Below are 72,089 nucleotides of genomic sequence, written 5' to 3' on the forward strand. Positions count from 1 at the left end.
CCGTCGATCCCACAAATTAAGTATTCTACAATATTGGAATGCTAATGTGCTCGGCCAGGAAAATTTAATCTGATGTTCATCAAAGGTCAAAATCCAAACAGAGAGATGGTCCTTCAGGTCCACAAGACGATAGAGCCCTACAGCCATCCACGGTCCAACCATCTCCACCCCAGAGGTTCCCCGGAGAAGAGGGGAGCGTCATGTCGTTAGATTGTACCTAATCCTATCCCTGCACCAGATCTCCCTAGTAAACAACATAGGGCTGAGCAGGTCAGAGGCTGGATAGGTGTCACGGCTGAGGATGGGGAAAACCCTCAGCCGTGCGGTATCAGCAGATGGATGGTCAGTGCAAGGCCAGGACAGGAATCAGGGAGCAGGTCACCTCCTATCAATCCCTAATTCTGACCCTGTCTCCTAGCCGTATGAGCCGACCCTGATGGTGGGAGGGCTCATACTCCGGAACCTTGGAGTCCCTTCTAGCCCTCAGGGTGGCCCTAGACCAGTGGTCAGCAACCCGCGGCTCTTTTGAACCTTTGCCGCGGCTCCGGCATGGGCATGAGCAGTGTGTGTGCGGCATGAGCAGTGTGTGTGCGGCGGCGGGGCAGGCACTGTGCGGCGGCGGCTGGGCAGGCACTGAGATGAGCGCTTCCTCAGGACAGCGATACAAACAGAAGGCTGCGGATGAGCAGGGCAGGGAGGTGTGTCCCTTTCCTGTTCCTCTGATAACGGCACTACTAGGCCGGCAGCCTATCAGAGGCCAGCGTAGGCGGTGCGATGACGTCATGGCGCCACCTGAGCCGTACAGCGCTGGAGTCGGGACACAGGTCGGAAGAGGCCTGCATCGCATCGCTCCAAAGAGGTAACTATAAGTGTTAATTATTTATTTTTTTAACTGGCAGTCTGGCACATGAATGGTATTATACTGGCACATGATTGGGGAATTTGGGGGGGCCCCTGGAAATACTGGCACATGATTGGGGGGGGTCTGGTATTACTACTGGCACATGATTGGGGGGGGTCTGGTAATACTACTGGCACATGATTGGGGGGGGGGGTCTGGTATTACTACTGGCACATGATTGGGGAGGTCTGGTATTACTGGCACATGATTGGAGGGGGGTCTGGTATTACTGGCACATGATTGGAGGGGGGTCTGGTATTACTGGCACATGATTGGAGGGGGGTCTGGTATTACTGGCACATGATTGGAGGGGGTCTGGTATTACTGGCACATGATTGGAGGGGGTCTGGTATTACTGGCACATGATTGGGGGGGGTCTGGTATTACTGGCACATGCTTGGGGGGTCTGGTATTACTAGCACATGATTGGGGGGTCTGGTATTACTGGCACATGATTGGAGGGGTCTGGTATTACTGGCACATGATTGGAGGGGGGTCTGGTATTACTGGCACATGATTGGAGGGGGGTCTGGTATTACTGGCACATGATTGGAGGGGGGTCTGGTATTACTGGCACATGATTGGAGGGGGGTCTGGTATTACTGGCACATGATTGGGGGGTCTGGTATTACTGGCACATGATTGGGGGGTCTGGTATTACTGGCACATGCTTGGGGGGTCTGGTATTACTAGCACATGATTGGAGGGGTCTGGTATTACTGGCACATGATTGGAGGGGGGTCTGGTATTACTGGCACATGATTGGAGGGGGGTCTGGTATTACTGGCACATGATTGGAGGGGGGTCTGGTATTACTGGCACATGATTGGGGGTGTCTGGTATTACTGGCACATGATTGGAGGGGGGTCTGGTATTACTGGCACATGATTGGGGGGTCTTGTATTACTGGCACATGATTGGGGGGTCTGGTATTACTGGCACATGCTTGGGGGGTCTGGTATTACTGGCACATGATTGGGGGGGTCTGGTAAAGGTAAATTAAATATTTTAATTAGCTATTAATTTGCAAAAATACATTTTACATTGTTAAGTGAAAAAGTCCTTTTTTTCTTCAGACTGACAGCTGACTGCACGGTCCTGTATAAACAATATATGCAGTGTTAGATTTGTTTTAAATGTCGCAATGGTTTTGCGGCTCCCAGTTTTTTTTTTCCTTCGGAAACGGGTCCAAGTGGCTCTTTATGTCTTAAAGGTTGCAGACCCCTGCCCTAGACTAGGAGAAGGGTAAGACGACCTGTTCCTGCTAGATGCGGAGGAACAGGAGTCTCACTGGGCCAAGCTACAAAGACAGGGGAACATAAACAGACATATGGCAATGACAGGTAAGTGAGACTAGTTCCACACTTACCTGCCACAGACACACAACCTGGAACCCAAGTACAAGTGCTGCTGTCCACAACAACACAAAGGACACCGCACACACAGACATCACACGGGAACCCAGGAAACCATATGCTGCAATAACAAAAGACCAAACAAACATCTACTCAACACCATACATGAACTTATGACCAGAAGGGTGGCCCCCACTGGCAGATGGTATAACAGGAGGATGTCTCCAGCAACCATGGCTGAAGAACCCCTCAGACAAGGGATAGTCACTGAGGCTTTATAGCCCAAAGTAGCCACACCCACACTCAGACACACCAGGTGATCACACACACAGAAGGGAGTTAACCCTTCCAACACAAGGCAAGGGAAGACGGCCACTTAAAGGTGAAGTACACACATAAACACACACTTCACCTGTTGCCGCGGGCAACTGCATGCGTGGCAACCATGTCCTGGGGATCAGCCATAGGGCTGAGACACTGCCACCACATGGACACAACACCACACGTTGCCATGGGCAACCAAGTGAAGGAAAGTGTCACAAAACACACCATAGGCCGTGACATTAGGAGGGGGGGGGGCCCAGATCATAGTCCTAGGTGGGTTGGTGCCAGCCACAGCCGCTCAATCTCAGTCCAGCCATTGTACGAGTGAAGCGTAGACCAGGATGCAACATGTCTCAAGTGTGTTGCCAAATACTATTGGGTAATGCTTGGGAGGGCCAGACCTCCATTAGAGACTGGCGCTATCAAGATCCATTTGGAAAACCTGTGACGTTTCTAATTCCAAACAAAGTTCACAAAAGTGGACGGTATAGACCGGGAGAATAGACATTTTTATGGCCACGATACTCCCAAGGAGAAAGATCTGAAGTGATTTGGGTTTGGGGATGACGGTTATGTAAGAACCTAGCATAGTGTCAGGGACTCTATCTCCTCGCAGAAATCCATTAAACAGTATGGCCATGTGGGTAGTTAGCAATTCTCCAAATGTTTTAAAGTAATTATATGAAAGTCCATCAGGACCCGGTGATTTTAAAACTGTGCATATCCTTAAGTGGGCAAGGGCTTCAAGGGACAACAAGGGGAGATGGCATTCTGAGAAGAAGTCATCCAGAAGTGTGTTTCGCTGTGTTTCATTGGCAGGAAGAGGGAAGGGAATACAGAGTCGTATACTATGTGTGGAACAGGTTAGCTCTAGAATTGGGGCGGTATCGGAGTGTGCCTTGTTGATCTTTAATAGCATGAGGGGTAGAGGCCGCTGAACGCCTTTTTAACTGCCGGGTCAGCAGGGTGTGCGGTTTGTTCCCATAGGCAAAAAAAAGTTGTCTAGTGTAGCAGATTAACCGTTCAGCGGTGGACAGGGCTAGGGACCAGAGGCAGGGACGCAGATCGATTATTTATCCCAATACCCGTGTCGTGGAGTGGTAGGTGAGGGTTCTTTCTGCCTCTCGAAGAGAGCGGATACACTCCTGATATTGAGCCTCTCTGTCTATTTTTAACCTGGAGGAGAGGGAAATGCACACCCCAGGAATCACTGCTTTATGAGCTTCCCACAAGACGCCTGAGGCGGGGGCAGTGGGGCATTTTCCACAAAGTATTGAGACAAAGAGGGGCGCAGCTCCTCACAAGTTACCAGGTTATCGCTCAGTCTCCAGTAGGTGCATCTTAGAGGGGCAGAAGGAAGGGTTAATTCTAAAAATATTGGGGCATGATCTGACCATGTGATGGGGCCAATAGATGCGTCAGTTAAGGACCTGAGGGCCATAACACTGCCAAAAAAATAATCGATCCTAGAGTGCGTAAGATGAGGATGAGAGTACAATGTATATTGACGGGCGGAAGGGTTGTCCACTCTCCAGAGGTCATAGAAAGAGTGTAAGCTTGCGGAAGCCTCTAGAAAGGTGTTTACACCGATTGGACGGAGGCATCGGGAGTGTAGAGAGCCTATCAGAGCATTCTGAAAAAGGACATTGAAGTCTCCCCGATTAGAGAAGAGAGGAGAAAAGAGAGGAAAGGAAGGTAAGCTGACCTGAGTTAGGAGTGTAGACCGCACAGAGCTGCAGTCGGACACCATACAAAGTACCTTGTAGGATGAGGTATCGACCAAGAGGGTCAGCGTCTACCCCGTCGACCTGAGGCGGGCAGGATCTGGAGATCAAAATTGCGACTCCCGCAGATTTGGATCCAGCCGAAGCTGCGTAGGTTCTAGGGTACCAGTGGTTGGCGAAAGCGAAGTAACCCTCAGATGTCAAATGTGTCTCCTGTAAAAGAACAATGTCAGCTCTGCATCTGTGGAGTTCGTCTCTTAAGATTCGAGTTCAGACCTTTGACATTTAAAGACATGGAAAACGTGTTAAAAAGGGGGGCATGTTATTGTGGCTAAAATACATAAGGGGGGAATCCCTGAAAACGGGTGCCAGGCTGATCCTCTCCGAAATACGCAACCTTTGGCGAAGGCAAGGGACAGGACCTAAAAAATAATAATTAAAAGGAGACCCTGGTACATAGTCACTTCCAACAAAATCAAAAAGAACAGGAAACCCCATGGCTATCCACGACAGGGTCTTATCCCCGTGGAGGCTGTATTTTTTGTAATAAAATGGTACCAAGGAAGGATTTTACTAACCCAATAGACAATAAAAGGTAACAAATATATAAACTGCAAATCCACAGGTGGAATTCATGCCATTGAAGGCAGTTGCCCAAAATTGGATATAGGAAAGACTATAAGAAGACGCATATCCAAACATTTCAATACAGATTCAGATACAGCTCTTTCAAGACATACTCAAGGCAAACACAAAGGAGATACAAAGAATCTCAAATTTTAGGGCATTAAGAAAATGAATGTGGGCTCAAGACGAGGGGACATAGACCAAAAATTACAGCAAGAAGAAACAAAATGGATATATCGCCTCAAAAGCCTGACGCCTCTAGGACTGAAGGAGGGATTTACATGGGCATCCTTTCTCTGACTTAGGTGGCATTTATTGATTCATCAGTCTAGAAAACTAATTGATGACAATAGATCTACATGTCTTATGGACAGTGCCACAATGTGAATTTATGCACTGTCTACCATGATTGCACTTACCATTGCACTTAACAAAGAATGTAGCAACTTACTTAAAGTGTGCCTTTTCACAGCTCTTGTTCTCTCCCCCCTTACACGGACTGTCTTTATACGGACGTTGTACACCAATGGCCTACACCTGGTGATATATACCCATAGGTACCCAGGGTAGGACCAAATGTTAGGTCCTGACAGGTCCAGATTACTTCACAGGTACCCCTGCTGCTTCGGGAATCGTTAGAAGCCCTAGGCTGCTCCTTCCTGCTTGTTAAATGTTCCGGATTGTTCCCATCCGGAGGTGTCTCATTTCCAGGAGAACACAGGATTAAAGACCCTCCTCCTGTGACATTGCCAGAAGACACGGAGACGACGCATACCTCCCCTTCTGAGCCTTTTTGCCTATGGTATGGTACCTCAAGCCTTAGAGCCACTAGTTAGCTTCCTCTTAGACATCATAGTGATCGTGCTATAAGCCAAATTTCTTCAGGCTATGATGCAGGGAAGGGACAACAGGATAAAGCCACCCTTCTATTTGCGGGCTTTGCATTACATAATGGAGGGATTACGGAGTAAAGACACCCCAATGCTTTCTTTGATGTTTAAAGGATCCAGAACATACAAAGTCAGTCAGCGATGCATGCTTTGTGCAGTTATAGGTTCACTGGTTATACCAAGATAAGGAAACTGTGTGTTGGACACCTTATGCTAGCGGGCAGGAACCTCGAGGAAACCGTTAAATGTTTTGTCTATGTAATGTCTTATATGTAAATTCATGCAGCACTTTGTATTAATTGGGTACCCGGAGCTCATTCCTCTACCTGCCTATCTTGCGCAGAGGACGGCTTCACTTAAAGTAAGCGGGTATGTAACATCCCAGAGTATGTCACTAAACTCTCTTCACCCAGCTTCATGATGTTAAGATGTGAATGTGTTAATATCTTGTGTATTCTGACATTGCATTTAGCTGTATTGAATATATTATGCTGTAATATCCATGTACACCAGCAGGTGGCAGCAATATGTAGCAGAATAAGGCAAGTTAGTATACCTAGACTGGAATATACCATTCCAGGCTAGCTTCCCCCATCTGAGGAGGAGTGGAATGTTCCCAGATCCTACTTCAGAGGGAGGACAGAAAGTTTTAGGCAGAGTGTACCAGCCACCCCCTGTTGGGGTAGGCTGTGTGAATAGGAGCTCCCAGAAACAGGGATCCCAACCAAGGATTCAGGCCTAACTTGAGGCCCAAAGCAACATTCCCAGCCTGAGTTCCTTACCTCAGCTGGAGGACAAAGAAAGCAGCAACTGCAGAACTTCTAGATCTCCAGGACGCCACCACCATTCCCTGCGAGCAGTCCTGTAAGTACAGATTCCAAATACAAGGAGAAGATAAGTACCTCCATAGCTAGTCAGGCCCAAACCAAACAGAACCTTAGACAGAGCAGAAGACAGATACCTGCCAGATTCTTAAAGGCGTATGTCCAGATGCAGAATATATATATATAATTCCTGCCACATATTGCCAATACCTGCTGGGACCCTGGACTATTGCTGTAACATTGTATGGATCTAGAGCTGCATAAGATAACCTCAAGTAAAGACAAGTTGGACCCTATTCTCTGTGTGGAATTCCATCATTCCTCCATTACTCCTATTTACAACACTCATTTTGTTGCATGTGAGCCGGGATACAGGAGTCCGGCCGTACTACAGGTAGGAGACACCGTTGACACAATACAGAGACAATATCCCCCTCTGGCATTCCTCACCTGGTACTTGAGCTATACCATCTTAAAGGGCCCTTTTACAGTACCTGCGCAAGCTGCAACTGGCGTCACGAACTTAATTACACCTAAATCTGACCCACTGCATAGCAGCCCCAACTGACCCAGTGTCCTGCTTATTGCACTTGTAACGTCAATATGGCTAGCTCTACTAGTACTTCTGGTGCGGTCTGGTACATGCGCTGTACCATTCGTATCTGCTCTGCCCACACACACACAGACATATTATTGCCATCAAACTTTGCTAACTGACTCATTACAGCCCCTGCTGGCATTCTTCCTCCGGCACCATCCCTCCTAACGGGTGCCTCACCGTCCATTCTGGTAGGCGGATCCTGCCAACTACGCCAATTTGTGAACCGAGAGCAAGGCATGTGGTTTGACTCCGCCACCAGAAAAGAGTGCGTACGCAGAAGTCAAGATTAAGAAAATTGCATTTACTATAAATTAATAAAAGCAGGTTAACAGTGAAGTTACAAAGGTAAAGACAAGCAAAATATTCAAAACAGTATAAACAATACAAGTTAAACACTGCAACAATTGTCACCTTTGCTGTGTCCGTATTCGCAGTGCGGACACTAAGAAAGAATAGTCCCAGAAACTATCCCTAACTGACCCGAACTTTCAAGCGGGTGCGCACCCCCCTTATCCCAGTGGTCCAAGTGGACCGCTTACAGTTTGTGGAAGTGCACGGTGGGGCCCGATGTCATCCTTTTCCTTTAACCAGCGCAGGATCAGCAACAAAGAAGTCCTCCTCAGCAGGCCGGAGAACCAGTAGAATATAATCCAGGGTTATTACAGTTACTGTCCGGTACCTCGACAGCACTGCGAGTCTCTTTACTGTTTGGGGCAATCCACTCAGCCCAATGTCGGCTCCACAGGTTAGTTGCTGCACACAGTCCTTTTAACTTGGCTTCACTAAATGCACGGTCTCTTTGTACTCCATCCATCTCTAGACTGAAGTTCACACAGCTTGGCCACACAGGAATGTCCTTTAGTATCTCCACACACGTCTTACACAGCACAGAACTTGTTTTCTATCTTGCCAATATGGCGGCAGCTGCAGTCCCTCTTCCTCCTTCTTCCTGCTCACACTGAGGCAGGGTGACATCATAAGGGGCGTGTCACTTCAACACTTAGCTGCTGCCTTAAAGGACCAGTATCACAGTAATACACTTTCTCTATGGTAACCTCCAATGCAAATTGGCCCTATGCTGCCATCTACTGACCAAACGAATACTACAGGCATTTTACATAAAATTTTGACACAGTTTACCAGGATAATGAAACTTAGAGACATTACATGACTGTTTCTTACAGGCCCACCATATAACAACCGTACCCATGCTATGAAGTTATCCCCCAAACCAAACCTCTCTAGTACCTCCCACAAATACTCCCACTCTATACTATCGAACGCCTTAACGCATCTAAGGAACAGATGACTATCCCCTGGGTTATCTACCCGAATCTGCATATTAACCACTTAAGGACCACAGGTTTATACCCCCTTAGTGACCAGGCCCTTTTTTACAAATCGGCACTCCACAACTTTAGCGGTTTATTGCTCGGTCATGCAACTTACCACCCAAATGAATTTTACCTCCTTTTCTACATGTCTTTGATAAAAAAAAAATGTTTGGGTAAAAAAAAAATGGTTTGGGTAAAAGTTATAGCGTTTACAAACTATGGTACAAAAATGTGAATTTCCGCTTTTTGAAGCAGCTCTGACTTTCTGAGCACCTGTCAGGTTTCCTGAGGTTCTACAATGCCCAGACAGTAGAAAAACCCCACAAATGACCCCATTTCGGAAAGTAGACACCCTAAGGTATTCGCTGATGGGCATAGTGAGTTCATTGAACTTTTTATTTTTTGTCACAAGTTAGCGGAAAATGATGATTTTTTTTTTGATTTTTTTCTCTTACAAAGTCTCATATTCCACTAACTTGTGACAAAAAATAAAAACTTCCATGAACTCACTATGCCCATCACGAAATACTTTGGGGTGTCTTCTTTCCAAAATGGGGTCACTTGTGGGGTAGTTATACTGCCCTGGCATTCTAGGGGCCCGAATGCGTGAGAAGTGGTTTGAAATCAGAATCTGTAAAAAATGGCCGGTGAAATCCTAAAGGTGCTCTTTGGAATGTGGGCCCCTTTGCCCACCTAGGCTGCAAAAAAGTGTCACACATCTGGTATCTCCGTACTCAGGAGAAGTTGGGCAATGTTTTTTGGGGTGTCATTTTACATATACCCATGCTGGGTGAGAGAAATATCTTGGCAAAAGACAACTTTTCCCATTTTTTTATACAAAGTTGGCATTTGACCAAGATATTTATCTCACCCCGCATGGGTATATGTAAAATGACACCCCAAAACACATTGCCCAACTTCTCCTGAGTACGGCGATACCAGATGTGTGACACTTTTTTGCAGCCTAGATGCGCAAAGGGGCCCACATTTCTTTTATGAGGGCATTTTTAGACATTTGGATCCCAGACTTCTTCTCACGCTTTAGGGCCCCTAAAATGCCAGGGCAGTATAAATACCCCACATGTGACCCCATTTTGGAAAGAAGACACCCCAAGGTATTCAATGAGGGGCATGGCGAGTTCATAGAATTTTTTTTTTTTGCCACAAGTTAGCGGAAATTGTTTTTTTTTTTTTTTTTTTCTCACAAAGTCTCCCTTTCCGCTAACTTGGGACAAAAATTTCAATCTTTCATGGACTCAATATGCCCCTCAGCGAATACCTTTGGGTGTCTACTTTCCGAAATGGGGTCACATGTGGGGTATTTATACTGCCCTGGCATTTTATGGGCCCTAAAGCGTGAGAAGAAGTCTGGAATATAAATGTCTAAAAATTTTTACGCATTTGATTCCGTGAGGGGTATGGTGAGTTCATGTGAGATTTAATTTTTTGACACAAGTTAGTGGAATATGAGACTTTGTAAGAAAAAAAATAAATAAAAAATTTCCGCTAACTTGGGCCAAAAAAATGTCTGAATGCAGCCTTACAGGGGGGTGATCAATGACAGGGGGGTGATCAGGGAGTCTATATGGGGTGATCACCCCCCTGTCATTGATCACCCCCCTATAAGGCTCCATTCAGATGTCCGTATGTGTTTTGCGGATCTGATCCATGTATCCGTGGATCCGTAAAAATCATACGGACATCTGAATGGAGCTTTACAGGGGGTTGATCAATGACAGGGGGGTGATCAATGACAGGGGGGTGATCAGGGAGTCTATATGGGGTGATCACCCCCCTGTCATTGATCACCCCCCTGTAAGGCTTCATTCAGACGTCCGTATGCGTTTTGCGGATCCGATCCATCTATCAGTGCATCCGTAAAAATCATACGGACGTCTGAATGGAGCCTTACAGGGGGGTGATCAATGACAAGGGGGTGATCAGGGAGTCTATATGGGGTGATCAGGGGTTAATAAGTGACGGGGGGGTGTAGTGTAGTGGTGTTTGGTGCTACATATTACTGAGCTGCCTGTGTCCTCTGGTGGTCGATCCAAACAAAGGGGACCACCAGAGGACCAGGTAGCAGGTATATTAGACGCTGTTATCAAAACAGCGTCTAATATACCTGTTAGGGGTTAAAAAAATCGGATCTACAGCCTGCCAGCGAACGATCGCCGCTGGCAGGCTGGAGATCCACTCGCTTACCTTCCGATCCTGTGAACGCGCGCGCCTGTGTGCGCGCGTTCACAGGAAATCTCGGCTCACGCGAGATGACGCCAATCGGCGTTAGTGTGACCTGGGAGAGCCGCCGCAATGACGCCTTTCGGCGTTAGAGGCGTCGGATGTTAATCGCTGTAGATCTGTTCGGTAAAAATCCTGACTGATCCATATGCACAATGGAAGAGATAGCCTTAGAAAGGCGCAGAGCTAGCACCTTGGCCAGTATCTTTATATCTGTGGGTAACAATGAGATTGGGCGGTAGGAATCCAGAAGAAGCGGATTCTTCCCAGGTTTAGGAAGAACCACAATAATAGCCTCCTGGTAAACCTTCAGCAGCTGGGGCAATAAGATGTCTCCAAACTTCTTCTAGATTTCCACCGGCAGCCCATCAGCACCTGGGGATTTATTATTTGCCATAGAGGCCACGGCTCCTCGATTTCCAGTAATTGTAGCGGGCCATTGAGATATGCACTATCTGAGTCTGACAACTTAGGCAGGGATACCCCCTGCAGATACAGTGATATATCTTCCCTTATAATCTAGGCGAGATTGGTACAGATCAGCATAAAAGGCACGGAACTCCGACACTATGGCCTGGCCATCCACCATGTCCCCTGCGTCCTCCCCCTGTATAGCTGTAACATATGCCGACGCGGTCTGCGCCCTAGCCACAATGGCCAGTAGGTGGTCGCCTTCTCTCCCTCATCGTAATACTTCTCAATGAAGCTCCACAACGTGCGAGTTATATGCGTCCTGTGCCTCCTTCCAGACGGATAGAGATAACTGATCGCCCTTCTCCACATACTGCGCCTCCGTCACCCCCACCCGATCCCTCAGAAACTCTCCAAATTGTCTGCTTTTAAGCTTGGCCCTACTAATCCCCTGAATAAGCGTTCCCCTTAGACAGGCCTTCATGGCGTCCCACACCACCCCGCCTGCAGCTGAGCCTACATTTAAAGTAAAATATTCCTGTATAGTGGAGCTGACATGGGGACAATCAATCACCTGTAACCAAAAAGAGTTAAATGTCCACAACCATTGAGAGACCGGAACCGCGGGCGCGGTGGACAGTCGCAAAAGCAGAGGGGAATGGTCAGACAGAGCCCTAGCCGGGTATTTCCCCTCCTCCACCTGCCTGCACACCAACTCAGATCCCAGCGCCGGATCAATGCGTCATGTGATCTAGTATAGCAAGAAAACGGACGCACCTTGGGGTGACGGACACGCCGCAAATCTATCAGAGCCACTTCCTCCAGCAATCTACCAAAGGATGAAACAGGACCCTCAGCGTCCACCTGCGTCCCCCCATGTCTATCCCAGTAGGGGTGTATAGTGTTATTGAAGTCCCCCACCATAATAACTGGAATGTCAGGGTTACTATTAATAAATGTCAGGGCGCCTCTCAACGCCACACTGCTATACGGTGGCGGTATATATAGTGATACCAGCAGGTACTCCTGCAGTGAATACATACAAAGCGGCCGTCAGGGTCGACACTGGACGACTGGACCTGGAAAGGGATTGACTTATGAACCAGGATGCTAACCCCGCGGGAATAGGTAGAGAACGCTGAGTGAAATGTATGGACCTGACTGTATAGACCAGGGGTGGCCAACCTGTGGCTTCTTCAAGTGCGGCTCTAGCTGTGGAGCCGGGAAGCAGTTGCAATGAGCAGGACACTGGGTCAGTGCAGTGGGTCAGATTTAGGTGTAACTAAGTTCGTGACGCCAGTTGCAGCTTGCGCAGGTACTGTAGAAGGGCCCTTTAAGATGGTATAGCTCAAGTACCAGGTGAGGAATGCCAGAGGGGGAGATTGTCTCTGTATTGTGTCAACGGTGTCTCCTACCTGTAGTACGGCCGGACTCCTGTATCCCGGCTCACATGCAACAAAAATGAGTGTTGTATATAGGAGTAATGGAGGAATGATGGAATTCCACACAGAGAAGAGGGTCCAACTTGTCTTTACTTGAGGTTATCTTATGCAGCTCTAGATCCATACAATGTTACAGCAATAGTCCAGGGTCCCAGCAGGTATTGGCAATATGTGGCAGGAATTATATACATATATTCTGCATCTGGACATACGCCTTTAAGAATCTGGCAGGTATCTGTCTTCTGCTCTGTCTATCTTCTGCTTTGTTTGGGCCTGACTAGCTATGGAGGTACTTATCTTCTCCTTGTATTTGGAATCTGTACTTACAGGACTGCTCGCAGAGAATGGTGGTTTCTTCCTGGAGATCTAGTAGTTCTGAAGTTGCTGCTTTCTTTGTCATCCAGCTGAGGTAAGGAACTCAGGCTGGGAAGGTTGCTTTTTGGGCCTCAGGTTGGGATCTCTGTTTTTCTGGGAGCTCCTCTTCACACAGCCTTCCCCTAGCAGGGAGAGCTGGAACTCACCGGATCTAACTGGTTTCTTCCCTCCCTTGCTGCAGGGCGTGGGAAACTCCACTTTCCTTAAGCAGGGGGGCAGAACAGAACTGGAATGTTCCATTCTGAATGGCCATAACATTAAAACTATGCCTACCAATGATGCCGCCACCTGCTGGTAGACCTGAGACATTGCAAAGGAAAATATAACATTTAAAATGGTTTCAACTGCACAGTAGTGAATGACATGAGGGAAATCACATCAGATGACAATATTAATGCTCTTAGCAGATTGTAGCGGGGTAAAAGCGTATAGTAACCCCACTCTGGGATGTTACACAGTCAGGCGGCTCACTCCCCACCCCATGCTCAGATCTCTTTTCCTGATCGGACACTGTTACTACTTTGCAGTTCCAGCTCACTCTCCACTACGTCCTGATTCACACAGTGTGAGAACGTAGTACGTGGAGACATGGAGTATGACCGGACGTTGTGCTCAAGTCACAGTGGAGAGCGTGTCAGACCTGCAGAGTAGCAGGTGCCCGAGCAGGAGCCCAGTGCCTGGTCAGGAGAGGGAAGAGATTTATTTATTTATTATAGAACTGAGCATGGGGGTCTGATCTTAGCATGGGAGGTCCTGATCTGAGCATGGGGCGGGTCCTGATCTGGGAAATGGGTGTCTGATCTGAGCATGGGGGGGGGTCCTGATCTGAGCATGGGGGGGTCCTGATCTGAGCATGGGGGGGGTCCTGATCTGGGAAATGGGTGTCTGATCTGAGCATGGGGGGGGGTCCTGATCTGAGCATGGGGGGGTCCTGATCTGAGCATGGGGGGGGTCCTGATCTGAGCATGGGGCGGGTCCTGATCTGAGCATGGGGCGGGTCCTGATCTGGGAAATGGGTGTCTGATCTGAGCATGAGGGGGTCCTGATCTGAGCATGAGGGGGTCCTGATCTGAGCATGGGGGGTCCTGATCTGAGCATGAGGGGGTCCTGATCTGAGCATGGGGGGGTCTGATCTGAGCATGGGGGGGTCTGATCTTAGCATGGGAGGTCCTGATCTGAGCATGGGGCGGGTCCTGATCTGAGCATGGGGCGGTCTGATCTTAGCATGGGAGGTCCTGATCTGAGCATGGGGCGGGTCCTGATCTGAGCATGGGGCGGTCTGATCTGGGAAATGGGTGTCTGATCTGAGCATGAGGGGGTCCTGATCTGAGCATGAGGGGGTCCTGATCTGAGCATGGGGGGGTCCTGATCTGAGCATGGGGGGTCCTGATCTGAGCATAGGGGGGGTCCTGATCTGAGCATGAGGCGGGTCCTGATCTGAGCATGAGGCGGGTCCTGATCTGAGCATGAGGCGGGTCCTGATCTGAGCATGGGGCGGTCTGATCTGGGAAATGGGTGTCTGATCTGAGCATGAGGGGGTCCTGATCTGAGCATGGGAGGGTCCTGATCTGAGCATGGGGGGTCTGATCTGAGCATGGGGGGGTCCTGATCTGAGCATGAGGAGGTCCTGATCTAAGCATGGGGGGGTCCTGATCTGAGCATGGGGTCCTGATCTGAGCATGGGGGGGTCCTGATCTGAGCATGGGGGGGTCCTGATCTGAGCATGAGGGGGTCCTGATCTGAGCATGGGGGGGTCCTGATCTGAGCATGGGACGGGTCCTGATCTGGGAAATGGGTGTCTGATCTGAGCATGAGGGGGTCCTGATCTGAGCATGAGGGGGTCCTGATCTGAGCATGAGGGGGTCCTGATCTGAGCATGGGGGGTCCTGATCTGAGCATGGGGGGGTCTGATCTTAGCATGGGAGGTCCTGATCTGAGCATGGGGGGTCCTGATCTGAGCATGGGGCGGGTCCTGATCTTGGAAATGGGTGTCTGATCTGAGCATGAGGGGGTCCTGATCTGAGCATGGGGGGTCCTGATCTTAGCATGGGAGGTCCTGATCTGAGCATGGGGGGTCCTGATCTGAGCATGGGGCGGGTCCTGATCTTGGAAATGGGTGTCTGATCTGAGCTTGAGGGGGTCCTGATCTGAGCATGGGGGGGTCCTGATCTGAGAATGGGGCGGTCCTGATCTGAGCATGGGGGGGTCTGATCTGAGCATGGGGGGGTCTGATCTGAGCATGAGTGGGAAGATCTGAGCATGAGGGTGCAGATTTGAGCATGGGGGGCAGATCTGAGCATGGAGGTCTTGTTTGAGCATGGGTTGGTCAGGTCTGAGCATGGGGGTCCGATCTGAGAAGGGGGGGGGGAGATCTGAGCATGGGGGGGGATCTAAGCATGGGGTGTAGATCTGAGCTCTGAGGGTCTGACACTGGGAGTATGATTTGTGTTGTCTGAGCTGAGCATTGGGGGTCTGTTGTGGAGGTTTGATGAGATTTGGGGATCTGATTTAGGAGTCTGATCTGAGGTCTGATGAAAAATATATTTTTTCTTTTTTTTCTCTGCCAGTGAAAAATAAGAAAAAAATATGTTTTGCAGACCTCAGATCGGATGACATTTTTTTTTAAAATCTTTTATTTTTTTGTTCAAACCTAGGTGCATCTCGTAGGGCGAAAAATACGGTGACTTGTGTGTAAATGTATAGCTTGTGGCTCCTGGTAGTCAGAAGTTGTTTTCTTTGGCTCTTTGTGTCTGTAAGGTTGGCCACCCCTGGTATATACAATACATGTATACCCCATATATACAGTACATGTATACCCCATATATACTATACACCCCATATATTGTACATGTATACCCCATATATACTATACATGTATACCCCATATATTGTACATGTATACCCCATATATACTATACCCCATATAATGTACATGTATACCCCATATATTGTACATGTATACCCCATATATACTATACCCCATATAAAGTACATATATACCCCATATATACTATACACCCCATATATACTATACACCCTATATATTGTACATGTATACCCCATATATTGTACATGTATACCCCATATATACTATACCCCATATAAAGTACATGTATACCCCATATATACAGTACATGTATACCCCATATATACTATACACCCCATATATACAGTACATGTATACACCATATATACTATACACCCCATATATACAGTACATGTATACACCATATATACTATACACCCCATATATACAGTACATGTATACCCCATATATACTATACACCCCATATATACAGTACATGTATACCCCATATATACTATACACCCCATATATTGTACATGTATACCCCATATATACTATACCCCATATAATGTACATGTATACCCCATATATACTATACACCCCATATATTGTGCATGTATACCCCATATATACTATACACCCCATATATTGTACATGTATACCCCATATATTGTACATGTATACCCCATATATACTATACCCCATAAAAAGTACATATATACCCCATATATACTATACACCCCATATATACAGTACATTTATACCCCATATATACTATACACCCCATATATTGTACATGTATACCCCATATATTGTACATGTATACCCCATATATACTATACCCCATATACAGTACATGTATACCCCATATATACTACACCCCATATATAAAGTACATGTATACCCCATATATACTATACACCCCATATATTGTACATGTATACCCCATATATTGTACATGTATACCCCATATATACTATACCCCATAAAAAGTACATATATACCCCATATATACTATACACCCCATATATACAGTACATTTATACCCCATATATACTATACACCCCATATATTGTACATGTACACCCCATATATTGTACAGGTATACCCCATATATACTATACCCCATATACAGTACATGTATACCCCATATATACTATACCCCATATACAGTACATGTATACCCCATATATACTATACACCCCATATATTGTACATGTATACCCCATATATACTATACACCCCATATATTGTACATGTATACCCCATATATACTATACCCCATATAAAGTACATATATACCCCATATATTGTACATGTATACCCCATATATACTATACCCCATATAAAGTACATATATACCCCATATATACTATACACCCCATATATACAGTACATGTATACCCCATATATACTATACACCCCATATATTGTACATGTATACCCCATATATACTATACCCCATATAAAGTACATGTATACCCCATATATACTATACACCCCATATATACAGTACATGTATACCCCATATATACTATACACCCCATATATTGTACATGTACACCCCATATATTGTACAGGTATACCCCATATATACTATACCCCATATACAGTACATGTATACCCCATATATACTATACACCCCATATATACAGTACATGTATACCCCATATATACTATACACCCCATATATTGTACATGTATACCCCATATATACTATACACCCCATATATACTATACACCCCATATATACAGTACATGTATACCCCATATATACTATACACCCCATATATTGTACATGTATACCCCATATATACTATACCCCATATAAAGTACATGTATACCCCATATATACTATACACCCCATATATACAGTACATGTATACCCCATACATACTATACACCCCATATACACAGTACATGTATACCCCATATATACTATACACCCCAAATATTGTACATGTACACCCCATATATACTATACACCCCATATATACAGTACATGTATACCCCATATATACTATACACCCCATATACACAGTACATGTATACCCCATATATACTATACCCCATATACACAGTACATGTATACCCCATATATACTATACACCCCATATATACAGTACATGTATACCCCATATATACTGCACCCCATAAATACAGTACATGTATACCCCATATATACTATACCCCATATATACTATACACCCCATATATACAGTACATGTATACCCCATATATACTATACACCCCATCTATACAGTACATGTATACCCCATATATACTGTTCACACCCTATATACAGTACATGTATACCCCATATATACTGTCAACCATATATACAGTACATGTATACCCCATATATACTGTCAACCATATATACAGTACATGTATACACCATATATACTGTCAACCATATATACAGTACATGTATACACCATATATACTATACACCCCATATATACAGTACATGTATACCCCATATATACTATACACCCCATATATACAGTACATGTACACCCCATATATACTATACACCCCATATATACAGTACATGTATACCCCATATATACTGCACCCCATAAATACAGTACATGTATACCCCATATATACTGTTCACACCCCATATATACAGTACATGTATACCCCATATATACTATACACCCCATATACACAGTACATGTATACCCCATATATACTGCACCCCATAAATACAGTACATGTATACCCCATATATACTGTTCACACCCCATATATACAGTACATGTATACCCCATATATACTATACATCATATATACAGTACATGTATACCCCATATATACTATGCACCCCATATATACAGTACATGTATACCCCATATATACTATACACCATATATACTATACACCCCATATATACAGTACATGTATACCCCATATATACTATACACCCCATATATACAGTACATGTATACCCCATATATACTATACCCCATATATACTATACACCCCATATATACAGTACATGTATACCCCATATATACTATACACCCCATATATACAGTACATGTATACCCCATATATACTGTTCACACCCTATATATTATCTTTATGGGTTCTTTAAAGGGCTTCTGTCACCCCCCATTTAGTAATTTTCAGTTTCGGACTTCAGCTATTTGCTAATGTCAGATGAGTCCATATATACCCCTCTTACCTCTCTCTCTGCTGTAATTTCTTTAAAAATCGCACTTTTATAATGCGCTTATTACTTCACTACCAGCAGCTTGGGCGGTTACTTGCTGGTAGCCGCCGCCTCCTCGGACTATAAACACGCCCCCTCCTCCACTTGATAGACAGGGCCAGCGAGCGCTCTCCTCCTCCCGTTGGCCCTGTCTGCCCATGAAAACCCGCGCCTGCGCCGTACCGGTCCTCATTCGGCGCAGGCGCTCTGAGAGAAGGACGCTTTTCCGGGTGTAGGCTGACGTCATCGGCGCAGGCGCACTGAGGAAGGAGCGGGCAAGCGAGCGTCCTTCTCTCAGAGCACCTGCGCCGAATGAGGACCGGTACGGCACAGGCGCGGGTTTTCATGGGCAGACAGGGCCAACGGGAGGAGGAGAGCGCTCGCTGGCCCTGTCTATCAAGTGGAGGAGGGGGCGTGTTTATAGTCCGAGGAGGCGGCGGCTACCAGCAAGTAACCGCCCAAGCTGCTGGTAGTGAAGTAATAAGCGCATTATAAAAGTGCGATTTTTAAAGAAATTACAGCAGAGAGAGAGGTAAGAGGGGTATATATGGACTCAACTGACATTAGCAAATAGCTGAAGTCCGAAACTGAAAATTACTAAATAGGGGGTGACAGAAGCCCTTTAAAACATTTGATTGCAATACTACAGGGCAGTATAGGAATAAAGCTTTCACGTATCTTGCGTAATTCCATCTTGGCGTAAAATAGTTAATCTTGTTTTATTCTTTATTGTTCAGAGAAAAATAGGGGAAAAGGCAGGAGGAAGAGGAGGAGGAGGAAGAGGAGGAGGAGGAGAAGGAGGAGGAGGAGGAAGAGGAGGAAGAGAAGGAGGAGGAGGAGAAGGAAGACAGGGATTATTACCAGCGACCACTGATCTGAGGCAGGAGCAGAAACCTCATAAGGAGAGGCAGTGGAGCCGGCATGGAGACTGCCCGGGTCACTGAGCACACTGCCTTCATGAGGCCAGAGAGGTCCCGCTGGCCCCTGGGGTCTCCTGTCTACATGGATGGGGAACCTCAAATCAGCTCTTCTTGATACCAGGTTGTTAGACATCTCCAGCAGGCTGTTCTGTCAGGGAGCAGCGGGCCAGAGACGTCTGGGTCTACATGTCTAAGTGGGAAACGCTAGAGGTTCGTTTGGTGAGATACAAGAAGATCCAGGAGAGGACCAGGTCTCTACTGCTGAGGGATGAGAGGGTTGGCAAAAGGAGAGAATGGTAGACAGAGGCAGAGGACAGGTCAATAACGAGGAGAACAGAGTAATGTAGATAGCAGAGGACAGGTCTAGAAGGAGGAGGACAGAGTAATGTAGAAGGCAGAGGACAGGTCTAGAAGGAGGAGGACAGAGTAATATAGAAGGCAGAGGACAGGTCTAGAAGGAGGAGGACAGAGTAATGTAGAAGGCAGAGGACAGGTCTAGAAGGAGGAGGACAGAGTAATGTAGAAGGCAGAGGACAGGTCTAGAAGGAGGAGGACAGAGTAATGTAGAAGGTAGAGGACAGGTCTAGAAGGAGGAGGACAGAGTAATGTAGAAGGCAGAGGACAGGTCTAGAAGGAGGAGGACAGAGTAATGTAGAAGGTAGAGGACAGGTCTAGAAGGAGGAGGACAGAGTAATGTAGAAGGCAGAGGACAGGTCTAGAAGGAGGAGGACACAGTAATGTAGAAGGCAGAGGACAGGTCTAGAAGGAGGAGGACAGAGTAATGTAGAAGGCAAAGGACAGGTCTAGAAGGAGGAGGACAGAGTAATGTAGAAGGTAGAGGACAGGTCTAGAAGGAGGAGGACAGAGTAATGTAGAAGGCAGAGGACAGGTCTAGAAGGAGGAGGACACAGTAATGTAGAAGGCAGAGGACAGGTCTAGAAGGAGGAGGACACAGTAATGTAGAAGGCAGAGGACAGGTCTAGAAGGAGGAGGGCAGAGTAATGTAGAAGGCAGAGGACAGGTCTAGAAGGAGGAGGACAGAGTAATGTAGAAAGCAGAGGACAGGTCTAGAAGGAGGAGGACAGAGTAATGTAGAAGGTAGAGGACAGGTCTAGAAGGAGGAGGACAGAGTAATGTAGAAGGCAGAGGACAGGTCTAGAAGGAGGAGGACAGAGTAATGTAGAAGGCAGAGGACAGGTCTAGAAGGAGGAGGACAGAGTAATGTAGAAGGTAGAGGACAGGTCTAGAAGGAGGAGGACAGAGTAATGTAGAAGGCAGAGGACAGGTCTAGAAGGAGGAGGACACAGTAATGTAGAAGGCAGAGGACAGGTCTAGAAGGAGGAGGACAGAGTAATGTAGAAGGTAGAGGACAGGTCTAGAAGGAGGAGGACAGAGTAATGTAGAAGGCAGAGGACAGGTCTAGAAGGAGGAGGACAGAGTAATGTAGAAGGCAGAGGACAGGTCTAGAAGCAGGAGGACAGAGTAATGTTGAAGGCAGAGGACAGGTCTAGAAGGAGGAGGACAGAGTAATGTAGAAGGCAGAGGACAGGTCTAGAAGGAGGAGGACAGAGTATTGTAGAAGGCAGAGGACAGGTCTAGAAGGAGGAGGACAGAGTATTGTAGAAGGCAGAGGACAGGTCTAGAAGGAGGAGGACAGAGTAATGTAGAAGGCAGAGGACAGGTCTAGAAGGAGGACAGAGTATTGTAGAAGGCAGAGGACAGGTCTAGAAGGAGGAGGACAGAGTATTGTAGAAGGCAGAGGACAGGTCTAGAAGGAGGAGGACAGAGTAATGTAGAAGGCAGAGGACAGGTCTAGAAGGAGGAGGACAGAGTAATGTAGAAGGCAGAGGACAGGTCTAGAAGGAGGAGGACAGAGTAATGTAGAAGGCAGAGGACAGGTCTAGAAGGAGGAGGACAGAGTAATGTAGAAGGCAGAGGACAGGTCTAGAAGGAGGAGGACAGAGTAATGTAGAAGGCAGAGGACAGGTCTAGAAGGAGGAGGACAGAGTAATGTAGAAGGCAGAGGACAGGTCTAGAAGGAGGAGGACAGAGTAATGTAGAAGGCAGAGGACAGGTCTAGAAGGAGGAGGACAGAGTAATGTAGAGGGCAGAGGACAGGTCTAGAAGGAGGAGGACAGAGTAATGTAGAAGGTAGAGGACAGGTCTAGAAGGAGGAGGACAGAGTAATGTAGAAGGCAGAGGACAGGTCTAGAAGGAGGAGGACAGAGTAATGTAGAAGGCAGAGGACAAGTCTAGAAGGAGGAGGACAGAGTAATGTAGAGGGCAGAGGACAGGTCTAGAAGGAGGAGGACAGAGTAATGTAGAAGGCAGAGGACAGGTCTAGAAGGAGGAGGACAGAGTAATGTAGAAGGCAGAGGACAGGTCTAGAAGGAGGAGGACAGAGTAATGTAGAGGGCAGAGGACAGGTCTAGAAGGAGGAGGACAGAGTAATGTAGAAGGTAGAGGACAGGTCTAGAAGGAGGAGGACAGAGTAATGTAGAAGGCAGAGGACAGGTCTAGAAGGAGGAGGACAGAGTAATGTAGAAGGCAGAGGACAAGTCTAGAAGGAGGAGGACAGAGTAATGTAGAAGGCAGAGGACAGGTCTAGAAGGAGGAGGACAGAGTAATGTAGAAGGCAGAGGACAGGTCTAGAAGGAGGAGGACAAAGTAATGTAGAAGGCAAAGGACAGGTCTAGAAGGTAGAGGACAGATCTAGAAGGAGGAGGACAGAGTAATGTAGAAGGCAGAGGACAGGTCTAGAAGGAGGAGGACAGAGTAATGTAGAAGGCAGAGGACAAGTCTAGAAGGAGGAGGACAGAGTAATGTAGAAGGCAGAGGACAAGTCTAGAAGGAGGAGGACAGAGTAATGTAGAGGGCAGAGGACAGGTCTAGAAGGAGGAGGACAGAGTAATGTAGAAGGTAGAGGACAGGTCTAGAAGGAGGAGGACAGAGTAATGTAGAGGGCAGAGGACAGATCTAGAAGGAGGAGGACAGAGTAATGTAGAGGGCAGAGGACAGGTCTAGAAGGAGGAGGACAGAGTAATGTAGAAGGCAGAGGACAAGTATAGAAGGAGGAGGACAGAGTAATGTAGAGGGCAGAGGACAGGTCTAGAAGGAGGAGGACAGAGTAATGTAGAGGGCAGAGGACAGGTCTAGAAGGAGGAGGACAGAGTAATGTAGAAGGCAGAGGACAAGTATAGAAGGAGGAGGACAGAGTAATGTAGAGGGCAGAGGACAGGTCTAGAAAGAGGAGGACAGAGTAATGTAGAAGGCAGAGGACAGGTCTAGAAGGTAGAGGACAGATCTAGAAGGAGGAGGACAGAGTAATTGTCATATATCTTCTATATGAAAGAATCTTCATATAAAAGAGAGGATAAAAATATAACAATTATATTCTCCTTCAGGCGGACATAAAAAATGCCTCTAAGGGCTCTTTCACACCTGCGTTATTGTCTTCCGGCATAGAGTTCCGTCGTCGGGGCTCTATGCCGGAAGAATCCTGATCAGGATTATCCTAATGCATTCTGAATGGAGAGAAATCCGTTCAGGATGCATCAGGATGTCTTCAGTTCCGGTACGGAACGTTTTTTGGCCGGAAAAAATACCGCAGCATGCTGCGCTTTTTGCTCCGGCCAAAAATCCTGAAGACTTGCCGCAAGGCCGGATCCGGGATCAATGCCCATTGAAAGGCATTAATCCGGATCCGGCCTTAAGCTAAACGTCGTTTCGGCGCATTGCCGGACCCGACGTTTAGCTTTTTCTGAATAGTTACCATGGCTACCGGGACGCTAAAGTCCTGACAGCCATGGTAAGTGTAGCGGGGAGCAGGGGAGCAGCATACTTACCGTCCGTGCGGCTCCCCGGGCGCTCCAGAGTGACGTCAGGGCGCCCCAAGCGCATGGATCACGTGATCACATGGATCACGTCATCCATGCGCATGGGGCGCTCTGACGTCATTCTGGAGCGCCCGGGGAGCCGCACGGACTGTAAGTATACTGCTCCCCCGCTCCTACTATGGCAACCAGGACTTTAATAGCGTCCTGGCTGCCATAGTAACACTGAACGCATTTGGAAGACGGTTCCGTCTTCAAATGCTTTCAGTACACTTGCGTTGTTACGGATCCGGCAGGCACCTCCGGCAAGTGGAGTACACGCCGGATCCCAACAACGCAAGTGTGAAAGAGGCCTTAGTTCTTTATCAAGTATCTTAATTTGATTTGTGCAAGCAGTAAAACAAAGGGACAATTGTATATGCAAAATATATAATCGTTTATTATAAAAACAAAGAATATAAAAACAATACAACTGCAAAACAAATGATGAAGTTACAAAGTAACACCCAAAATGTACCACACGGTGGTGTGTAATGTAGAAGGCAGAGGACAGGTGTAGATGCAGGAACACAGAGTCATGTAGAAGGCAGAGGTCTCTCCGCTCTGTCTGTGGTCAGCACTGGCAGGCGTGATGATATAATTGGATCTCACCCCATGGACCCCTACAGGGGGCGCCTCTATACCCCACTGTCCACCAGAGCAGCACATTACAGATTGGGGTCAGCAGTGTGATGGTGAGTATTATGGGTACACCCTAATGTCTGCTCCATGTGCTGATAGTGGCCGCCCCGCCTGTGGGTGTGAGATGTGGAGACAGCCAGTCAGCGCTGCCCTCCCCTGTCCACCCCCAGGGTATATAAGAAGAGACAGCGGAGACCTGCACCCGGAGAGACAGCAGCCTGTAGAGACCTGCACCCAGAGAGACAGCAGCCTACAGAGACCTGCACCCAGAGAGACAGCAGCCTGCCGAGACCTGCACCCGGAGAGACAGCAGCCTGCAGAGACCTGCACCCGGAGAGACAGCAGCCTGCAGAGACCTGTACCCAGAGAGACAGCAGCCTGCAGAGACCTGCACCCAGAGAGACAGCAGCCTGTACCCAGAGAGACAGCAGCCTGCAGAGACCTGCACCCAGAGAGACAGCAGCCTGCAGAGACCTGTACCGTGTTAAAGAGACAGCAGCTACACCATGGGTGAGAGTCCACGTCCTCTTCTCTGTCCGCTTAAACTTTCCGCCTGCCTGCAGTGCAGAATTTCCTCTTGTCTGTGGGAGGAGAGGCCAGAGATAACACAGAGCTGGGTGATTTAACCCATTATATCCCAGGAGTAGTGTTAATTATGTCATGTGGTTATCACTCCACTGGCCCATGCTGTCCATGTAAGTGACCGTCACTTCCTGCTGTCCATGTAAGTGACCGTCACTTCCTGCTGTCCATGTAAGTGACCGTCACTTCCTGCTGCCCATGTTAGTGACCGTCACTTCCTGCTGCCCATGTTAGTGACCGTCACTTCCTGCTGCCCATGTTAGTGACCGTCTCTTCCTTCTGCCCATGTTAGTGACCGTCACTTCCTGCTGCCCTTGTTAGTGACCGTCACTTCCTGCTGCCCATGTTAGTGACCGTCACTTCCTGCTGCCCATGTTAGTGACCGTCACTTCCTGCTGCCCATGTTAGTGACAGTCACTTCCTGCTGCCCATGTTAGTGACCGTCTCTTCCTTCTGCCCATGTTAGTGACCGTCACTTCCTGCTGCCACTGTGAGTGACCGTCACTTCCTTCTGCCCATGTTAGTGACCGTCACTTCCTGCTGCCCATGTTAGTGACCGTCACTTCCTGCTGCCCATGTTAGTGACCGTCACTTCCTGCTGCCCATGTTAGTGACCGTCACTTCCTGCTGCCCATGTAAGTGACCGTCACTTCCTGCTGCCCATGTAAGTGACCGTCACTTCCTGCTGCCCATGTTAGTGACAGTGTAAGGAAGAGCCTGCTGTCCCTTTTCCCTCATTCATCAGTGGGGGGCCCCCGTTTCCCTCAGTCATCCTTTGGGGGGTTGGGGCCCGTTTCCCTCAGTCCTTGGTGGGGGCCCCATTTCCCTCTGTAATGTGATGTGTGGGGTGCAGCGCATGGGTGACTCATGTTGTGTATATTAATCTCAGGACCCTGCAGAGTATGTGGCGGTTTCATCACCACCCGCAGCCTGGGCACCCGAGGTGTGGTGGCAGTAGTCCTGTCTCCTGTATGGGTGGTATATGGCAGTAGTCCTGTCTCCTGTATGGGTGGTATATGGCAGTAGTCCTGTGCTCCTGTATGGGTGGTATATGGCAGTAGTCCTGTCTCCTGTATGGGTGGTATATGGCAGTAGTCCTGTCTCCTGTATGGGTGGTATATAGCAGTAGTCCTGTCTCCTGTTTGGGTGGTATATAGCAGTAGTCCTGTCTCCTGTATGGGTGGTATATGGCAGTAGTCCTGTCTCCTGTATGGGTGGTATATGGCAGTAGTCCTGTCTCCTGTATGGGTGGTATATAGCAGTAGTCCTGTCTCCTGTATGGGTGGTATATGGCAGTAGTCCTGTCTCCTGTATGGGTGGTATATGGCAGTAGTCCTGTCTCCTGTATGGGTGGTATATAGCAGTAGTCCTGTCTCCTGTATGGGTGGTATATGGCAGTAGTCCTGTCTCCTGTATGGGTGGTATATGGCAGTAGTCCTGTCTCCTGTATGGGTGGTATATGGCAGTAGTCCTGTCTCCTGTATGGGTGGTATATGGCAGTAGTCCTGTCTCCTGTATGGGTGGTATATAGCAGTAGTCCTGTCTCCTGTATGGGTGGTATATGGCAGTAGTCCTGTCTCCTGTATGGGTGGTATATGGCAGTAGTCCTGTCTCCTGTATGGGTGGTATATGGCAGTAGTCCTGTGCTCCTGTATGGGTGGTATATGGCAGTAGTCCTGTCTCCTGTATGGGTGGTATATGGCAGTAGTCCTGTCTCCTGTATGGGTGGTATATGGCAGTAGTCCTGTCTCCTGTATGGGTGGTATATAGCAGTAGTCCTGTCTCCTGTATGGGTGGTATATGGCAGTAGTCCTGTCTCCTGTATGGGTGGTATATGGCAGTAGTCATGTCTCCTGTATGGGTGGTATATAGCAGTAGTCCTGTGCTCCTGTATGGGTGGTATATGGCAGTAGTCCTGTCTCCTGTATGGGTGGTATATGGCAGTAGTCCTGTCTCCTGTATGGGTGGTATATGGCAGTAGTCCTGTCTCCTGTATGGGTGGTATATGGCAGTAGTCCTGTCTCCTGTATGGGTGGTATATGGCAGTAGTCCTGTCTCCTGTATGGGTGGTATATGGCAGTAGTCCTGTCTCCTGTATGGGTGGTATATAGCAGTAGTCCTGTCTCCTGTATGGGTGGTATATGGCAGTAGTCCTGTCTCCTGTATGGGTGGTATATGGCAGTAGTCATGTCTCCTGTATGGGTGGTATATAGCAGTAGTCCTGTGCTCCTGTATGGGTGGTATATGGCAGTAGTCCTGTCTCCTGTATGGGTGGTATATGGCAGTAGTCCTGTCTCCTGTATGGGTGGTATATGGCAGTAGTCCTGTCTCCTGTATGGGTGGTATATGGCAGTAGTCCTGTCTCCTGTATGGGTGGTATATGGCAGTAGTCCTGTCTCCTGTATGGGTGGTATATAGCAGTAGTCCTGTGCTCCTGTATGGGTGGTATATAGCAGTAGTCCTGTGCTCCTGTATGGGTGGTATATGGCAGTAGTCCTGTCTCCTGTATGGGTGGTATATGGCAGTAGTCCTGTCTCCTGTATGGGTGGTATATGGCAGTAGTCCTGTCTCCTGTATGGGTGGTATATGGCAGTAGTCCTGTCTCCTGTATGGGTGGTATATGGCAGTAGTCCTGTCTCCTGTATGGGTGGTATATAGCAGTAGTCCTGTCTCCTGTATGGGTGGTATATGGCAGTAGTCCTGTCTCCTGTATGGGTGGTATATAGCAGTAGTCCTGTCTCCTGTATGGGTGGTATATGGCAGTAGTCCTGTCTCCTGTATGGGTGGTATATGGCAGTAGTCCTGTCTCCTGTATGGGTGGTATATGGCAGTAGTCCTGTCTCCTGTATGGGTGGTATATGGCAGTAGTCCTGTCTCCTGTATGGGTGGTATATGGCAGTAGTCCTGTCTCCTGTATGGGTGGTATATGGCAGTAGTCCTGTCTCCTGTATGGGTGGTATATGGCAGTAGTCCTGTCTCCTGTATGGGTGGTATATGGCAGTAGTCCTGTCTCCTGTATGGGTGGTATATGGCAGTAGTCCTGTCTCCTGTATGGGTGGTATATGGCAGTAGTCCTGTCTCCTGTATGGGTGGTATATGGCAGTAGTCCTGTCTCCTGTATGGGTGGTATATGGCAGTAGTCCTGTCTCCTGTATGGGTGGTATATGGCAGTAGTCCTGTCTCCTGTATGGGTGGTATATGGCAGTAGTCCTGTCTCCTGTATGGGTGGTATATGGCAGTAGTCCTGTCTCCTGTATGGGTGGTATATGGCAGTAGTCCTGTCTCCTGTATGGGTGGTATATGGCAGTAGTCCTGTCTCCTGTATGGGTGGTATATGGCAGTAGTCCTGTCTCCTGTATGGGTGGTATATGGCAGTAGTCCTGTCTCCTGTATGGGTGGTATATGGCAGTAGTCCTGTCTCCTGTATGGGTGGTATATGGCAGTAGTCCTGTATCCTGTATGGGTGGTATATAGCAGTAGTCCACATCCAGTTGGCCCCTCTGTACAGGGACGTCTCTTCCTGGTCTGCAGTCCTTCCTGGAGGCCTCCATGGATTTTCACAGCTGTGCCTCATCAGGACATCTCTGCACGTAGTCCCCTCGTTGCGTGCCGCAATAACTCTGCTTCTATGGGCAATAAATCTGAGAGATGTGACCAGAGCTGCGTCCGCACCATAAAATGTTCTCATAAAAAAGTGATAGGACGTGATGACTGCTCGTTCTGTGACCTGTATGTAATGACCGGTGTCACGCAAAGGGAGGGAAATGGGAAGGCCCTGTCCAAGGGAGAGGGAAAGGTGGTGACCCCTGACTCACCTTGCGGCTGGCACCTGACTGCCCTGACGTCCCTAGACGGGTTCCTCACCCGTACGCCGATCACGTGCCTAAACCCTGGCTTTCCCTAAGATGAGCCCTGAGTAGTGAACGGGGCGGTGGGATCACTAGTCCGCACCACTGACACTAAGAGGAAAACACCAAGGGGAGGACAGACAATACAGACAAACATATAATCCCAGGTGGGCGACAGCAGCAGACCACAAAGGCCCAACAGGGATCCGGAGGGTAACGTTCTGGAACAACAACCAGGAAACACAGCTACACAGCTCCAGTGGGTCAGTATAGAAGTCCAGGCAGGAAGCTCTATATCTGGCAACCAGAGAAGTGGGAGAGAGGAATATAAGGAGGTTGGGATTGCTGGACAAGAAACAGCTGAGGAGAAGGAGCTACGGATCCCTGAGTGAGCCAAAAAGGGTTGCAAGGCAAACCCAGAAAGCTACCATTAAGAAACAGCACTATCTTACATAGAGCGCGCAGCCACCAGCTGCGACTTCCTGACCCCGGGAATAACGGAGTCAGACGTGGCTCTTGACACCCTCGTGACAGTACCCCCCTTCCACGAGGGGCCTCCGGACACTCAGGACTAGGTCTCTCAGGATGAGAGGCATGAAAAACCCGAACTAGCCTGTCGGCGTTTACCTCAGACGCTGGAACCCACATTCTTTCCTCGGGACCGTAACCCCTCCAATGCACCAGATATTGAAGAGAGCGGCGGACCCGACGAGAATCAACAATTTTGGATATTTGAAACTCTAGATTACCATCCACAATAACAGGAGGGGGTGGCAGCGGTGATGGTTCTAGAGGTGGAACATATTTCTTGAGTAACGACTTATGGAAGACGTTATGGATTTTAAAAGTCTGAGGTAGCTCCAGGCAAAAAGCCACGGGGTTAATGATGGCTACTATTTTGTAAGGGCCAATAAACCTAGGACCCAGTTTCCAAGAGGGAACCTTTAATTTAATATTCCTAGTAGACAACCACACATAGTCATTCACTCCTAGGTCCGGACCTGGCGACCGTCTCTTATCAGCCATGCATTTATATTTACCTCCCATATTTTTCAAGTTAGCTTGCCCCTTCTGCCATACCGATGAAAGAGATGACGAAAACCGTTCCTCTTCGGGAACCCCAGAAGACCCCCCCTCTTTGAAAGTACAGAATTGGGGATGAAAACCGTATGCACCAAGGAATGGTGACTTGCCAGTGGATTCCTGACGACGATTATTTATGGCAAACTCAGCTAACGGTAAATATGATGACCACAACTCTTGGTTTTCAGACACAAAACATCTTATATATGTCTCCAGGTTTTGGTTGGTACGCTCAGTCTGTCCATTCGACTGAGGATGGAAAGCTGAGGAAAAGGACAAGTGTACCCCCAAACGGGAACAAAAAGCTTTCCAAAATTTAGAAATAAACTGGGTTCCCCGATGCAAAACAACATCGGAAGGGACCCCGTGAAGCTTCACGATTTCACTGATGAATACCTGAGCAAGAGTCTAAGCATTAGGTAGTGCGGGTAACGCAATGAAGTGTACCATTTTGCTAAACCTGTCCACTACTACCAAGATAACTGTTTTACCTGCAGACAAAGGTAAGTCAGTGATAAAATCCATTGACAGATGTGTCCATGGCCTATTGGGAATGACGAGTGGTAATAGAGACCCTGCAGGACGTGTATGAGAGACTTTTGCGCGCGCACAAGTAGAACAAGAAGACACAAAATCCATTACATCCTGACGCAACCTTGGCCACCAAAAACGACGAGACAATAGCTCCAAGGTTGCTTTACTACCCGGGTGCCCAGCAAGTGCCGAATTATGATGTTCCTTTAATAATTCGAGATGCAGGTTCAACGGTACAAATCATTTCTCTGAGGGGCAAGAGACTGGGGCGTCCCCCTGGGCCTCTAACAGCTTCCCCTCCAGAACAGAGTGTACCGCAGAGACAACCACTCCTCTTTGTAGAATGGGCACCGGATCACTCACATTACCCCCTCCAGGGAAACAACGAGATAGTGCATCAGCCTTGGAATTTTTTGACCCAGGACGATAGGTAATCACAAAGTTAAACCTGGTAAAATATAGCGACCACCTAGCTTGTCTAGGGGTGAGACGCTCAGCTGATTCGAGGTACAAAAGGTTTTTGTGGTCCGTAATCACAGTGACGGGGTGGATTGCCCCCTCTAAAAAGTGACGCCATTCTTCAAACGCTAGTTTAATAGCTAATAGTTCCCTATTGCCAATATCGTAGTTCTTTTCTGCTGCAGATAGTTTTTTAGAAAAGAAAGCACAAGGACGCCATTTGCCAGGAGACGGACCCTGAGACAGCACCGCCCCCACTCCCACCTCTGACGCATCGACTTCAACAATAAAAGGCTGGGAGACATCAGGTTGGATTAGTACAGGTGCCGAGATAAACCTCTCTTTTAGAGAGGAAAAAGCAACTTTAGCGGCGTCAGACCATTTAGAAAAATCAGTCCCCTTCCTAGTCATGTCAGTAAGGGGTTTTACAATCACCGAATAATTTTTAATGAATTTTCTATAGAAATTTGCGAAGCCCAAGAACCGTTGCAGAGCTTTGAGGTTCTCAGGAAGATCCCAATCTAAAATTGCCTGGACCTTCCTAGGATCCATACGGAAACCTGAAGCAGATAATAGATATCCCAGGAATTGTATCTCCTGAACGGCGAAGACACATTTTTCAATTTTAGCATATAATTCATTCGTCCGTAGGACCTGCAGTACTTGTCTGACATGCACCTCATGTGTTCTCAGATCAGACGAATAAATTAAAATATCATCTAGGTATATTACCACAAACCTGCCGATTAGATGACTAAAAATATCATTAACGAAATGTTGGAAGATGGCAGGAGCATTGGTCAGACCGAAAGGCATAACTAGATTTTCATAATGCCCCTCAGGGGTGTTAAAAGCTGTCTTCCACTCATCCCCCTCCTTAATACGAATCAGATTGTAGGCCCCCCTAAGATCAAGTTTGGAGAATCACCTAGCACCCGCAATCTGATTAAAAAGGTCAGGAATGAGAGGAAGAGGGTATGGGTCTCGGATGGTTATCCGGTTTAATTCGCGAAAATCTAGGCAAGGACGCAGGCCCCCATCTTTCTTTTTAACGAAGAAAAACCCTGCAGCCACGGGTGAAGAAGAGGGTCTGATGTGTCCCTTAGCCAAGCTCTCGGAGATATAATCTTTCATGGCTTGTCTCTCTGGACCCGAAAGATTATATAACCTGGTCTTGGGTAATTTTGCGCCGGGAATAAGGTTAACCGGGCAATCATAAGGACGATGAGGTGGTAGTTTCTGACAACCCTTTTCAGAAAAAACATCCTCAAAGTCCGAAATAAATGTAGGTAGGGTAGTTATGGAGGCGACTAAGCAATTGCTATTTAAGCAATTTTCTCTGCAATGCTCACTCCACTCCAATATCTCCCTGGCCTGCCAATCCACCACTGGATTGTGCGCTACCAACCAGGGAAGACCCAACACCACCGGAGTGGGAAGCCCCTCCAGAACATAACCTGAAAGCATCTCGTTATGGTGGTCCCCTACCCGAAGGTGTAAGTTATGGACAATGTGAGTAAGGTTTCTCTGAGACAGAGGAGCAGAATCAATAGCGAATATGGGAATAGGTCTCTGTAGCGTACAGAGAGACAAACCCATAGTGCGGGCAAAATGGGCATCTATCAAATTTACCCCTGCTCCACTGTCTAGAAAGAAAGAAATAGTCTCCGTCTTATCACCAAAAACAATAACCGCTGGCAACACAAATTGCGATGTACGTATGGAGGAAACGTATACCCCCCGGCTGACATCCTCCACACAGCCTGGGGTTAGAAGTTTTCCGACGGTCTTTTGTTTTTGAGAAAGGAAGGACAGACATTAATAAAATGACCCCTCTCCCCACAGAAAAAACAAACCCCACGCCTACGGCGAACCTCGGGAGGACGGACCTGACGAGTAGTTCCTCCTAGCTGCATAGGCTCGTCTAAGTCCGTACAGACTAACTGCTGCTTGGGAGGGGTTACCAATTGCTCCGGATTTTTCAATCTGTCCCTAAGACGTCTATCTATTCGGATAGAAAGGGACATAACCGCATTAAGGGAAAAGGGGGTCTCATATAATGCAAGCGCATCCTTAACCCTTTCGGATAACCCAGAGCAGAACTGACTCCTGAGAGCCGGGTCGTTCCACTGGGTATCCGTAGCCCACCTACGAAACTCTGAGCAATACTCCTCTACCAGCCGCTCTCCTTGTAGGAGTCTCCGTAATTTTGATTCCGTCAGTGTGACTCGGTCAGGGTCGTCATATCTGAGACCCAAGGCCCCAAAAAATTCCTCCACTGACCGGAGAGCCTGGGAATCAGTAGGTAAAGAGAACGCCCAGGACTGAGGATCCCCCTGCAGCAAGGAAATAACAACCCCCACCCGCTGTTCTTCATGACCTGAGGAGTAAGGGCGCAGCTTAAAATATAACTTACAGGCCTCACGGAATGTCAAAAACTTGTCCCTTCCCCCAGAAAATCTGTCAGGAAGAGCAACCTTGGGTTCCGCAACAACCTGGTTACCTGTATCAACCGCTGGGCTTGCGGTCAGTTGTAATTGCTGCTGTTGCTGGAGGACCGACGCCTTCAATCCTGCCACCTCCAAAGACAGGCCTTGAAGTTGCTTTGACAAAGCAGCAATTGGATCCATACTGGATTCTAAGTAGGGATACCTACACAAAATAAGGGCCAGATATAATGTAATGACCGGCGTCACGCAAAGGGAGGGAAATGGGAAGGCCCTGCCCAAGGGAGAGGGAAAGGTGGTGACCCCTGACTCACCTTGCGGCTGGCACCTGACTGCCCTGACGTCCCGTGCGGCGATCACGTGCCTAAACCCTGGCTTTCCCTAGAATGAGCCATAGATAGTGAACGGGGAGGTGGGATCGCTAGTCCGCACCACTGACACTAAGAGGGAAACACCAGAGAGAGGACAGAGAATACAGACAAACACATACACCCAGGTGGGTGACCACAGCAGACCACAAAGGTCCAACAGGGATCCGGAGGGTAGCGTTCTGGACCAACTACCAGAGAACACAGCTACACAATGGGTCAGTATAGAAGTCCAGGCAGGAAGCTCTATATCTGGCAACCAGAGAAGTGGGAGAGAAGAATATAAGGAGGTTGGGAGTGCTGGACAAGAAACAGCTGAGGAGAAGGAGCTACGGATCCCTGAGTGAGCCAAAAAGGGTTACAAGGCAAACCCAGAAAGCTACCATAAAGAATCAGCCCTATCTTTATACATAGAGCGCGCAGCCACCCGCTGCGACTTCCTGACCCCGGGAATAACGGAGTCAGGCGTGGTTCTTGACACCCTCGTGACACTGTATCAGACTGCTCTCTGCCAGCTGCTGCCGTCCAGTGCACTCACATCATAGGGCCAGTAAAAAGACTGCTGTCTATGGCCACCAGATACTCACCAGTGAGCCTCTCCATAGGGAGTAGTGGGGAGACTGGGGGAGCGCTCTATAGAGAGTAGTGGCAAGACTGGAGGAGCGCTCTATAGAGAGTAGTGGCGTGACTGTGAGAGCGCTCTATAGAGAGTTGTGGCGTGACTGTGAGAGCGCTCTATAGAGAGTTGTGGCGTGACTGGGGGAGCGCTCTGTAGAGAGTAGTAGGAGGACAGGAGGCGCGCTCTATGGAGAGTAGTGGGGGGACTGGGGGAGCACTCTATAGAGAGTAGTGGGGAGACTGGGGGAGCGCTCTATAGAGAGTAGTAGGAGGACAGGAGGAGCGCTCTATGGAGAGTAGTGGGGAGACTGGGGGAGCGCTCTATAGAGAGAAGTAGGAGGACAGGAGGAGCGCTCTATGGAGAGTAGTGGGGGGACTGGGGGAGCGCTCTATAGAGAGTAGTGGTGGGACTAGTGGAGCGCTCTATGGAGAGTAGTGGTGGGACTAGGGGTGCGCTCTATAGAGAGTAATGGTGGGACTAGGGGAGCGCTCTATAGAGAGTAGTGGTGGGACTAGGGGAGCGCTCTATGGAGAGTAGTGGGGGGACTGGGGGAGCGCTCTATAGAGAGTAGTGGTGGGACTGGGGGAGCGCTCTATAGAGAGTAGTGGGGGAGCGCTCTATAGAGAGTAGTGGTGGGACTGGGGGAGCGCTCTATAGAGAGTAGTGGTGGAGTGGGGGAGCGCTCTATAGATAGTACTAGCGGGACTGGGGGAGCGCTCTATAGAGAGTAGTGGTGGAGTGGGGGAGAGCTCTATAGAGAGAAGTGGCAGGACTGGGGGAGCGCTCTATAGAGAGTAGTGGTGGAGTGGGGGAGCGCTCTATAGAGAGTAGTGGTGGAGTGGGGGAGCGCTCTATAGAGAGTAGTGGTGGAGCGCTCTATAGAGAGTAGTGGTGGGACTAGGGGAGCGCTCTATAGAGAGTAGTGGCAGGACTGGGGGAGCGCTCTATAGAGAGTAGTGGGGGAGCGCTCTATAGAGAGTAGTGGGGGAGTGGGGGAGCGCTCTATAGAGAGTAGTGGTGGGACTAGGGGAGCGCTCTATAGAGAGTAGTGGCGGGACTGGGGGAGCGCTCTATAGAGAGTAGTGGTGGAGTGCGGGAGCGCTCTATAGAGAGTAGTGGTGGGACTGGGGGAGCGCTCTATAGAGAGTAGTGGTGGGACTGGGGGAGCGCTCTATAGAGAGTAGTGGTGGACTGGGGGAGCACTCTATAGAGAGTAGTGGTGGAGTGGGGGAGCGCTCTATAGAGAGTAGTGGTGGGACTAGGGGAGCGCTCTATAGAGAGTAGTGGCAGGACTAGGGGAGCGCTCTATAGAGAGTAGTGGCAGGACTAGGGGAGCGCTCTATAGAGAGTAGTGGCAGGACTGGGGGAGCGCTCTATAGAGAGTAGTGGTGGAGTGCGGGAGCGCTCTATAGAGAGTAGTGGTGGGACTGGGGGAGCGCTCTATAGAGAGTAGTGGTGGGACTGGGGGAGCGCTCTATAGAGAGTAGTGGTGGACTGGGGGAGCACTCTATAGAGAGTATTGGTGGAGTGGGGGAGCGCTCTATAGAGAGTAGTGGTGGGACTAGGGGAGCGCTCTATAGAGAGTAGTGGCAGGACTAGGGGAGCGCTCTATAGAGAGTAGTGGTGGGACTAGGGGAGCGCTCTATAGAGAGTAGTGGCAGGACTAGGGGAGCGCTCTATAGAGAGTAGTGGTGGGACTGGGGGAGCGCTCTAAAGAGAGTAGTGGCAGGACTGGGGGAGCGCTCTATAGAGAGTAGTGGTGGAGTGGGGGAGCGCTCTATAGATAGTACTAGCGGGACCCGGGGAGCAGAGTTCTCCCTGCAGGATGGAGAAAGCGCGCTGATATACAGAGCACCCACTGCTCCAGAAGTGATGACCCTAGAGACGTCCTCACATACTGTCTTCTTCTTTCTAGCTCAGTGCCGATCGTCCTGTGGCCCCGGGTACAAGACTCCTCTGGATGCCATGAAAGGTACAGACCGCTCCTAATATGGCCGGAAATCTTCCCATATATGTGACTATATGAAACTGTGTAATGTATATTATTAGAGGCCAGTGACCTCCCTCCACCGGCTCCACTCTATAGTCTGCTATGGTCCCTGATCTCGAGGGCGGTGGCTTCAGATGCTGCCTCATCCATGACTACACGTGATGTACAGTGGATATACAAAGTCTACACGCCCCTGGTAAAATGTCCGGTTTCTGTGATGTAAAAAAATGAGACAAAGATAAATCATTTCACAACTTTCTCCCCCTTTAATGTGACCTAAAAACTGCACAACTCAACGGAAAAACAAACTGAAATCTTTTAGGTGGAGGAAAACCAAAAAAACTATAATAATCTGGTTGCATAAGTGTGCACACCCTTACACTAATACTTTGTTGAAGCCCTTTTGATGTTATTCCAGCACTCAGTCTTTTTGGGTCTGAGTCTATCAGCATGGGCACATTTTCACTCTTCTTTGCGGAAACCCTCTAAATCTGTCAGATTGCGAGGGCATCTCCTGGGCACGGCCCTCTTCAGATCACCCCACAGATTGCGAGGGCATCTTCTGGGCACGGCCCTCTTCAGATCACCCCACATATTGCGAGGGCATCTCCTGGGCACAGCCCTCTTCAGATCACCCCACATATTGCGAGGGCATCTTCTGGGCACGGCCCTCTTCAGATCACCCCACATATTGCGAGGGCATCTCCTGGGCACGGCCCTCTTCAGATCACCCCACATATTGCGAGGGCATCTTCTGGGCACAGCCCTCTTCAGATCACCCCACATATTGCGAGGGCATCTCCTGGGCACGACCCTCTTCAGATCACCCCACAGATTGCGAGGGCATCTCCTGGGCACGACCCTCTTCAGATCACCCCACAGATTGCGAGGGCATCTCCTGGGCACAGCCCTCTTCAGATCACCCCACATATTGCGAGGGCATCTTCTGGGCACAGCCCTCTTCAGATCACCCCACAGATTGCGAGGGCATCTCCTGGGCACAGCCCTCTTCAGATCACCCCATATATTGCGAGGGCATCTCCTGGGCACAGACCTCTTCAGATCACCCCACAGATTGTCAATCGGATTCAGGTCTGGGCTCTGGCTGGGTCATTCCAAAGTTTTAATCTTCTTCTGGTGATGGTGAAGCCATTTCTTGGCTGATTTGGATGTATGCTTTGGGTCGTTGTCAGGCTGAGAGATGAAGTCCCTCTTCATGTTCAGCTTTCTAGCAGAAGCCTGAAGGTTTTGGGCCAATATTGACCGGTATTTGGAGCCGTTCAGAATTCCCTCCAGCTTAACTAAGGCCCCAGTTCCAGCTGAAGGAGAGCAGCCCCTTGGCATGATGCTGCCCCCACCAGGCTTCACTGTGGGGATAGGCTTCTTCTGGCGATGTGCAGGGTTGTTTTTGGGCCAAAGGTATCTTTTGGAATTATGGCCAAAAAGTTCCACCTTGGTTTCATCAAACCATAACACCTTTTCCCACATGCTTCTGGGAGACTTCAGATGTGTTTTTGCAGAATGTAGCCTGGCTTGGATGTTTTTCTTGGTAAGAAGAGGCTTTCGTCTTGCCCCTCTGCCCCATAGCCCAGACATATGAAGAATACGGGAGATGGTGGTCACATGGACCACACGGCCAGGACTTGCCAGATATTCCTGCAGCTCCTGTAATGTTGCTGTCGGCCTCTTGGTCGCCTCCCAGACCAGTTATCTTCTCGTCTTTTCAACCGTTTTGGAGGAACGTCCAGTTCTTGGTAATGTCATTGTTGGGCCATATTTCCTCCACTTGATGATGACGGTCTCCACTGTGTTCCATGGTAGATCTAATGCCTTGGACATTCTTGTGTCCCCTTCTCCTGACTGATACCTTCTAACAATGAGATCCCTCTGATGCTTTGGAAGCTCTCTGTGGACCATGGCTTCTTCTGTGGGATGTGACCAAGAACATTTCAGGAAAGACCAACTAGAGCAGCTGAGCTTTATTTGGGGTTAATCCGAGGCCCTTTACATGATGGCCGGTGTATGCCGACTCCGATCTAGTACTGTGATTGCTTCATTCTGAACACAGCGACATCCCCAGTTATAGGAGAGTGTGCACACTTATGCAACCACATTATTTTAGTTTTATATTTTTTCTTCCCTCCACCTAAAAGATTTCAGTTTGTTTTTCCGTTGAGTTGTACAGTTTATAGGTCACATTAAAGGGGGAAAAAGTTCTGCAATGATTTATCTTTGTCTCATTTTTTTACAGCACAGAAACCGGACATTTTACCAGGGGCGTGTAGACTTTTTATATCCACTGTAGATAAGTATCCCACATGTGTGAACAGGAGGTACAGCCGCTGATGGGAAGAGCAGAGCCGTCCGTTATTTGCAGTCTGGTAATCACTGTGTCACACACGACTTGGGGACGGGGCGTCCTGCCGGTGGTGCCTTTCTCTGGGGGTCCCCTGTTTACCTGTAATGATGCTTCATGTTCAGGTCCACGTGAAGAGCTGGTTTACGCTCCCTGCATCTATCGTAACACCGGGATCAAGAAGCCGGATTACTTGTCCACCGTGGATGTGAACCCCGAGTCTGCGCAGTACTCGCAGGTAATGGCCGTGTCAGCCCGTCCCCGCTGCATTGACCTGGGATATTTACTCCACGGTTCTAGATCAGGTGACTGTACGTCCATAGGAGGCTCTAGTGTCTGAGTGTGAGCTCTGTGGGTGAGTGTAGGTCCTCCTCGGGGAGCGCAGGAGGTGATTCGTTCTCCATTTTCCAGGTCATTCACCGTCTGCCGATGCCCCACCTGGACGATGAGCTGCACCACTCGGGCTGGAACACCTGCAGCAGTTGCTTTGGGGACCCTTCTAAAGTGAGGAACAAGCTGATCCTGCCCTGTCTCATATCCTCCAGGGTCTACGTGGTAGATGTGGGCACTGACCCACGAGCCCCTTGTCTGCACAAGGTGGGTATCACCCGAGGTTGTCGAGTTTTTCTGTGTCTCCTGGGTCCTGACCATTTTGTGTCCGCTCTACAGGTTGTGGAAGCTGAAGATGTGAAGAAGAAGTGCGGCCTGGGGAACCTGCACACCTCGCACTGCCTGGGCTGCGGGGAGATCATGATCAGCTCCCTGGGAGACCCTGAAGGGAATGGCAAAGGTGAGAGTGCCCCCTAATGTTACCGTGATCTGAGTGCTGGCCATAATACATGGGACTGCTCCAGTAACTTCTGCTCCACATCTCAGGAGGCTTTGTTTTGCTGGATGGTGAGACGTTCAAAGTGAAGGGGAACTGGGAGGCAAAAGGACAAGCGGCACCGTTCGGCTACGACTTCTGGTACCAACCGCGGCACAACGTCATGATCAGCACCGAGTGGGGAACCCCAAATGTTCTCCGTGATGGATTCAAGATAGAGGATGTAGCAGCAGGTAGGATGTCTACCAGTCACTTCCATCTTATCTGAATCTCGTGATTTCAGGGTGCACAATGTGGTCCATCTTCTGTTCTCCAGGACACTATGGCCACCACATTCACGTGTGGGACTGGAGCAAGCACACCCGCATACAGAGCCTGGACCTGGGAGATGATGGGCTGATCCCCCTGGAGATCCGCTTCCTACACAATCCAGATGCTGATCAGGGGTTTGTCGGGTGCGCCCTCAGCAGCTCTGTCTTCAGATTCTATAAGGCAGAGGTGAGGAGGTGGTGGGGCTCAGGGTTTGGATTTGTGGAGTGCACGTCTTCGGATACAATTGTAGACTGGAGACGTTCACTTCAGATGTCGGACTGATGTCTAATGTCTTCTTTCCTCAGGATGGAAAATGGGCAGCAGAGAAAGTGATCCAGGTGCCAGCCAAGAAAGTCCAGGGCTGGGCGCTCCCGGAGATGCCAGGTGGGTGGTTTTGTGTGTCATTGTCCCTCTGACCATCCAGTCATAAAACTGCTGGGCGTGCTGATCCAGGTCTCTGGACTCTCCCGTGTGCAGGTTGTGGGTGAGCTGCAGTTATGTGGCTTATAATCCCTTTGCTCCAGTCACATCCAAAGCTGCCGCTCCCTACAACAGAACAGGTTTTTCACATGTTGCGCAGGATTCTTCCATAGATCACATGGCATGTCCTCTCCACGAGGTGAGCAGATTTATAATCGGCACACCCTAAACTGTGCTGCACGTACACTCCTGACGCGATTTGGGGTTGTCTTTGTGGGGGTAAATTAGGATTATTTGGGGTTGTCTGTTTTGATTTGGGGTGTCTGTGTGGGGTCTCTCATGATGATTTGGGATGTCTGTGTGCAGTGTCCGACACCGTTGAGCTGTCACCATGTGTTGCTGCTCTCCGGAAGGGATGCTAAGGCGTGATGCACCCCAATGTGAAATAAGTCCAGAGAGTCAGTGTCTGCAGGGTGCTTCTTTACTGGAGGAATTCAGGTGCAAGGCAAGGCACAGGGCTGGCTTCTCCAGTCTCTTCCCTCAGACGAGGCACAGGGCTGGCTTCTCCAGTCTACTCCCTGAGAAGAGGCACAGGGCTGACTTCTCCAGACTCCTCCCTGAGAAGAGGCACAGGGCTGACTTCTCCAGACTCCTCCCTGAGACGAGGCACAGGGCTGGCTTCTCCAGTCTCCTCCCTGAGAAGAGGCACAGGGCTGGCTTCTCCAGACTCCTCCCTGAGAAGAGGCACAGGGCTGGCTTCTCCAGTCTCTTCCCTCAGACGAGGCACAGGGCTGGCTTCTCCAGTCTACTCCCTGAGAAGAGGCACAGGGCTGACTTCTCCAGACTCCTCCCTGAGAAGAGGCACAGGGCTGACTTCTCCAGACTCCTCCCTGAGACGAGGCACAGGGCTGGCTTCTCCAGTCTCCTCCCTGAGAAGAGGTACAGGGCTGGCTTCTCCAGACTCCTCCCTGAGAAGAGGCATAGGGCTGGCTTCTCCAGTCTCCTCCCTGAGACGAGGCACAGGGCTGGCTTCTCCAGTCTCCTCCCTGAGAAGAGACACAGGGCTGACTTCTCCAGACTCGTCCCTGAGAAGAGGCACAGGGCTGACTTTTCCAGACTCCTCCCTAAGACGAGGCACAGGGCAGGCTTCTCCAGTCTCCTCCCTCAGACGAGGCACAGGACTGGCTTCTCCAGTCTCCTCCCTGAGAAGAGGCACAGGACTGGCTTCTCCAGTCTCCTCCCTGAGAAGAGGCACAGGGCTGGCTTCTCCAGACTCCTTCCTGAAAAGAGGCACAGGGCAGGCTTCTCCAGTCTCTTCCCTGAGAAGAGGCATAGGGCTGGCTTCTCTAGTGTCCTCCCTGAGAAGAGCCATAGGGCTGGCTTCTCCAGTCTCCTCCCTGAGAAGAGGCATAGGGCTGGCTTCTCTAGTCTCCTCCCTGAGAAGAGGCACAGGGCTGGCTTCTCCAGTCTCCTCCCTGAGAAGAGGCATAGGGCTGACTTCTCTAGTCTCCTCCCTGAGAAGAGGCACAGGGCTTGCTTCTCCAGTCTTTTCCCTGAGAAGAGGCATAGGGCTGGCTTCTCTAGTCTCCTCCCTGAGAAGAGGCACAGGGCTGGCTTCTCCAGTCTCCTCCCTGAGAAGAGGCACAGGGCTGGCTTCTCCAGTCTCCTCCCTGAGAAGAGGCACAGGGCTGGCTTCTCTAGTCTCCTCCCTGAGAAGAGGCACAGGGCTGGCTTCTCTAGTCTCCTCCCTGAGACGAGGCACAGGGCTGACTTCTCTAGTCTCCTCCCTGAGACGAGGCACAGGGCTGACTTCTCCAGTCTCCTCCCTGAGAAGAGGCACAGGGCTGGCTTCTCTAGTCTCCTCCCTGAGACGAGGCACAGGGCTGACTTCTCTAGTCTCCTCCCTGAGAAGAGGCACAGGGCTGGCTTCTCTAGTCTCCTCCCTGAGATGAGGCACAGGGCTGACTTCTCTAGTCTCCTCCCTGAGACGAGGCACAGGGCTGACTTCTCTAGTCTCCTCCCTGAGACGAGGCACAGGGCTGACTTCTCTAGTCTCCTCCCTGAGACGAGGCACAGGGCTGACTTCTCTAGTCTCCTCCCTGAGACGAGGCACAGGGCTGACTTCTCTAGTCTCCTCCCTGAGACGAGGCACAGGGCTGACTTCTCTAGTCTCCTCCCTGAGAAGAGGCACAGGGCTGGCTTCTCCAATCTCCTCCCTGAGAAGAGGCACAGGGCTGGCTTCTCCAGTCTCCTCCCTGAGAAGAGACACAGGGCTGGTTTCTCCAGACTCCTCCCTGAGAAGAGGCATAGGGCTGGCTTCTCCAGTTTCCTCCCTGAGAAGAGGCACAGGGCTGGCTTCTCCAGTTTCCTCCCTGAGAAGAGGCATAGGGCTGGCTTCTCCAGTCTCCTCCCTGAGAAGAGGCACAGGGCTGGCTTCTCCAGTTTCCTCCCTGAGAAGAGGCATAGGGCTGGCTTCTCCAGTCTCCTCCCTGAGAAGAGGCATAGGGCTGGCTTCTCCAGTCTCCTCCCTGAGAAGAGGCATAGGGCTGGCTTCTCCAGTCTCCTCCCTGAGAAGAGGCATAGGGCTGGCTTCTCCAGTCTCCTCCCTGAGAAGAGGCATAGGGCTGGCTTCTCCAGTCTCCTCCCTGAGAAGAGGCATAGGGCTGGCTTCTCTAGTCTCCTCCCTGAGAAGAGGCACAGGGCTGGCTTCTCCAGTCTCCTGCCTGAGAAGAGGCATAGGGCTGGCTTCTCCAGTCTCCTCCCTGAGAAGAGGCATAGGGCTGGCTTCTCCAGTCTCCTCCCTGAGAAGAGGCATAGGGCTGGCTTCTCTAGTCTCCTCCCTGAGAAGAGGCACAGGGCTGGCTTCTCCAGTCTCCTCCCTGAGAAGAGACACAGGGCTGGTTTCTCCAGACTCCTCCCTGAGAAGAGGCATAGGGCTGGCTTCTCCAGTTTCCTCCCTGAGAAGAGGCACAGGGCTGGCTTCTCCAGTTTCCTCCCTGAGAAGAGGCATAGGGCTGGCTTCTCCAGTCTCCTCCCTGAGAAGAGGCACAGGGCTGGCTTCTCCAGTTTCCTCCCTGAGAAGAGGCATAGGGCTGGCTTCTCCAGTCTCCTCCCTGAGAAGAGGCACAGGGCTGGCTTCTCCAGTTTCCTCCCTGAGAAGAGGCACAGGGCTGGCTTCTCCAGTCTCTTCCCTCAGACGAGGCACAGGGCTGGCTTCTCCAGTCTACTCCCTGAGAAGAGGCACAGGGCTGACTTCTCCAGACTCCTCCCTGAGAAGAGGCACAGGGCTGACTTCTCCAGACTCCTCCCTGAGACGAGGCACAGGGCTGGCTTCTCCAGTCTCCTCCCTGAGAAGAGGTACAGGGCTGGCTTCTCCAGACTCCTCCCTGAGAAGAGGCATAGGGCTGGCTTCTCCAGTCTCCTCCCTGAGACGAGGCACAGGGCTGGCTTCTCCAGTCTCCTCCCTGAGAAGAGACACAGGGCTGACTTCTCCAGACTCGTCCCTGAGAAGAGGCACAGGGCTGACTTTTCCAGACTCCTCCCTAAGACGAGGCACAGGGCAGGCTTCTCCAGTCTCCTCCCTCAGACGAGGCACAGGACTGGCTTCTCCAGTCTCCTCCCTGAGAAGAGGCACAGGACTGGCTTCTCCAGTCTCCTCCCTGAGAAGAGGCACAGGGCTGGCTTCTCCAGACTCCTTCCTGAAAAGAGGCACAGGGCAGGCTTCTCCAGTCTCTTCCCTGAGAAGAGGCATAGGGCTGGCTTCTCTAGTGTCCTCCCTGAGAAGAGCCATAGGGCTGGCTTCTCCAGTCTCCTCCCTGAGAAGAGGCATAGGGCTGGCTTCTCTAGTCTCCTCCCTGAGAAGAGGCACAGGGCTGGCTTCTCCAGTCTCCTCCCTGAGAAGAGGCATAGGGCTGACTTCTCTAGTCTCCTCCCTGAGAAGAGGCACAGGGCTTGCTTCTCCAGTCTTTTCCCTGAGAAGAGGCATAGGGCTGGCTTCTCTAGTCTCCTCCCTGAGAAGAGGCACAGGGCTGGCTTCTCCAGTCTCCTCCCTGAGAAGAGGCACAGGGCTGGCTTCTCCAGTCTCCTCCCTGAGAAGAGCCACAGGGCTGGCTTCTCTAGTCTCCTCCCTGAGAAGAGGCACAGGGCTGGCTTCTCTAGTCTCCTCCCTGAGACGAGGCACAGGGCTGACTTCTCTAGTCTCCTCCCTGAGACGAGGCACAGGGCTGACTTCTCCAGTCTCCTCCCTGAGAAGAGGCACAGGGCTGGCTTCTCTAGTCTCCTCCCTGAGACGAGGCACAGGGCTGACTTCTCTAGTCTCCTCCCTGAGAAGAGGCACAGGGCTGGCTTCTCTAGTCTCCTCCCTGAGATGAGGCACAGGGCTGACTTCTCTAGTCTCCTCCCTGAGACGAGGCACAGGGCTGACTTCTCTAGTCTCCTCCCTGAGACGAGGCACAGGGCTGACTTCTCTAGTCTCCTCCCTGAGACGAGGCACAGGGCTGACTTCTCTAGTCTCCTCCCTGAGACGAGGCACAGGGCTGACTTCTCTAGTCTCCTCCCTGAGACGAGGCACAGGGCTGACTTCTCTAGTCTCCTCCCTGAGAAGAGGCACAGGGCTGGCTTCTCCAATCTCCTCCCTGAGAAGAGGCACAGGGCTGGCTTCTCCAGTCTCCTCCCTGAGAAGAGGCACAGGGCTTACTTCTCCAGTCTCCTCCCCGATGACGCTAGGAAACCAGGGGGTATGTGACAGACACGCACCATACAAGATGGCGGCCAAACCTAATCTCCTCATCGAGGGTGCACCCCGATTAGATGTCCTGGGCTGATTAACCTTCTGTTCTCTGCTCCCCAGGTCTGATCACGGATATCCTGATCTCATTGGATGACCGTTTCCTGTACTTCAGTAACTGGCTGCACGGTGACATCAGACAGTATGACATCACTGACACCAAGCATCCCAAGATGGTAGGACAGGTAAGTGGCAGATGGGAGCCCCCAGAGCCTCATAAGACAGCTCCCAGGATACCGCCGCAGCCACCGCCATGTTCTCTGCTCACCTGACGGTGTCTCCTCTGCAGGTCTTCCTTGCGGGCAGCATCCTGGACGGGGGTCCGGTCACCGTGCTGGACGACCAGGAACTGGACAGTCAGCCAGAGCCAGTGACTGTGAAGGTGAGGGGTCACAGTCCTGCAAGCCCCCATAGCATCATGTCCCCCCCCACTGTCCTGGTCCCTGGGGCCCCATACTACCATGCCTCTTTACTTGTGTGTCTTATAGGGGAGGAGGGTCCCCGGGGGCCCCCAGATGATCCAGCTCAGCCTGGACGGGAAGAGGCTCTATGTGACCACATCTCTGTACAGCGCCTGGGACAAGCAGTTCTACCCCGACATGATCCGGTAAGAGACGCCCGCTACGCCCGCAGAACACAACAGGGGCCGATCAGGGCCTCGAAAGCTTCAGCGGGTTAGATACAGGCTGCCGAGGAGTCCTCATGGTATGTAATATACAGGTTCCTCCAGGCCCGGCAGACTCAGGAGGTTAGATACAGGCTGCCAAGCAGTCCACATGGTATGTAATATACAGGTTCCTCCAGGCCCGGCAGACTCAGGAGGTTAGATACAGGCTGCCGGGGGCCCTCATGGTATGTAATATACAGGTTCCTCCAGGCCCGGCAGACTCAGTGGGTTAGATACAGGCTGCCGGGGGCCCTCATGGTATGTAATATACAGGTTCCTCCAGGCCCGGCAGACTCAGGAGGTTAGATACGGGCTGCCAGGTGCCCTCATGATATGTAATATACAGGTTCCTCTGAGTTTGGTGGAGCAGTCATGGGGTGTGGATGATAATGTCGCCGCCCTTTGGGGCCCAGCGCGGTCTCATATGCGTTCCCTCCTTGTGTCCACCACAGGGACGGCTCAGTCATGTTACAGATCGATGTGGACACTGACAAGGGAGGCCTCACTCTGAACCCCAACTTCATGGTGGATTATGGGGCGGAGCCGGATGGTCCGGTCTTGGCGCACGAAGTTCGCTATCCAGGCGGAGACTGCAGCTCTGACATCTGGATCTAGAGCTTCCTCAGACGAATGAACCCTCTGATGGGATGTACTACTACTCCCAGCAGGCACCTCTCAGGTTACAGGTTTTGCTTCCACTAATTTTGAGGATTTCAGGCATCAATGTGTCGGCACCACGTCCATGCGACCACCATTGCTGATCAGATTTTATACTTGTGATTCTGCGGCTTTAACCCTTTAATATCCATTAAATTTCTTGGTTTTGTCACCTCATCGCAACCGCTGTCTTGTGTTTACAACTTCAAACTGTGTAGGGGTAGAATAAAAAGGGTATAATACAGGATGTACCTCAGGGGAGGAGCCAAAGGAGATAATACAGGATGTACCTCGGGGGAGGAGCCAAAGGAGATAATACAGGACGTACCACGGGAGAGGAACCAAAGGAGATAATACAGGACGCACCCCGGGGGAGGAGCCAAAGGTGATGATACAAGACGTACCCCGGGAGAGGAGCCAAAGGAGATAATACAGGACGTACCCCGGGGGAGGAGCCAAAGGTGATGATACAGGATGTACCTCGGGGGAGGAGCCAAAGGTGATGATAAAGGACGTACCCCGGGGGAGGAGCCAAAGGTGATGATACAGGATGTACTTCAGGAACGGAGAATTTATTTATTTTTTTAAATTGAGGCAGGAAAGAAGATGTGAAGGATGATACAGGTGACAGGTGCCGATGACTTGAGAAGCCCCTCATCTCCTTCACCCGTGGAGTATCCATGGTAATTATCTGCTCGGGGGTACATAGCTCCTACTAATCCAGTCATCGTAGCAGTCCCAAATTTTCAGAGACCGCCCTGATAATCGCTTGTTCTGTCCTGAAAGGTGGTTCTTATTTAAACCCCGCTCACTATTGAGAGCTTCAGGCGGGATTTGGGTGTGCCCCCGAATTTACACAAATGTTCATATAATCAAATTGTGTTATAAGGTGATAGATGTCACATATACGACCTCTGTACAGTCTCTGTATTATTACACCTATCTCTTTATTACACCGCTCCTCCCTCTGATCTGTCCTCCGCCTCTCCTCCCTGCGCTCGGTCCTCCGCCTCTCCTCCCTGTGCTCTGTCCTCCCTGCGCTCTGTCCTCCCCCTCTCCTCCCTGCGCTCGGTCCTCCTCCTCTCCTCCCTGCGCTCTGTCCTCCTCCTCTCCTCCCTGCGCTCTGTCCTCCTCCTCTCCTCCCTGCGCTCTGTCCTCCCCCTCTCCTCCCTGCGCTCTGTCCTCCCCCTCTCCTCCCTGCGCTCTGTCCTCCTCCTCTCCTCCCTGCGCTCTGTCCTCCTCCTCTCCTCCCTGCGATCTGTCCTCCCCCTCTCCTCCCTCTGATCTGTCCTCCGCCTCTCCTCCCTGCAATCAGTCCTCCGCCTCTCCTCCCTGCGCTCTGTCCTCCGCCTCTCCTCCCTCTGATCTGTCCTCCCCCTCTCCTCCCTGCGCTCTGTCCTCCCCCTCTCCTCCCTGCGCTCTGTGCTCCCCCTCTCCTCTCTCTGATCTGTCCTCCCCCTCTCCTCCCTCTGATCTGTCCTCCCCCTCTCCTCCCTCTGATCTGTCCTCCCCCTCTCCTCCCTCTGATCTGTCCACCCCCTCTCCTCCCTCTGATCTGTCCTCCCCCTCGCCTCCGTCTGATCTGTCCTCCCCCTCTCCTCCCTCTGATCTGTCCTCCCCCTCTCCTCCCTCTGATCTGTCCTCCGCCTCTCCTCCCCGGGGTCTGTCCTCCGCCTCTCCTCCCCGGGGTCTGTCCTCCGCCTCTCCTCCCCGGGGTCTGTCCTCCGCCTCTCCTCCCCGGGGTCTGTCCTCCGCCTCTCCTCCCCGGGGTCTGTCCTCCGCCTCTCCTCCCCGGGGTCTGTCCTCCCCCTCTCCTCCCCGGGGTCTGTCCTCCCCCTCTCCTCCCCGGGGTCTGTCCTCCCCCTCTCCTCCCCGGGCTCTGTCCTCCCCCTCTCCTCCCTCTGATCTGTCCTCCCCCTCTCCTCCCTCTGATCTGTCCTCCGCCTCTCCTCCCTGCGCTCTGTCCTTCCCCTCTCCTCCCTCTGATCTGTCCTCCCCCTCTCCTCCCTCTGATCTGTCCTCCCCCTCTCCTCCCTCTGATCTGTCCTCCCCCTCTCCTCCCTCTGATCTGTCCTCCCCCTCTCCTCCCTCTGATCTGTCCTCCCCCTCTCCTCCCTCTGATCTGTCCTCCCCCTCTCCTCCCTCTGATCTGTCCTCCCCCTCTCCTCCCTCTGATCTGTCCTCCCCCTCTCCTCCCTCTGATCTGTCCTCCCCCTCTCCTCCCTCTGATCTGTCCTCCCCCTCTCCTCCCTCTGATCTGTCCTCCCCCTCTCCTCCCTCTGATCTGTCCTCCCCCTCTCCTCCCTCTGATCTGTCCTCCCCCTCTCCTCCCTCTGATCTGTCCTCCCCCTCTCCTCCCTCTGATCTGTCCTCCCCCTCTCCTCCCTCTGATCTGTCCTTCTCCTCTCCTCCGTCTGATCTGTCCTTCTCCTCTCCTCCGTCTGATCTGTCCTTCTCCTCTCCTCCCTCTGATCTGTCCTCCTCTCCTCCCTCTGATCTGTCCTTCTCCTCTCCTCCCTCTGATCTGTCCTCCTCCCTCTGATCTGTCCTCCTCTCCTCCCTCTGATCTGTCCTCCTCTCCTCCCTCTGATCTGTCCTCCGCCTCTCCTCCCTGCGCTCTGTCCTCCTCCTCTCCTCCCTGCGCTCTGTCCTCCCTGCGCTCTGTCCTCCCCCTCTCCTCCCTCTGATCTGTCCTCCCCCTCTCCTCCCTCTGATCTATCCTCCCCCTCTCCTCCCTGCGCTCTGTCCTCCCCCTCTCCTCCCTCTGATCTGTCCTTCTCCTCTCCGGGCTCTGTCCTCTGCCTCTCCTCCCTCTGATCTGTCCTTCTCCTCTCCTCCGTCTGATCTGTCCTTCTCCTCTCCTCCGTCTGATCTGTCCTTCTCCTCATAATGAAGTGGGCGGAGCTTAGCAGAGCACCAGGAAAGTGATGTCCTGAGTACTGTGGTGGGTTTTTCAAATTTTTTATTTTACAGAAAAACTGATTTATTTGGTGTAAACCTTCCTTTTAAAGTAACAGTGGGAAATTAGGAGGGCAAAAATTCTCATTACACACAAGGGGAGCTGGTGAACCTGCCCCACAAAGCAGTGACAGGGGGCGCTGTTCACACCGGTCCTGTATTCACACACTGCGGTACCTCAGGCCTCCAGCAAGCAGACTTTTTTTTTTTTTTTTTTTTTTCGAAAGCCCAAAGTCGTGCTCTCACCTCGTGCCCAAAATCGTGCAGCGTGCCACACAAAAATCGTGCACTAGGTCGCGGTCTATCGCAGGCCCTCTCCGAAGAGAAGAGCCCCCCACAAACCATTCCCAATCCCTCCGGGGCCGTTAAGCTCCTGCAAGGGACTGAGACCAGTGGCAACCCTCAGCCGAAGCCAAGGGTACGCCCATCTATGCTCCCGGCTTTCGCCTAGGCTGCCACCCAGGGCGTCAGCCAGGAGCTTCAACAAGGTCTGGACTCTCCCCGGAGGGAGAGTCCAAGGGGTTTGGCAGGGGGGTGAGGAACCAAAATGGCCACACACACCCCCCCTAGACCTCAAGGAGGGGGTACCCGTTAGGGCGCCGCAACCCTTGAAAATCCTAGTGACACACAACGTGTAAAAGTGCACACGGTGACATAAAAATAAATAAGTGAAATGTTTTGCCCTTAAGGCCCAGACATTCGGCCGGAATTATAAAAATTCCTCGTATTTTCAAGGCCGAAGCCGAGCGAATAGAGGTGTGTGCTAAAGTTGTGAGAAAGAAGTGCTTGTGCAAATGTGCCATCTCTCAGTGGGTTGCCACCCCCCGTGAGTTCCGGCACCCCAGGGCACCACCCCTGGGGCACTCGCACTTTGGGCTTTCAACACAACTCGACCTAGCTGGCGTCGATCCAGCAGAGCTCAAAGGTAGCTTCACATGGGATTTTCGGTCCTACTCCCATGTTCCGCCACCCAGGGTTGCTGTGTGGTTCTCCGTTCCGCTCAACAACCATGGCAAGCCATGGAAGGAGTACAGCCTGGAGCGTAGCTCTACAGGACTGAAGAACAGATACTACACTTGATCTTAGCCAAAAGGCCGAGAAGCGATCCAGCAAGCAGACATACCAGTCTGTATGGCGATCATGAGGCCAAAGCCTCTCTACCTGTCAGCCCCTGTGCACACAGCGCCACCTTCCCTGCCAGGTTCCTGTAACCTAAGGAGAGGAGAAGGCGATGCATTATGGGAAATATGTAAATCTGAAGGGAGGAGCAGGATATGACTCCCTGTTCTCAGCACCCAGGTTATAGTTCTGACCGGGCTGTGATATGGTGTCCTCACTCTAAACCCAGAGACTACGCACAACTTCTCCATCACCAGCAGGGGGCACTGCTCACACGAATCAGCCTCAGCCCTCCATCCAGGTGCACAACTTCTCCATCACCAGCAGGAGGCACTGCTCACACCAATCAGCCTCAGCCCTCCATCCAGGTGCAGACCTTCCCCATCACCAGCAGGGGGCACTGCTCACACCAATCAGCCTCAGCTCTCCATCCAGGTGCAGACCTTCCTCATCACCAGCAGGGGGCACTGCTCACACTAATCAGCCTCAGCCCTCCATCCAGGTGCAGACCTTCCTCATCACCAGCAGGGGGCACTGCTCACACCAATCAGCCTCAGCCCTCCATCCAGGTGCAGACCTTCCTCATCACCAGCAGGGGGCACTGCTCACACCAATCAGCCTCAGCCCTCCATCCAGGTGCAGACCTTCCTCATCACCAGCAGGGGGCACTGCTCACACTAATCAGCCTCAGCCCTCCATCCAGTGCAGACCTTCCTCATCACCAGCAGGGGGCACTGCTCACACCAATCAGCCTCAGCCCTCCATCCAGTGCAGACCTTCCTCATCACCAGCAGGGGGCACTGCTCACACTAATCAGCCTCAGCCCTCCATCCAGGTGCAGACCTTCCTCATCACCAGCAGGGGGCACTGCTCACACTAATCAGCCTCAGCCCTCCATCCAGGTGCAGACATTCCCCATCACCAGCAGGGGGCACTGCTCACACTAATCAGCCTCAGCCCTCCATCCAGTGCAGACCTTCCTCATCACCAGCAGGGGGCACCGCTCACACCACTCAGCCTCAGCCCTCCATCCAGGTGCAGACCTTCCTCATCACCAGCAGGGGGCACTGCTCACACCAATCAGCCTCAGCCCTCCATCCAGGTGCAGTCCTTCCTCATCACCAGCAGGGGGCACTGCTCACACCACTCAGCCTCAGCCCTCCATCCAGGTGCAGTCCTTCCTCATCACCAGCAGGGGGCACTGCTCACACTAATCAGCCTCAGCCCTCCATCCAGGTGCAGACATTCCCCATCACCAGCAGGGGGCACTGCTCACACTAATCAGCCTCAGCCCTCCATCCAGTGCAGACCTTCCTCATCACCAGCAGGGGGCACCGCTCACACCACTCAGCCTCAGCCCTCCATCCAGGTGCAGACCTTCCTCATCACCAGCAGGGGGCACTGCTCACACCAATCAGCCTCAGCCCTCCATCCAGGTGCAGTCCTTCCTCATCACCAGCAGGGGGCACTGCTCACACTAATCAGCCTCAGCCCTCCATCCAGTGCAGACCTTCCTCATCACCAGCAGGGGGCACTGCTCACACCACTCAGCCTCAGCCCTCCATCCAGGTGCAGACATTCCCCATCACCAGCAGGGGGCACTGCTCACACTAATCAGCCTCAGCCCTCCATCCAGTGCAGACCTTCCTCATCACCAGCAGGGGGCACTGCTCACACTAATCAGCCTCAGCCCTCCATCAGGTGCAGACCTTCCCCATCACCAGCAGGGGGCACTGCTCACACTAATCAGCCTCAGCCCTCCATCCAGTGCAGACCTTCCTCATCACCAGCAGGGGGCACCGCTCACACCACTCAGCCTCAGCCCTCCATCCAGGTGCAGACCTTCCCCATCACCAGCAGGGGGCACTGCTCACACTAATCAGCCTCAGCCCTCCATCCAGGTGCAGACCTTCCCCATCACCAGCAGGGGGCACTGCTCACACCAATCAGCCTCAGCCCTCCATCCAGGTGCAGACCTTCCTCATCACCAGCAGGGGGCACTGCTCACACCACTCAGCCTCAGCCCTCCATCCAGTGCAGACCTTCCTCATCACCAGCAGGGGGCACTGCTCACACCAATCAGCCTCAGCCCTCCATCCAGTGCAGACCTTCCTCATCACCAGCAGGGGGCACCGCTCACACCAATCAGCCTCAGCCCTCCATCCAGGTGCAGACATTCCCCATCACCAGCAGGGGGCACTGCTCACACTAATCAGCCTCAGCCCTCCATCCAGTGCAGACCTTCCTCATCACCAGCAGGGGGCACTGCTCACACTAATCAGCCTCAGCCCTCCATCCAGTGCAGACCTTCCTCATCACCAGCAGGGGGCACTGCTCACACTAATCAGCCTCAGCCCTCCATCCAGGTGCAGACCTTCCTCATCACCTGCAGGGGGCACTGCTCACACCAATCGCCCTCAGCCCTCCATCCAGGTGCAGACCTTCCTCATCACCAGCAGGGGGCACTGCTCACACCAATCAGCCTCAGCCCTCCATCCAGGTGCAGACCTTCCCCATCACCAGCAGGGGGCACTGCTCACACTAATCAGCCTCAGCCCTCCATCCAGTGCAGACCTTCCTCATCACCAGCAGGGGGCACCGCTCACACTAATCAGCCTCAGCCCTCCATCCAGGTGCAGACCTTCCTCATCACCTGCAGGGGGCACTGCTCACACCAATCGCCCTCAGCCCTCCATCCAGGTGCAGACCTTCCCCATCACCAGCAGGGGGCACTGCTCACACCAATCAGCCTCAGCCCTCCATCCAGGTGCAGACCTTCCCCATCACCAGCAGGGGGCACTGCTCACACCAATCAGCCTCAGCCCTCCATCCAGGTGCAGTCCTTCCTCATCACCAGCAGGGGGCACTGCTCACACCAATCAGCCTCAGCCCTCCATCCAGTGCAGTCCTTCCCCATCACCAGCAGGGGGCACTGCTCACACTAATCAGCCTCAGCCCTCCATCCAGGTGCAGACCTTCCCCATCACCAGCAGGGGGCACTGCTCACACCAATCAGCCTCAGCCCTCCATCCAGGTGCAGACCTTCCTCATCACCAGCAGGGGGCACTGCTCACACTAATCAGCCTCAGCCCTCCATCCAGGTGCAGACATTCCCCATCACCAGCAGGGGGCACTGCTCACACCAATCAGCCTCAGCCCTCCATCCAGTGCAGACCTTCCCCATCACCAGCAGGGGGCACTGCTCACACCAATCAGCCTCATCCCTCCATCCAGGTGCAGACCTTACTCATCACCAGCAGGGGGCACTGCTCACACCAATCAGCCTCAGCCCTCCATCCAGGTGCAGACCTTCCTCATCACCAGCAGGGGGCACTGCTCACACCAATCAGCCTCAGCCCTCCATCCAGGTGCAGACCTTCCCCATCACCAGCAGGGGGCACTGCTCACACCAATCAGCCTCAGCCCTCCATCCAGGTGCAGACCTTCCCCATCACCAGCAGGGGGCACTGCTCACACCAATCAGCCTCAGCCCTCCATCCAGTGCAGACCTTCTCCATCACCAGCAGGGGGCACTGCTCACACTAATCAGCCTCAGCCCTCCATCCAGGTGCAGACCTTCCCCATCACCAGCAGGGGGCACTGCTCACACTAATCAGCCTCAGCCCTCCATCCAGGTGCAGACCTTCCTCATCACCAGCAGGGGGCACTGCTCACACCAATCAGCCTCAGCCCTCCATCCAGGTGCAGACCTTCCCCATCACCAGCAGGGGGCACTGCTCACACCAATCAGCCTCAGCCCTCCATCCAGGTGCAGACCTTCCCCATCACCAGCAGGGGGCACTGCTCACACCAATCAGCCTCAGCTCTCCATCCAGTGCAGACCTTCCTCATCACCAGCAGAGGGCACTGCTCACACTAATCAGCCTCAGCCCTCCATCCAGTGCAGACCTTCCTCATCACCAGCAGGGGGCACTGCTCACACTAATCAGCCTCAGCCCTCCATCCAGGTGCAGACCTTCCCCATCACCAGCAGGGGGCACTGCTTACACTAATCAGCCTCATCCCTCCATCCAGTGCAGACCTTCCCCATCACTAGCAGGGGGCACTGCTCACACCACTCAGCCTCAGCCCTCCATCCAGGTGCAGACCTTCCTCATCACCAGCAGGGGGCACTGCTCACACCAATCAGCCTCAGCCCTCCATCCAGTGCAGACCTTCCTCATCACCAGCAGGGGGCACTGCTCACACGAATCAGCATCAGCCCTCCATCCAGTGCAGACCTTCCCCATCACTAGCAGGGGGCACTGCTCACACCAATCAGCATCATCCCTCCATCCAGGTGCAGTCCTTCCTCATCACCAGCAGGGGGCACTGCTCACACCAATCAGCCTCAGCCCTCCATCCAGGTGCAGACCTTCCTCATCACCAGCAGGGGGCACTGCTCACACTAATCAGCCTCAGTCCTCCATCCAGGTGCAGACCTTCCCCATCACCAGCAGGGGGCACTGCTTACACTAATCAGCCTCATCCCTCCATCCAGTGCAGACCTTCCCCATCACTAGCAGGGGGCACTGCTCACACCACTCAGCCTCAGCCCTCCATCCAGGTGCAGACCTTCCTCATCACCAGCAGGGGGCACTGCTCACACCAATCAGCCTCAGCCCTCCATCCAGTGCAGACCTTCCTCATCACCAGCAGGGGGCACTGCTTACACTAATCAGCCTCAGCCCTCCATCCAGTGCAGACCTTCCCCATCACCAGCAGGGGGCACTGCTCACACCAATCAGCATCATCCCTCCATCCAGGTGCAGTCCTTCCTCATCACCAGCAGGGGGCACTGCTCACACTAATCAGCCTCAGCCCTCCATCCAGGTGCAGACCTTCCTCATCACCAGCAGGGGGCACTGCTCACACCAATCAGCCTCAGCCCTCCATCCAGGTGCAGACCTTCCTCATCACCAGCAGGGGGCACTGCTCACACCACTCAGCCTCAGCCCTCCATCAGGTGCAGACCTTCCTCATCACCAGCAGGGGGCACTGCTCACACCAATCAGCCTCAGCCCTCCATCCAGGTGCAGACCTTCCCCATCACCAGCAGGGGGCACCACTCACACCAATCAGCCTCAGCCCTCCATCCAGTGCAGACCTTCCTCATCACCAGCAGGGGGCACTGCTTACACTAATCAGCCTCAGCCCTCCATCCAGTGCAGACCTTCCCCATCACCAGCAGGGGGCACTGCTCACACCAATCAGCATCATCCCTCCATCCAGGTGCAGTCCTTCCTCATCACCAGCAGGGGGCACTGCTCACACTAATCAGCCTCAGCCCTCCATCCAGGTGCAGACCTTCCTCATCACCAGCAGGGGGCACTGCTCACACTAATCAGCCTCAGCCCTCCATCCAGGTACAGACCTTCCCCATCACTAGCAGGGGGCACTGCTCACACCAATCAGCATCATCCCTCCATCCAGGTGCAGTCCTTCCTCATCACCAGCAGGGGGCACTGCTCACACCAATCAGCCTCAGCCCTCCATCCAGTGCAGACCTTCCCCATCACCAGCAGGGGGCACTGCTCACACCAATCAGCCTCAGCCCTCCATCCAGGTGCAGTCCTTCCTCATCACCAGCAGGAGGCACTGCTCACACTAATCAGCCTCAGCCCTCCATCAGGTGCAGTCCTTCCTCATCACCAGCAGGGGGCACTGCTGACACCAATCAGCCTCAGCCCTCCATCCAGGTGAAGACCTTCCCCATCACCAGCAGGGGGCACTGCTCACACCAATCAGCCTCATCCCTCCATCCAGGTGCAGACCTTCCTCATAACCAGCAGGGGGCACTGCTCACACCAATCAGCCTCATCCCTCCATCCAGGTGCAGTCCTTCCTCATCACCAGCAGAGGGCACCACTCACACTAATCAGCCTCAGCCCTCCATCAGGTGCAGTCCTTCCCCATCACCAGCAGGGGGCACTGCTCACACTAATCAGCCTCAGCCCTCCATCAGGTGCAGTCCTTCCCCATCACCAGCAGGGGGCACTGCTTACACCAATCAGCCTCAGCCTTCCATCAGGTGCAGACCTTCCTCATCACCAGCAGGGGGCACTGCTTACATCTCAATAGGACAGTGTCATGGAGAAAGAGGGTATAAGGCTCAGCGGCCGCCAAGGCCTGTAACTCTGCAATCCTTTTGGCCGATGTTATGGCCAGTAAAAATGTGACCTTTAAAGATAGGAACCTAAGGTCCACATTCTCTAAGGGTTCAAAGGGGGGAGAGGATAGCCCCTTTAGAACAATGGATAAATCCCATTCAGGGATAGGTCTCAGGATTCTAGGTTTTAATCTTTCGGCTCCCTTGAGGAACCTCCTGAGTAGGGGTTCTTGAGATAATGGTCTACCTAGAGAGGCAGAGAGAGAACTGGTGTGGACTCAGAGTAGACGGGCTTAGACCCTTGTCCAGGCCATCCTGCAGGAACTGTAAAATGGCTGAAAGAGGAGGATCTGAGGGTACTACCTCTTTAACAGCACACCACTGAAGAAAGATCTTGTGAATTCTTGAGTACGCCTTGTTTGTAGACTCCGCACGGGAGTGTGAAATAGTTCTCAAGACCTCCGCAGAAAGCCCTCTAGCTTCTAGTAGGGACCTGTCAATCTCCAGGCTGTCAGATTGAGTCTCCTCAGATCTAGGCAGGGACCTGTGTCCTGATACACAAGGTCCTGCGTTAGGGGAAGTCTCCAATATGTGCCCTGACTCATCTTCATGAGCTGGGTGAACCAAGACCTCTTCGGCCAGAATGGTATTATCGCAATGACCGGGGTCTGGTCTTGTTTGATTTTAGTCAATACCCTTGGTATCATGGAAAGTGGAGGGAATATGTACACCAGCCTGAACCTCCATGGAATGGACAGAGCGTCTATCGCCAGAGGGTTGTCCTCTTTGTAAAGGAAGCAGAACTTGTCCACCTTCGCGTTCAACCGGGTCGCCATCAAGTCGATCTCTGGAGTGCCCCAACGTAGAGTGATCTGGGAGAAGATGTCTCTGTTCAGTGACCATTCGCCTGGAACTGGTAGACCCCGACTGAGTCGATCCGCAACTATGTTGAGATCTCCCCTGATGTGAACCGCGGAAAGGTGGGATAGACTGAGCTCTGCCCAAGAGAGGATTAGACCAACTTCCTGGAGAAAAGGGTTGAGATCTCGTACCTCCCTGTCTGTTGATGTAAGCGACCACAGTCGTGCTGTCTGAACGGACTCTCACTGCCTTTCCGCGGCTCCTGAGGGAGAGACATGAAATCTTTTGTGTAGTCGGACAAAATTATATTTAGGACCCACTGATCCGGAATTTCTTGCAGCCAGGCCTGCTGAAAAAAAACTTAAACGACCTCCGACCGGAGGAACACTTGGAAGTTGTGCATCGCACGGAGGGTCTGAAGGGGAAAGGTAAGCAGGAGAGTCATAGGTCCGCCTTGCGATCCCTGCCCAGACCACGACTGCGTCTGGAGGACCCCTGACGTCTTTGGGATCTAGAGAGGTCCTGGGGTCTTGTGTTTCTGGATCTACTGCGACCCCGAAAGGACTGTTGAGGGAGATTTTTCCCTTTTTTGTCTGCCAAGCTTTCCATGAGTTTGTCCAGCTCGGAGCCAAATAGCCTTCCTGGCTCATAGGGCAGGCCGCATAAATTAAACTTAGAGGTGTTATCAGCGACCCAAGGTCGCAACCAGAGGGGCCTACGGCTGGCAGAAGACAGCGCCATACTTTTCGCAGCCAGCTTTAAATGCTGGACAGAGGTGTCGCATAGAAAATCTGCTCCTAACAGGAGGGTCTTAAACTGATCCAGAATGTCCGTTCTGGCCACTCCGGCCTCCAGGTCAGCCTGAATTCTTAGGATGCGGGAACGTACAAAGTCCGCGGTCTCAGACGAGGCAACAGCTACTGACGCGGAAGCTGCCGCAGCGGAGTAATTGCGCCTTAGGGTGCATTCGATCCTCCGATCTAACGGGTCCTGGAGATTACTACGGTCATCTGACGGGACTAGGGTCCTTTTAGACAATTTGGAAATCGCCATGTCGACCTTCGGAGGCGGTACCCAAAGGTCGGACTCCGACTCTTGGAGGGGGAACATAAGTTTAAACCTCTTGTTGAGGACTGGACCCTTTTCCGGATGCTTCCATTCGGTAATAATGAAACGCTTAAGGTTCTCGTCCACTTTGAAGGTTCTTAACCCGCTAGAGGTGGACGGCGGAGCTTCCCCTTGCTCAACATCACGATCCCTCGACCGGATGGAGCGTAAAAGCCTTTGGGTTTTCTCGGCTGGAAACAGGAACAGTGAGTCTTCGTCGTCCGAGGAAGAATGGTCGTCCACGGAGATTGCGTCTTCCAGCATAGGCATCGGACCCGGAGATGATGCTCTAGATCTCTTGGAGGCGAGGGCGCTCTTAATTTCGGAAATGGAATTTCCCATAAAGTCCTTCATCCACCCAAACATATCGCTTACAGTGGGTTTGCGACAGAGGAAGATGACATAACGGACACCTGTTATACTCATAGGAGTCCGGCATTGGCATCTCGCAAGAAACGCAGACTAGATGTCTCTGCTTGTGGGAGGCTTTCCCGCGCTCATCACCGTTAGGGGACGCCATCTTTGAAGTTTAGTAGTAGCAGCCACAGAAGTGTGGCCTTAGCTCTCTGCTCAGAAAGAGGAAGTACTCCTCTTGTTGTGGGCTTATATAGGTGGATAGCTCCACCCCTGACCTAATCTCCGCCCCCGCCCGATAGCTCCGCCTCAACCTAAACCTTTTCCTGAAAACCCAGGAATATTAGTTTTAACAACATATATATTACATATATCTTTAAATCCTATAGCCCCCGGGGCCCATATTACAGAGATACACCTGCGTTTAGGAAAAACAAACCCGGCGCGAGTAACCGGAAGTCGTCGATGACACACTTCCTGTCGGCCGTGCAGCCGGAACCAGCGACAGAGATGCCGGCGATCCACAGCCTCGCAAGCGGACAGAGTGCCGATAGGCTCTGCCCCTATAGCCTGGACTGCCGCAACCTCCGTGCAGCAGGCGGCGGATCGTGGACCAACGATACCGTAGGTTGAAGGGAGCGAGGACGACTTTGGGCCAGGAGCTAGGACCACCAATTTAAGTGGTAAGAAAACATCTCTATCAAAAACAAATTTTTTAAGGTAACAGGCCGCAGCCTGACCCGTCCTACTGTCCACAGGGACAGAGAAAAAAAAGCACTGGATTATGGGCAGTCTGCCCTTTATAGGGGTGGGTTTTCTACTAATTATTTAATTAGTGCTTGGTAGGAAAAAATTTTGTCATCAAAAATTCCACCTGTCCTACTAGTTTCACAGGGGAGAACTCCCCACTTGTGCTGCTGTTAGGAGGTAAGGGAAGCAGACATTTATATCATAATAACCCGCTCTCTGCTGACACCCGCTGGACATTCTGTGTATCTACATTTACCTGATAATAAACCGCTCTCTGCTGACACCCGCTGGACATTCTGTATATCTACATTTACCTGATAATAAACCGCTTTCTGCTGACACCTGCTGGACATTCTGTATATCTACATTTACCTGATAATAAACCGCTCTCTGCTGACACCCGCTGGACATTCCGTGTATCTACATTTACCTGATAATAAACTGCTCTCTGCTGACACCCGCTGGACATTCCGTGTATCTACATTTACCTGATAATAAACCGCTTTCTGCTGACACCTGCTGGACATTCTGTATATCTACATTTACCTGATAATAAACCGCTCTCTTCTGACACCCGCTGGACATTCCGTGTATCTACATTTACCTGATAATAAACTGCTCTCTGCTGACACCCGCTGGACATTCCGTGTATCTACATTTACCTGATAATAAACCGCTCTCTGCTGACACCCGCTGGACATTCTGTGTATCTACATTTACCTGATAATAAACTGCTCTCTGCTGACACCCGCTGGACATTCTGTGTATCTACATTTACCTGATAATAAACCGCTCTCTGCTGACACCCGCTGGACAGTCTGTGTATCTACATCTACCTGATAATAAACTGCTCTCTGCTGACACCTGCTGGACAGTCTGTGTATCTACATCTACCTGATAATAAACCGCTCTCTGCTGACACCCGCTGGACATTCTGTGTATCTACATTTACCTGATAATAAACTGCTCTCTGCTGACACCCGCTGGACATTCTGTGTATCTACATTTACCTGATAATAAACCGCTCTCTGCTGACACCCGCTGGACAGTCTGTGTATCTACATCTACCTGATAATAAACCGCTCTCTGCTGACACCTGCTGGACATTCCGTGTATCTACATTTACCTGATAATAAACCGCTCTCTGCTGACACCTGCTGGACATTCTGTATATCTACATTTACCTGATATTAAACCGCTCTCTGCTGACACCCGCTGGACATTCCGTGTATCTACAATTACCTGATAATAAACCGCTCTCTGCTGACACCTGCTGGACATTCTGTATATCTACATTTACCTGATAATAAACCGCTCTCTGCTGACACCTGCTGGACATTCTGTGTATCTACATTTACCTGATAATAAACTGCTCTCTGCTGACACCTGCTGGACATTCTGTGTATCTACATTTACCTGATAATAAACCGCTCTCTGCTGACACCTGCTGGACATTCTGTGTATCTACATTTACCTGATAATAAACCGCTCTCTGCTGACACCTGCTGGACAGTCTGTATACCTACATATACCTGATAATAAACCGCTCTCTGCTGACACCCGCTGGACATTCCGTGTATCTACATTTACCTGATAATAAACTGCTCTCTGCTGACACCCGCTGGACATTCCGTGTATCTACATTTACCTGATAATAAACCGCTCTCTGCTGACACCCGCTGGACATTCTGTGTATCTACATTTACCTGATAATAAACTGCTCTCTGCTGACACCCGCTGGACATTCTGTGTATCTACATTTACCTGATAATAAACCGCTCTCTGCTGACACCCGCTGGACAGTCTGTGTATCTACATCTACCTGATAATAAACTGCTCTCTGCTGACACCTGCTGGACAGTCTGTGTATCTACATCTACCTGATAATAAACCGCTCTCTGCTGACACCCGCTGGACATTCTGTGTATCTACATTTACCTGATAATAAACTGCTCTCTGCTGACACCCGCTGGACATTCTGTGTATCTACATTTACCTGATAATAAACCGCTCTCTGCTGACACCCGCTGGACAGTCTGTGTATCTACATCTACCTGATAATAAACCGCTCTCTGCTGACACCTGCTGGACATTCCGTGTATCTACATTTACCTGATAATAAACCGCTCTCTGCTGACACCTGCTGGACATTCTGTATATCTACATTTACCTGATATTAAACCGCTCTCTGCTGACACCCGCTGGACATTCCGTGTATCTACAATTACCTGATAATAAACCGCTCTCTGCTGACACCTGCTGGACATTCTGTATATCTACATTTACCTGATAATAAACCGCTCTCTGCTGACACCTGCTGGACATTCTGTGTATCTACATTTACCTGATAATAAACTGCTCTCTGCTGACACCTGCTGGACATTCTGTGTATCTACATTTACCTGATAATAAACCGCTCTCTGCTGACACCCGCTGGACAGTCTGTGTATCTACATTTATTCCGCATAGGCAGTGATCCTGTTCTGTACACTACACACAGCAGCACACTGCCATCGTAATAGAACACATCAATCAACAAACACAAGATGGAGAAGCACAAGTGATGGGGGAGGGGTATAGGGAAAGGGAGGGGAGTCAAAGCCCCGAAGCTTTATTAAAAGACAGACACACCGGGGGAGAGGAGGGAAGGAGAGGGGTTTTAATCCTCTTCTTCGTCGACGTCCGGCCCGTCCATGATGGAGTAGTCTCTGAGCAGTCTGAGAACCAGCCTGCCGCAGTCCTGGACGGACATCCTCTCCCAGGTCATCACTAGGTGTTTCCAGGCAAGCCACACAGCGTCCTTAAAACAGTCCATAAGGCGCCAGGCCTCCTGGATCGCCCCAACCGTATGGGTCCCATGGAATAGTCCGTAAACCACGGCGGTGTCCTTCAGGCTGCTCTTCCAGGGCATCCAACAGGGCTTGGGCGAATGGGCACTGCCAAAAGAGGTGCAAAGGTGTTTCTTCCTGGAAAGGGCACCTGGGGCAGTACCTGGTGTTGCATAGTCCACGGGCATGCATAAAAGTCCTCAGGGGCAGGCCCCACTGAATGGCCATCCAGGTCTTTGTGCCCGTTGGCTGCTAGAAGCCACTTTCTTCCAAACAGTCTCAGCGGTGGCGGCAGGGAACCCTGGAGTAGACTCCATTAAGTCCTTTACTCGGATCAGCTTGTGGATAGCCTTTGGTTTCAGCTGGTGTTCCCTTACAAACTTGAGAAGGTCCTGGTAGTACCAGGGGGTGTCCCAGTTGTGGGGGTAGGAGCTGTCCCACTTGTCCCAACTCATCCTCCTCCGGAGAGGCAGGAGAAAGAAATGGGACATGGACCGGCCCGCCAAGCCATCGTCCTTTCGCTGTCAGAGTCCTGCGGGCACAGGACTGGAGTCCTTCCCTGCAGTGACGCGTTCCCGCCTCTCTGTCGCCCTCTCCGCGCTGCCCCTTCCTTCCCAAATGTGACATTTATTTCATTGGTGGCAGTGGTAAGGGACAAAGGGACAGGACCTAAAAAATAATAATTATCATTTAGGAATAGCGGCATGATGTGCCGCGCATCCGCTTAGTCAAACCCCCCCCCCTCCTTGTCCGCCTCACCCTTACCCTTGGCATCCGGCTGGCCTTGTACTTCACACTGAACACGATATGCTGCGGGACCGGTGTTTGCGCTGCCACTGATGGGGGACCTAGGAGTGTGCCACGAGGAGACCCGGTGAAGCTGCACGGAGCCCATGTCAGATCAGCGCTGTGACACTGGGGTCCTATAGGTCTCCGCAGTCACCTACCTCCGACCTCTCAGGTGGATGCTGGTGGAGTGTTTCCGCGTCCTTGTACTGCTGTACGACAAATGTGGACACGTGGGGACCGCATTGTTTGCAGATGGACGCCGCCTGCTTCTGGCCGGTGAGAGTGTGCCAGCCTACGGGTGTTACTAACATTGGTGAGAGTGTGCCAGCCTACGGGTGTTACTAACATTGGTGAGAGTGTGCCAGCCTACGGGTGTTACTAACATTGGTGAGAGTGTGCCAGCCTACGGGTGTTACTAACATTGGTGAGAGTGTGCCAGCCTACGGGTGTTACTAACAATGGTGAGAGTGTGCCAGCCTACGGGTGTTACTAACAATGGTGAGAGTGTGCCAGCCTACGGGTGTTACTAACATTGGTGAGAGTGTGCCAGCCTACGGGTGTTACTAACAATGGTTAGAGTGTGTCAGCCTACGGGTGTTACTAACAATGGTTAGAGTGTGTCAGCCTACGGGTGTTACTAACATTGGTGAGAGTGTGCCAGCCTACGGGTGTTACTAACAATGGTTAGAGTGTGTCAGCCTACGGGTGTTACTAACATTGGTGAGAGTGTGCCAGCCTACGGGTGTTACTAACATTGGTGAGAGTGTGCCAGCCTACGGGTGTTACTAACATTGGTGAGAGTGTGCCAGCCTACGGGTGTTACTAACATTGGTGAGAGTGTGCCAGCCTACGGGTGTTACTAACAATGGTGAGAGTGTGCCAGCCTACGGGTGTTACTAACAATGGTGAGAGTGTGCCAGCCTACGGGTGTTACTAACATTGGTGAGAGTGTGCCAGCCTACGGGTGTTACTAACAATGGTGAGAGTGTGCCACCCTACGGGTGTTACTAACATCGGTGAGAGTGTGCCAGCCTACGGGTGTTACTAACATTGGTGAGAGTGTGCCAGCCTACGGGTGTTACTAACAATGGTTAGAGTGTGTCAGCCTACGGGTGTTACTAACATTGGTGAGAGTGTGCCAGCCTACGGGTGTTACTAACATTGGTGAGAGTGTGCCAGCCTACGGGTGTTACTAACATCGGTGAGAGTGTGCCAGCCTACGGGTGTTACTAACATTGGTGAGAGTGTGCCAGCCTACGGGTGTTACTAACATCGGTGAGAGTGTGCCAGCCTACGGGTGTTACTAACATCGGTGAGAGTGTGCCAGCCTACGGGTGTTACTAACATTGGTGAGAGTGTGCCAGCCTACGGGTGTTACTAACATTGGTGAGAGTGTGCCAGCCTACGGGTGTTACTAACATCGATGAGAGTGTGCCAGCCTACGGGTGTTACTAACAATGGTTAGAGTTTGTCAGCCTACGGGTGTTACTAACATTGGTGAGAGTGTGTCAGCCTACGGGTGTTACTAACATCGATGAGAGTGTGCCAGCCTACGGGTGTTACTAACATCGGTGAGAGTGTGTCAGCCTACGGGTGTTACTAACATTGGTGAGAGTGTGTCAGCCTACGGGTGTTACTAACATTGGTGAGAGTGTGTCAGCCTACGGGTGTTACTAACATTGTTGAGAGTGTGCCAGCCTACGGGTGTTACTAACATTGTTGAGAGTGTGCCAGCCTATGGGTGTTACTAACATTGGTGAGAGTGTGTCAGCCTACGGGTGTTACTAACATTGGTGAGAGTGTGCCAGCCTACGGGTGTTACTAACATTGGTGAGAGTGTGTCAGCCTACGGGTGTTACTAACATTGGTGAGAGTGTGCCAGCCTATGGGTGTTACTAACATTGGTGAGAGTGTGCCAGCCTACGGGTGTTACTAACAATGGTTAGAGTTTGTCAGCCTACGGGTGTTACTAACATTGGTGAGAGTGTGTCAGCCTACGGGTGTTACTAACATCGATGAGAGTGTGCCAGCCTACGGGTGTTACTAACATTGGTGAGAGTGTGTCAGCCTACGGGTGTTACTAACATTGGTGAGAGTGTGTCAGCCTACGGGTGTTACTAACTCCTAGCTGCACAACGTACTGTATGTGGGTCAGCGTACAGCAGTGGACTGCACGGCCCCGTCAGATATGGTGAAATAACATTACCTGTAGCATCAATGGATCGACCACTTGGGGCCACGGGTGTCGTTGTAGGGTGCTGGGGACACCCCCATATTTCTCCCCTGCCTTGCTCACATATATATTGGCCTTCTGGATTATGCGCAGAAACTAACCCACTATCACAAAGATACATTTGGAACGGGTGTAGAAGTGTTACCAGCGGGGGCCGTATGCCGTGCAGTGGACATATAGAACCAATTACCATACTAACTGGCTGGAACTTGCCGGAATAGATATATAACTGGCTTTGCCCTGACCTTGGCTACGTGTCGGTGATATAATAGGACCACCGGAGCCATCACAGGGGCCGTACTGACCGTGCTGGGTGATCATATATGTCAAGTCCTTCCCCTTGTTTTTCCTTTTCTTCTCGCTCTTTCTGAAACCCCTGGCGGTGCTGAACAGAATCACTGACAGAGTCTGTACATCGCGGGGATATCTCGTGGTCCTCGGAGATATCGTGTTAGGACAAGGGAGTAGCCAAGATAATGCCGCCGAAATATAGTAGGAAATCTGCGGGTACAGGATCACCCAAAGCCGGAATGGAAAAATATCTGAAATCAACAATATCAAAGCCCAGAGGGGGAAACCTTAGAGTTGGCGGAGGGCGTAGCGGATCCACCGCGGCGGGCGGAGCAGCCAACTCCCAGGACATAGATCGGTTAGAGATCATAGATAGGAAGTTGTTGGATATATTGGGGGTAGTTCAGACCACTAACCAATCAGTGACAGATATCGCCACCACCGTGAAAGTGGTACAGACGGACATTACCCTGATTAGAGACGACATGAACACGTTGAAACGGGATTAGCGGAAGTAAAAACAGAAGGGAGACATATGGGTCGGGCGATGGACGACCTCGACGGGGAGAACAAGCGGGTCAATATGAAGCTGACTGATCTGGAGGACAGAGCGCGCAGGAAGAACTGGGCTTTCCTGAAGGAGTGGAGGGGGACAACCCCGTGCTGGATTTGTACAAAAATGGCTGACACAGGTATTGGGATCCGGATTGGACTCAACTCTGTTTTGTGTGGAGCGAGCTCACAGAATCCTCCAGCCGGTGGACCTCCTCGTCCATTTCTGATTATAATACCATCCTCAAGCGATAAAGATGGAGGGAACTGCAGGAGATTGAATACAACGGCAATATGATACAGACAGACCCCAACTTCTCTAAAGACACGCAAAATAAGCGTCGGGAGTATTAGGAGATGAAGAGAAGACTGCGGGAGGCCAACATGAAATATTCTATGGTGTACCCCGCTAAACCAAGAGCGGTCTATAGGGATACGGTCTCGTTTTTTGCCCCTGAATGGTTGGACTCCGTGGAGAAATAGAAATAGGATCTTGGATCAGGCCAGGGGGTCGGAGGCGGTGGTGGGTGGCCGACTAGCGGGTGGGGCGTAATGTAAGAGGTTGACAGGGTGATTCTCACCAGTGAACCAGTTTGGGGCAGTGGGGGGGCGGGGTTGGTTGGGTTTGAGCGCGGCCGCGGTTGTCGCCATGGGGCAGTGGGGGGGGGGGGGCGGGGTTGGTTGGGTTGAGCGCGGCCGCGGTTGTCGCCATGGGGCAGTGGACGACTCCCTTATAACTGTAAAATGCAATGAATGATAAAGTTCTAACGTGGATAGAACAAAGTGGATTCTAGTCTTTGATCTCTCGACATCTCCCCACAATAGTAGCATTGCAGGAACCACTCGCGTCACCAGAGATCCCCGAATATCTGATAGAGAAATGGCCGGGGTCAGCTCCACTCCCGCGGGTTCAGTGTATATGTGACTATGAACCCCTGGAACATAGGATTGATAGAGACGGGAGATTCGTCTTCCTATATGGCCGATGGAATTGCATTCTGGCCTTTCTGTACATCCCCCCTCCATTCGCCATGACAGTCCTGAAGCAACTCGCCATGTTCGTATATAGCATAGAGCGGTGTCCGGTATTAGTATCGGGGGATTTTAATTGCGTTCTAGATCCCGAACTGGACAGAATATCTAACGTCGCAGAATATAAGCAGGGAAGACACTCATGACTTGGAGGGTCCTGTCAAGAAACAGGGCTAATGGACATCCGGCGGGCGTGGTATGGCGATAGACAGGCCTTCTCCTGCTTCAGTGAGACATACAATGCCATGTCCAGAATCTGGCAAATAGCGAGATGACCGCCTTAATTTTGAAAATGAAATACGAGACCCACGGAATCTCCGATCACTCGCCGATTTTGATACCGACCCATATCATTACTCAACTCAGACTATAAGATAGTCGCTAAAGTCCTCGCAAATAGTCTAAAAAAAGTAATAAAGGGGCTAGTACACGTAGATCAGACGGGGTTCAAACCCGGGCGACGGATCCAGAAGAACATACGCAGGACTTTCCTGAACATACAGACAGGAGGGGAAGGACCGCTCCATCCTTTCCTTGGACGCCACCAAGGCCTTCTACAGGGTGGAGTGGTCCTTCCTATGGCCGACCATCTACAAGATGAATCTGGGGAAAAGCTTTGTTGACTGGGTCCGAATGTTCTACAACGGTCCAATGGCTAGAGTCTACATCAATGGGGTGATCTCCCCGCCATCTGCCTGCAGCGCGGTACCCAACAGGGCTGCCCACTCTCTCCATTACTTTTTGCAATTTTTATGGAGCCCCTCGCTTGTAGGATTAGAGCCGACGAGGAAATTGTGGGATTCGGAGGAAGGAGATAAGATCAGTCTATATGCGGACGATGTATTGCTGTATCTACATGATGGATGGAGAAGCGTCCCTCGTGTTCTGCAGACAATAGAGGAGTTCGGTCGGGGGGCCGGCTACGAGATAAACTGGTCTAAATCCATCCTCCTTCCCCTGAATCGAGCTCCTCCACAAACTGATGTCAAACTGATAATTTACTTCACAAAAATCATAAAAATGAAAAATGAATCAATATAAAAATAGGAAAGAAATTTGATGCTTTATGAGAGTAGCAGAATAGGGAGATAAGGTGTTATAAACAATAAAATAAATAAAAAATATAAATATAAATAATAAAAAAAAAATATATATATATATATATATATATATATATATATATATACACACCTAGTTAATCATATAAATATAAGTGTTAATCAACACTTACCTGATGGATGGATGAGGTAATACGGGGAATCAGGGCAGCTTTATAGGCACCTATAACACACACAAGAGAGAGTCCGTATTAACAGAGAGCAGATAGTATGTAACATAATAAGGAGAAAGTATGACAAGAAGAAAAGCATAAGATCCTGGGATTACAACTAAGATATAAAGAAGGGCATATACCAGACAAGCCAGGGTCAGCAAACGGGACAACGAACATAAAGTAATGGCATACATGACCCAGTATAATCTAAACGTATGTGTCTCCATAAATATATAAAAATACTCCAATAGGTGCACATCAAGAAATGGATGACCACACACAGAGGTGTCATTCTTGATCTAGAAGACAACAGTTGTAAACGGAGTCCAGACACAAGTGCGATAGAACATCGAGAGACCTGCTCTATCACTGTGATGAGATGAGCAGCCATTGGTTGATGGGATAGTGGGAGGAGCTATCATTTCGTACTGAGTGTCAGATACACAAGGATTGGTCGATTCTCTTGGTTCACAGCAACAGAGACAGACATTGGACAACAGAATCATTACGCCCATAGGGAGGTTTTATAAGCTTCACTGCCCAAACCCCTGAAGACGCCAAGTGTTTGGTGAAACATGTCGGGGGGCAGAGAGTGTTACTAGTGTGTTTTAGCCGGCTTATGCCTAGCAGGATAGAGGTCTGATAGGTATATAAACATAAGTGATGTATCCCATGAGGACAAATGCTGTCAGGAGGTAACGCACTGTGGACATAACCGAGCGCACTAACTGAGCAGATCGATGCTATAAGAAAAGGAAGATTAAACAGTGCCCCCTAGTGGATTCACTCAAATACAGACCCACTGTGACTACGACACACACTAAGCAGGCATTTAAGGACAAGGATTAAACGTTATATTTTATATCGAGTAGCACAACGTGTTAATCTAGGGACATTTATGGTCCTAGTGACCAACTGTAAATAAAATGTATGTAAAGTCCCAACACGTGTTAGGGAGCTATGTGTAAAGTGAGAAGGTAAAAGTGATAGCACCATCGGACCATCTGGGGATAAAGATTAGCAGGTCACTAAGGGACTAGAATACATTAAACATCCTCCCCATGAGAAATAAAGTAAAGGAGAGGGTCCGGGTTTGGCAGAAAGGTCCCCTTTCGCAGACTAATAGAATCGCACTGATCACAATGATTTTACCGCCCTGGATACTGTATGTGGTCGGCCCCTGCCCCATCTGGATCGAGGAGAACGTCTTCAATTTGATGGAGAGATTGATCAACGATCTGATATGGGGCAGAAAAAGGGTCCGCATTGCGATATCTGTGACTAGCTGAAATGGATGGGGGTCTTGGCCTTCGTTATTTTCAGGGATACTACTTGTGCTCTCAATTACAATGGTGAATCACTGCTGGGGACAGCTCACGGTCATCGTACCTCACCCTGTACAGAACAGATTCAGCACAGTGGAGGCCGGACGTTCACACCTGCCCCATAAGTACAATGCTGCAGAAAGTATGAGATGAAATCCATCTTGAAGGTTGCGCAGGCCCTAGAGTTCACCCCGCTCTGGGACAATATCTTTTTTTAAAGAATTTCTGTCCCTAAATGACGACAATTATTGGAGTCGGAGAGGGATCACGATGCGGTCACATATCTGCCCCGCCAGTAAACTAAAACCCATAGTGGAAATATTTCACGAGACACCAATTACGGTGTTAAATCACTATAGATACGCACAACTTAAGCACGCACTCGCACATACGCGGAATAGAATTCCTCAAACTCCTGTCGCGCAGTCACTTTTAGTTTTCGGTTACACGCTATATGGGAAAAAAATGAAGGTTTGACAAATCTACACGAGATTACAAAAGGATTTAAGCAGGGTTATTAAATTTAAAAGTGTTGGAAAATGGGAAGCGGACTTAGGGCTAGGTAATACGTGAAGTGGCGGGAAGTAGATCAAAACATCAAGAAGGCCTCCGTCTCACCGGTTCTATCTGACTCCAGGACTCCTCGCTGAAATGTATAGGAACAAAGGAAAAGAAGCTCGTTGTCTGACCTGCCTCTGCCCGGAGGCCGATATGTCCATATGTTATGGAGCTGCCGGCTATTCATCATTTCTGGCAAAGGATATTTCAGGGTTTAGGGTCAGGAAGAAACACTAGACCTGGCCCCATGAAGGAATCAGCCATACTTGGGATATTTCCCCTGGAGAGTAAATACAAATTACCAAAAGGCGCTAAACAAGATGGAGGGAGGGAGACGAGTACTTATTCTAGTTCCTTTCTTCTTCACATTCCTACTTGCCCATCAGGCTAAGTGCTATGGTAATGTTCTAGTATCATGTATGTTACCATGATGGGAACACTTTGAGATGTAATATGCACATTTTGCGTTTCCTCTTTCCCTTACATTTGCAGATGTTATTGTTAATAAAGAAATTTGGGAAAAATAAAATAAAATAATAATAATTAAAAGGAGACCCTGGTACATGAAACCCCATGGCTATCCACAACAGGGTCTTACCCCGTGGAGACTGTATTTTTTGTAATAAAATGGTACCAAGGAAGGATTTTACTAACCCAGTAGACAATAAAAGGTAACAAATATATAAACTGCAAATCCACAGGTGGAATTCATGCCATTGAAGGCAGTTGCCCAAAATTGGATATAGGAAAGACTATAAGAAGACGCATATCCAAACATTTGAGTTGCATCAATACAGATACAGCTCTTTCAAGACATATTCAAGGCAAACACAAAGGAGATACAAAGAATCTAAAATTTTGGGGCATTAAGAAAATGAATGTGGGCCCAAGACGAGGGGACATAGACCAAAAATTACAGCAAGAAGAAACCAAATGGATATATCGCCTCTAGGACTGAAGGAGGGATCTACATGGGCATCCTTCCTCTGACTTAGGTGGCATTTATTCTTCATCCGTCTAGAAAACTCATTGATGACAATAGATCTACACGATTTACGGAGAGTATAGATTATAGCGACATTTGGCAGCGTCTACGGGAGAGGTTACGGTGTATCATCAAATGGTCTTCTCTCTTTCCTCCCACTTAGTATATAATGGTATAATACTTACTGGGTCAGGGGGAATATATACTGTACATGGTCATGAAAATCTAGTATATGACAAAGACTAGCCTGTGACTCATCACTGATTGAGACTAATGAGGGAATTAATATGCATGATTCAATAATCAACAACATGATTTGCAATCTGTATTTAATAAGGAAAATTGAGTTTATAGAATAATGAAATAAAGGTAAATAAATTCACGGCCAATTAATCAGTCACTAATAGTGTAATAATATTCCCCAGATCTCCTGACGCAAAGCGTCTCTCCTTCTCGGCCTGTCCTGGGCAGAACCAGGATTCTGGAGCTGGGCCAGCGCTTC

At 50.6% G+C, this 72,089-nt stretch overlaps 2 protein-coding genes and 1 pseudogene across 2 annotated transcripts; 1 reads left to right on the plus strand and 2 right to left on the minus strand.

Moving 5' to 3' along the window:
• Positions 1-24,867: 24,867 nt before the first annotated feature.
• LOC120982025 (methanethiol oxidase-like) lies at positions 24,868-46,635 on the plus strand. The gene is made up of 12 exons (XM_040411892.1): positions 24,868-25,019; positions 36,365-36,421; positions 38,921-39,033; positions 39,207-39,392; positions 39,465-39,585; positions 39,672-39,854; positions 39,938-40,119; positions 40,239-40,317; positions 45,203-45,324; positions 45,429-45,521; positions 45,628-45,746; positions 46,259-46,635. Exons 1-12 carry the CDS (start codon positions 25,016-25,018, stop codon positions 46,419-46,421), a joined length of 1,422 nt encoding a protein of 473 aa, XP_040267826.1. The 5' UTR covers positions 24,868-25,015; the 3' UTR covers positions 46,422-46,635.
• LOC120982023 lies at positions 26,079-34,470 on the minus strand. Its single transcript, XM_040411889.1, has 2 exons — positions 34,321-34,470; positions 26,079-28,818 (listed from the first exon to the last, which is right to left on the minus strand). The coding sequence occupies exon 2, from the start codon at positions 28,777-28,779 to the stop codon at positions 27,277-27,279; it is 1,503 nt and encodes a 500-aa protein (XP_040267823.1). The 5' UTR covers positions 28,780-28,818; positions 34,321-34,470; the 3' UTR covers positions 26,079-27,276.
• A 3,768-nt stretch (positions 46,636-50,403) lies between the features above and the next one.
• On the minus strand, positions 50,404-50,527 carry LOC120982633 (annotated as a pseudogene).
• Between the last annotated feature and the right edge of the window lie 21,562 nt (positions 50,528-72,089).

The sequence above is a fragment of the Bufo bufo genome, chromosome 11 (assembly GCF_905171765.1).
Source record: "Bufo bufo chromosome 11, aBufBuf1.1, whole genome shotgun sequence".
Classification (NCBI taxonomy): Eukaryota; Metazoa; Chordata; class Amphibia; order Anura; family Bufonidae; genus Bufo; species Bufo bufo.

What these genes read in the sequence shown, in the direction of transcription:
- LOC120982025 (XM_040411892.1), top strand. An exon ending in AGTCTGCGCAGTACTCGCAG is followed by an intron (nt 39,034 to 39,206) that starts GTAATGGCCGTG and finishes TCCATTTTCCAG; the next exon opens with GTCATTCACCGTCTGCCGAT. An exon ending in GATAGAGGATGTAGCAGCAG is followed by an intron (nt 39,855 to 39,937) that starts GTAGGATGTCTA and finishes TCTGTTCTCCAG; the next exon opens with GACACTATGGCCACCACATT.
- LOC120982023 (XM_040411889.1), bottom strand. Translation starts at nt 28,779, where the DNA reads ATGAGAACATTTTATGGTGCGGACGCAGCTCTGGTCACATCTCTCAGA.